At 47.9% G+C, this 71446-nt stretch overlaps 2 protein-coding genes, 1 long non-coding RNA gene and 1 other non-coding gene across 4 annotated transcripts; 3 read left to right on the top strand and 1 right to left on the bottom strand.

Annotated features, from left to right (window-relative positions):
* Nucleotides 1–7419: 7419 nt before the first annotated feature.
* On the bottom strand, nucleotides 7420–7576 carry LOC144105790 (U1 spliceosomal RNA). The gene has a single exon (XR_013308899.1). It is a non-coding gene; the product is annotated as a U1 spliceosomal RNA (small nuclear RNA).
* A 21665-nt stretch (nucleotides 7577–29241) lies between these two features.
* LOC144103559 (uncharacterized) lies at nucleotides 29242–35957 on the top strand. The gene is made up of 4 exons (XM_077636246.1): nucleotides 29242–29336; nucleotides 31648–31882; nucleotides 35260–35358; nucleotides 35823–35957. The coding sequence occupies exons 1-4, from the start codon at nucleotides 29278–29280 to the stop codon at nucleotides 35955–35957; spliced, it is 528 nt and encodes a 175-aa protein (XP_077492372.1). The 5' UTR covers nucleotides 29242–29277.
* Nucleotides 35958–38546: 2589 nt separating this feature from the next.
* LOC144104937 (uncharacterized) lies at nucleotides 38547–43029 on the top strand. Its single transcript, XR_013308662.1, has 3 exons — nucleotides 38547–38651; nucleotides 40618–40679; nucleotides 42978–43029. It is a non-coding gene; the product is annotated as an uncharacterized LOC144104937 (long non-coding RNA).
* Nucleotides 43030–44525: 1496 nt separating this feature from the next.
* Nucleotides 44526–58345, top strand: LOC144104124 (uncharacterized). Its single transcript, XM_077636950.1, has 5 exons — nucleotides 44526–44607; nucleotides 45972–46046; nucleotides 55746–55850; nucleotides 57114–57181; nucleotides 58145–58345. Exons 2-5 carry the CDS (start codon nucleotides 45996–45998, stop codon nucleotides 58278–58280), a joined length of 360 nt encoding a protein of 119 aa, XP_077493076.1. The 5' UTR covers nucleotides 44526–44607; nucleotides 45972–45995; the 3' UTR covers nucleotides 58281–58345.
* Nucleotides 58346–71446: the final 13101 nt, after the last annotated feature.

Raw genomic sequence — 71446 nt, 5'->3', positions numbered from 1 at the left:
GCGGTTGAAATCTCCCTTCCACAGTGCGCCAAAGTCACTATTGCTAACGTCTACTTCCCAATCGGTGTTCACAGGACAGACTGTTTGGACACCTTACTGAGCGGCGCAAACAGCACAGTCATCGCAGGAGATTTTAATTCGCACCACAGTGCCTGGGATAGTCGCTCTGACTCCTGCGGCCAGCTTCTGTGGTCCTAGATGTCAATGAATGCAGTGCGCTGCTGTAATTCTGGAGCAGTAACCTTTATGCGTGGAGGATCCCGTTCAATCATAGATTTAACATTAGCATCTCGTGGGGTTGGCGTATCTGCATGGTCAACTGAAGAATCAGGTAAATCTAGTGACCACTTTCCAATAACCTTTTCTATTATATCCTCGCCTATCAGAAAAGGTGGTGCAACCATGAAATTTCTAAACCACATTATGTACAAAAAATTGATATCTGCCTCACTCCCCTCCATAGTTAGCTCAGGTCGAGCACAAAGAGCTCAGCGGACAATTACCTTTCTGCAAGATGCTGCTGAGAGTTCTGTATTCTCGGTGTGCACTACTGCTCCTGCCAGACAGCCGTCTCCTTGGTGGACGGAGGAGTGCGAGAAAGCTTATCGTCGTAGAAAAGCAGCCTGGAAAAGCCTTTCCTATAATCAGAGCCCAGCTAATTGGATAAATTATAAGTTCTTCTCTGCATGTTTCAAACGAACTGTTAAAAAGGCAAAAGAGGATTATAATCAAAATTTAAACACGTATCTCTCAAAACCCCAGAATAAGAAGGCTCTCTATAGATTCATGGCGCAGAATAACAGCTCTCCGGCCTCCAATCGCATAAGGTCAATGGTAATGTCTCCGCAGGAGGCTAAGCAAAACCTTGAACGCATCGCGCAGGGGCTGGCCTTACGTTTCCAGGTACAGAAAGCAGAACCTTTGCACACTCTCACCCCCAGCTCGGACTATCCTGAGGTCGACGTGTCGGAGCTCCTGCAAATTGTTTCCTCGATGCACTCTGCTGCTCCGGGATCTGACGGGATTACTGTGGGCATGTTAAAGATTTTAGCGCACGACTTTCCAACTCACCTTCTAGATATTGTAAATGCGTCATTGGAAACCTCTTGGATTCCTCACAGTTGGAAAATTGCGAAAATAATTTTACTTTTAAAAAATGCAGACAATGGATTTCAATTAGACAATATTCGGCCGATTGCTTTAACCTCAAATTTAGTAAAGCTAATAGAAAGAGTAGTACACAGTCGCCTCACAAAGCATGTTCATCATATTAACGGCCTCAGCCCCGCACAGATTGGCTTTCGTCGCGGTTGTTCCATATGGTCCGCGCATGTGGATCTCGAGAGCCGAATACGACTCTCAGTGCGCCAGAGAGAAGTTTCGGCCTTGGTGACGCTTGACGTTGCGAAGGCCTATGACAGCGTGGAGCACACAGTCCTCATTAACAAGCTTGCTCAACTACAACCACCGCATTACCTCTACGCCTGGATTTGTGAATTTCTAAAAGATAGATTTTTCTTCTGTACAGACGGATCTTTTTGTTCTAATACCTATGGTCAATCAAGAGGTGTGCCGCAAGGCTCTGTTCTTTCTCCGCTGCTTTTCAACATATTAGTTCGGGACATCCCCATTCATCCTAACGTTACAGTTTATGTATACGCAGATGATATAGCTTTTTTCGCATCAGCAACTGATATTCATGTGCTCTACGGGTATTTGCAGGCATATCTGAATGCTCTTGAAGTCTGGTTGGACCAAATCAATTTATCACTTAATGTCAGCAAATGCGGCGTGCTGGTATTTCCACCCGACGCTCCTATGTACATCTCGCTAGCCTACCGCTCCACTCCAATTCCGCAGGTGGGGTCGGTTAAATACCTAGGTGTTACTTATGACCAAAATTTGGACTGGCGACACCATATTAAGAATAATGTTATTAAAGGGGAACGTGCACTGGGCCGTTTGACCCGAGTTGGCAATAAAAAGTTTGGCATGCGTCGTGACACGCTACTGTTGCTCTATAAGGCTTATATGAGACCGATTCTGGAATTTGGTTGCCCCTTGTTCTCTGGTAGCGCGAACTACAAGCTGCAGCCATTAGCCTTACTGGAAAGACGTGCCCTACGGCTATGCCTCGGGCTCCCAAAATCAACTTCCAACGCTGTCCTTTATCTGGAAGCGCGTATCCCCAACCTCTATTCCCGCTTCCAACTTCTAACAGTGCGTACTTTCCTCAAGTCTTTTGACCCGGCCCCAGGCGTTAGTGTTCCAATTTTTGTATCCCAACCACACCTTTTTTTGACTAATCACTGGCCACGTTATCAGCTTCCGCAAGTTAGGTTCACGCAGAATCTGTTAGCTCCGCTTCAGGTTGATCTGATCTCCTTGCAACGAGTTGCTGACACGCAGGCTGATCCCGTCTTCTATTACGTCTTTATTTTCCCGTCCCATGCGAAGCATATGCCCGCACATACCCTAAATGGTCTTCTTTCTGAACACCTACAGAATTTTCCACATCATACTGTTCTCTCCACTGATGCCTCCGGCAGCTGTGAGAAGGCGGCGATTGGCATATATTCGCAGGATCTAGATTGGAGCTACTCCGTTCGTATCCCTGATTATACTCCTATATTCTTCGCAGAGTTTTTGGCCATTGGTTTGGCTCTTCTCAAAATTCCCAGACATGTCGCACGGGTTCTTATTCTCACAGACTGCCTTTCAGTTATTGTCTCTCTCCAAAATTCGGAAAAATCTTTCTTGACTCGTTCACTTAGGTTTTTTGTTCCGAGCACAGTGCGCGAGATCCGTTTGGTCTGGGTACCTGGGCATTCAGGCGTCTATTTTAACGAGGTGGCTGATTTATTGGCAAGGTCAGCTCTCAGCGCACCTGTAATATATCCCGTCCCTCACCTCATTCTGTTAGCAGCTTCACGTTTCCAGCGGTTCCAACATATTTCAGCCACTTTGAGTGATCCGTTGCTGAATACCGTGGACTTTCAACACCTAAAGTACCCATGGAATATCCGGTGGTGTAAGTCAAGGCTTTGTGAAGTGTCCATGACGCTCCTGCGATGTAGAATCCCTCACTTAAACTTGTACTTATGCAGGTGCGGGTTCGCTGCGACAAACCTTTGTGTATCATGTGGGCAAGTTGAATCAATCGATCATTTTCTCCTCTCTTGCCGGCGGTTCGCGGTTCAGAGAAAGCAATATCTGGAGGTTCCTCCTTCGAGACTAGGACTGCCTCTGTCTCTTACAGTTCTTCTATCGTTCGGTGCGAGTGCCAAGGGATTCCCGTTAAGCAGTGTATGCGGCTACCTTCACGATTACATAAGTGCAACTAATCGATTATCCTGTTAGCTATACACAAAAGTCTTTCGCATGTCCAAAAAGGCTAGATTGATTCTATTCCGGATGACTCATACCTCTTGAATTCATTTTATTTTTCCCAATTTTTTTGTATCTTGATTCAGTCTTCTGATGTTTCCTTCCCCGCGCAAATGCTTCATTGGCATTCTACCCTATACCTTGGCCAATCCCCCCACGTGGGTATGTGCCATGTTACTTGAGGAGAAGAAGAAGAAGAAGAAGAAGAGGGCTCCGGAATAATAAAAATTGATATCTGCCTCACTCCCCTCCATAGTTAGCTCAGGTCGAGCACAAAGAGCTCAGCGGACAATTACCTTTCTGCAAGATGCTGCTGAGAGTTCTGTATTCTCGGTGTGCACTACTGCTCCTGCCAGACAGCCGTCTCCTTGGTGGACGGAGGAGTGCGAGAAAGCTTATCGTCGTAGAAAAGCAGCCTGGAAAAGCCTTTCCTATAATCAGAGCCCAGCTAATTGGATAAATTATAAGTTCTTCTCTGCATGTTTCAAACGAACTGTTAAAAAGGCAAAGGAGGATTATAATCAAAATTTAAACACGTATCTCTCAAAACCCCAGAATAAGAAGGCTCTCTATAGATTCATGGCGCAGAATAACAGCTCTCCGGCCTCCAATCGCATAAGGTCAATGGTAATGTCTCCGCAGGAGGCTAAGCAAAACCTTGAACGCATCGCGCAGGGGCTGGCCTTACGTTTCCAGGTACAGAAAGCAGAACCTTTGCACACTCTCACCCCCAGCTCGGACTATCCTGAGGTCGACGTGTCGGAGCTCCTGCAAATTGTTTCCTCGATGCACTCTGCTGCTCCGGGATCTGACGGGATTACTGTGGGCATGTTAAAGATTTTAGCGCACGACTTTCCAACTCACCTTCTAGATATTGTAAATGCGTCATTGGAAACCTCTTGGATTCCTCACAGTTGGAAAATTGCGAAAATAATTTTACTTTTAAAAAATGCAGACAATGGATTTCAATTAGACAATATTCGGCCGATTGCTTTAACCTCAAATTTAGTAAAGCTAATAGAAAGAGTAGTACACAGTCGCCTCACAAAGCATGTTCATCATATTAACGGCCTCAGCCCCGCACAGATTGGCTTTCGTCGCGGTTGTTCCATATGGTCCGCGCATGTGGATCTCGAGAGCCGAATACGACTCTCAATGCGCCAGAGAGAAGTTTCGGCCTTGGTGACGCTTGACGTTGCGAAGGCCTATGACAGCGTGGAGCACACAGTCCTCATTAACAAGCTTGCTCAACTACAACCACCGCATTACCTCTACGCCTGGATTTGTGAATTTCTAAAAGATAGATTTTTCTTCTGTACAGACGGATCCTTTTGTTCTAATACCTATGGTCAATCAAGAGGTGTGCCGCAAGGCTCTGTTCTTTCTCCGCTGCTTTTCAACATATTAGTTCGGGACATCCCCATTCATCCTAACGTTACAGTTTATGTATACGCAGATGATATAGCTTTTTTCGCATCAGCAAATGATATTCATGTGCTCTACGGGTATTTGCAGGCATATCTGAATGCTCTTGAAGTCTGGTTGGACCAAATCAATTTATCACTTAATGTCAGCAAATGCGGCGTGCTGGTATTTCCACCCGCCGCTCCTATGTACATCTCGCTAGCCTACCGCTCCACTCCAATTCCGCAGGTGGAGTCGGTTAAATACCTAGGTGTTACTTATGACCAAAATTTGGACTGGCGACACCATATTAAGAATAATGTTATTAAAGGGGAACGTGCACTGGGCCGTTTGACCCGAGTTGGCAATAAAAAGTTTGGCATGCGTCGTGACACGCTACTGTTGCTCTATAAGGCTTATATGAGACCGATTCTGGAATTTGGTTGCCCCTTGTTCTCTGGTAGCGCGAACTACAAGCTGCAGCCATTAGCCTTACTGGAAAGACGTGCCCTACGGCTATGCCTCGGGCTCCCAAAATCAGCTTCCAACGCTGTCCTTTATCTGGAAGCGCGTATCCCCAACCTCTATTCCCGCTTCCAACTTCTAACAGTGCGTACTTTCCTCAAGTCTTTTGACCCGGCCCCAGGCGTTAGTGTTCCAATTTTTGTATCCCAACCACACCTTTTTTTGACTAATCACTGGCCACGTTATCAGCTTCCGCAAGTTAGGTTCACGCAGAATCTGTTAGCTCCGCTTCAGGTTGATCTGATCTCCTTGCAACGAGTTGCTGACACGCAGGCTGATCCCGTCTTCTATTACGACTTTATTTTCCCGTCCCATGCGAAGCATATGCCCGCACATACCCTAAATGGTCTTCTTTCTGAACACCTACAGAATTTTCCACATCATACTGTTCTCTCCACTGATGCCTCCGGCAGCTGTGAGAAGGCGGCGATTGGCATATATTCGCAGGATCTAGATTGGAGCTACTCCGTTCGTATCCCTGATTATACTCCTATATTCTTCGCAGAGTTTTTGGCCATTGGTTTGGCTCTTCTCAAAATTCCCAGACATGTCGCACGGGTTCTTATTCTCACAGACTGCCTTTCAGTTATTGTCTCTCTCCAAAATTCGGAAAAATCTTTCTTGACTCGTTCACTTAGGTTTTTTTGTTCCGAGCACAGTGCGCGAGATCCGTTTGGTCTGGGTACCTGGGCATTCAGGCGTCTATTTTAACGAGGTGGCTGATTTATTGGCAAGGTCAGCTCTCAGCGCACCTGTAATATATCCCGTCCCTCACCTCATTCTGTTAGCAGCTTCACGTTTCCAGCGGTTCCAACATATTTCAGCCACTTTGAGTGATCCGTTGCTGAATACCGTGGACTTTCAACACCTAAAGTACCCATGGAATATCCGGTGGTGTAAGTCAAGGCTTTGTGAAGTGTCCATGACGCTCCTGCGATGTAGAATCCCTCACTTAAACTTGTACTTATGCAGGTGCGGGTTCGCTGCGACAAACCTTTGTGTATCATGTGGGCAAGTTGAATCAATCGATCATTTTCTCCTCTCTTGCCGGCGGTTCGCGGTTCAGAGAAAGCAATATCTGGAGGTTCCTCTTTCGAGACTAGGACTGCCTCTGTCTCTTACAGTTCTTCTATCGTTCGGTGCGAGTGCCAAGGGATTCCCGTTAAGCAGTGTATGCGGCTACCTTCACGATTACATAAGTGCAACTAATCGATTATCCTGTTAGCTATACACAAAATTCTTTCGCATGTCCAAAAAGGCTAGATTGATTCTATTCCGGATGACTCATACCTCTTGAATTCATTTTATTTTTTCCAATTTTTTTTTTATCTTGATTCAGTCTTCTGACGTTTCCTTCCCCGCGCAAATGCTTCATTGGCATTCTACCCTATACCTTGGCCAATCCCCCCACGTGGGTATGTGCCATATTACTTGAGGAGAAGAAGAAGAAGAAGAATAATTTCGACCACCTGGTGATCTTTAACGTGCACTGACATCGCACCGCACACGATCGCCTTAGCGCTTTTCCTCCATAAAAACGCAACCGCCGCGGTCGGGTTCGAACCCGGGAACTCCGGATCAGTAGTCGAGCGCCCTAAAATTGGAGGACGCTTAAGCTTAAGCTTAAGAGTGAGATGCGTCAGCGCGTCGCAGCGTTGCCGAGGAGTGCATGGAATGGAACGCGATCGCAAGTTCGGCGCAACGCGTGGCCAATTGGACAATTTAAGGAAAGGACACCCGAACCGGGCCGTGAGGGAGGGAAAATTAAATGAACAATTGCTTTTATGGAAAGGAAATGAGGCCTGTCTCACATTTCTCGCTGGACACCCGGATCGGGCCGTAAGAGAAGGAAAAATCGATCGATCAATCAATCAAGCAATCAATCCATAAATCCTTAACACTGTCCCCGAGATGCGCCATTTTTCTCTCGCGGCCAGCCAAAGATGCCGACGCCGGCGACACCGGCTTTTCCGCGACACGAGCTCCTTAACGCAATCGCGTTAAAAGTTGACTTTGACCTCGCCACTCTGAAAGCGTGTCAGCTTTTTCTGATTAAAAGTTCGCTGAGCCAGTAGAACCACTAATTTTTTATTTCATTAATGAGGGGGGATAGCACAAGGCAATCCCCCACTACCAAAAATTATGTACCCATACACCCAGTCTAGGGTAATGGCGGATGTCAGCGCGGTATAATTCCCCCGCGCCTCGCTCCGGAGGTGCCGCCTTCATGATCACGGACACCCCACATGCAGAACAGTAGCCTGGCACCACCTTCGCACACACACACACACACACTGGTAGATCAACTAGGCACACGTGCAGCCTAGCTATTCAGAGAAGCGCAGCGTCCTGTATCGTTGAGGACATTCCTGGGGGAGAAAAAACTGAGAACCACCAATGCTTATTCCGAGAATGCTTGGCTGATTGTTAAAAGCGGGATATGTCCCCTAGGGCTTTTAGTTGAAATACTTTCTTAATGCAAGGATGGCCTTCTATGTGATTCGTATAGTTTATGACCGTACGTTCAACGAGGCTTCAAAAATTGGTGGTGGTAGTGGTTTTATTAAAAATAATAGTAAAAAGGAAGGAATAGATTTTTGCTAGCCCCGGCATCTGCCATCGATACTCAAGCACCTGAGCTGGGGCAGCGGAAATAAAAGATAGCAGGCAGAATGGAGAAATGAAAGAGGTGAGGGGACAGGAAGAGAGGATAGGGGAAGTAATATGTACAAACTATTTACACAATCAGAAATGTGTCCAGGTCGTGCGCGTGATTAGTTGATTTTAGAGGAATTAAATCACACACGCGCACAGCACTGTGTTGGTTACAACTGGAGTGGGGCGTCCAGTTATTAATCGTTCAAGGTAGAACTAGCGGAGCGTTCGTTCACTGCGTGTAACTACCTGACGGAGAACAGACGGGACGTCAAGCTTGTGTGTTCGATGAATGCACAGAGGCTCACCAAAGTCGCTCACGAGTGCGCGCACAGCCCTGCGGCCACGATAACGTCTTGATGGAGTCTGGTAGTATGCCCTGCGCCCTATAGGCCGCAAGCATATCGCGACGAGCATCGCCGAACGCGGCACAGTGAAGGAGCAGGTGTTCTAGTGTTTCCACTGCACCGCATCCGTCACACACATCACTCGTCGCGATTCCGTGACGCACCCGTCGTTCCCCGGGCAACACGCAGCCAATGCGCGCGCGGAGGATCATTGCACGTTGTGACCGTGTAAGTGCGCGACAGCCGGTGACACTGTCGATGCGCTCACCTCTCGCGATGCGTGGGTCGGGGTGCTGCTTTCGGAGATGGTCGTTGTTGGCCGCACGCACGTCCTCCAGCGCAAGGGGCAGATCGCTGGCAGGTAGTTGGTGTGCAGCGGTCGCGAGGTCGTCAGCTTATTCGTTGCCTGCGATGCCGCAGTGACCGGGCACCCACTGTGCACGCACGGCACAACCTCTCTGCGCGAGTCGACGCGCGAGCAAATTTCCCGCACTAGTGAGGTACCGCGGCCTTTAGATTGCAGGCGGCTGAGGGCGGCGTGGGAGTCCCACAGCTGAGCACTCCTGGGCGGCGGAGTGCCGAGGGTGAGGCGCAGGTCCAGCCCGAGCCGGGTCCCCATCAACTCCGCCTTGGTAGAGGAGCCCAGGAAGGCTGCGTGTTGCTGGGTGTGCAGTCGCAGTGCGGGGATGGTGGCCGCCGCAGCAAGGGAGCAGCTGTCGCGGGCCACTGAGGCGTCGGTGTACACGAGGAGATGGTCCTGGAGCTCCTCGTGTATGACGGCTCTGGCCAGCTGCTGCACAGCACAGAGGGGTGTGCTCCGCTTTCCCGCAATATCGACGATCTCTCGCTGCACCTCCGAGGCAGCAGGCCGGGGCGCGCAGGAGCCGTAGGGCGGTGGGCCTTGGGTCAATTGCTCATACTCGAGCAGCGCCGCGCCCATTCGTGAGCGCGGGTGCGAGCGCATACGCTGCAGCAGCGAGCCACCGTCCGGTGCGCGGTGAAGCCCGTCGATGTGATTCATTGCCCTGCGCGCTGCTTGTAGCTCAAGTGGCCACGCTCCTGCCTCGGCCAACGTTGCGGCGCACTGCGAGTTTTTGGGCAGGCCTAGGCACACGCGCAGGGACTTGCGGTGCTGAAGCTCGAGTTTCTTCCAGCACGGCTTGCGCACCGTGACGAGCGGCAGCGCATAGAGCACCGCCCCCAAAGCTGCGGCATTGTATAGCCGCAGCGCGGCTTGCTGGGAGATGCCCTGACCTCGAGCGGTGAGCTTGAGCACGGCCGCGGTGATCCTCTTCATCTGCAGACAGGCCTTGGTCGCCGCGGGGCGGAAGGAAAGGCGCCAGTCGATGTCCAGGCCAAGGTACCTCACCGATTTAAGCCAAGTAATCGGAGTCCCGTCCAGTGACAGTGGCGCAAGGTGCGAGCGCGAATGCGAAACGCAGGCCATGGCCATCGATTTATCCGCGCTCAGCGACAGACCAAGGCCGCGCAAGCTGGCATCGATTGCGGTCAGGGCTCCCTGAAGGCACCCCCGCACGCGGAACGCCTCACCCGGTGGTCCCCGGCACCACAGAGCTATGTCGTCTGCATATATGGACATGTACACATTGTGTCGGCCGCTCGTGGGGAGGGAGGCCGGCACCACCGACATGGCCACATTAAACAGAAATGGTGATAGGACAGAGCCCTGCGGCACGCCCATGTCCACCGGGCGAGGCTTGGAGAGCTTACCCCCTACTCGTATGCGCATGGTGCGCCCGCTTAGGAAGCCATGAACGTATCGCAAAAGGCGCCCGCTCACACCAGCCCCCTCAAGCACCGCGAGAATTGGTGCGTGGTGAACGTTGTCAAAAGCGCCCGAGACGTCCAGTAGTAACAGCAGCGCAACCTGGCATGCCACCCTGGCATGCTCCAGCGCTGTAACAACGTCAGATATAGAATCAGCCGTGCACCGCATCCCACGAAAACCCGTCTGCCGCTCGTCAAACAAATCAGCCTCCGCAGCCCGCTCGTTCAGGCGGTGCAACGCCATATGCTCCATGAGCTTACCTACCGCCGATGTTAATGCCACTGGCCGGTATCCGCTCAGCTCCGTAGGTGGGCGCTCTGCCTTTCGGATGGGACAACCGACCGCGGTTCGCCAATCCTCCGGTAGCTCCCCGCGTTCCCACACCAGGTTGATCTGCTGCAGGAGGATCTGTCGTTGCTGCGCATCCAGGTTTCGCAGCATCTGGTATGTCACCCCGTCCGGTCCGGGCGCCGACCGGCGGCGGCAGCGCTGAAGCGCATTGTTCAGTTCCGCCGCGGTGAACGGCGCATCACATGGACCTTCTGAGGCGATGGGCGACGGACTGGCGTCGCTTCTGGGGCTCTCAGGAGCAGCTATGTTTACTGCGTTGGCGGGGCTGGGCGCGGCGCGAATCGATCGGCAAACCGCTCTGCCAATTCCACAAAGCTGAGACCGCTGGAGATTGCGAGGGCGGCCAGCGGTCGACGGTTTGCCTGTGGTTGGGTGATGCGCCGCAAGGTCTCAAACAGCCTCCGCGAGCTGACATCTTCCTCCATCCTTTGGCATAGTGAAGCCCACTGCCGGCGGTATAGCTTGTTGGCGTAGCGGCGTGCTGCTGCGTCCAAGCGGTTGTAGACAGTCCAGTCAGCGGCTCTTTCAGTCCGTCGCGCCCGACGCTCTGCGAGACCTCTCTTCTCGCGCAGATTGAGCAGCTTCATATCAGGTGTGGGCTGGCCTGCCCTTACCTCTGCTCGTTGGTTGGCTGCGAGAGCGCTTCGGACTAGACTTGAAAAGAAATCTGCGCCAGTGGCCGCCGCCTCATCGACCACCCGCCTGAACGCACTCCAGTTGGTAATGGAGTAGGCACGTTTGGGGCGCGCCTCCAACGCAGTGGGTTCGATTAGGATGGAGTAATGATCCGAGCCCCAGAGAGATGGTGATCGGCGCTATGTCGCCTCGATGCCTCTAGATGCGAAGGCAACGTCGATGCAGGAGCCGGTTGTTCCACTTCGTCGAAAGGTGGGCACGCCGGTGTTCAAGGGGGTGAGTCCCAGCTGCGTTGCTGCGCTGTGCAGGTCGTCTCCTCGCGCGGAGTGGCGCGCACTGCCCCACGCACTATGATGAGCGTTAAAATCACCACAGATGATTTGGCGCGGGGCACAGCACGAAGACACAGCAAGAAAACACAGCGCGTTCCACGCGACAGCTGGACGCACATAAACACTGGCCACCGACGTGTCAACACCACCGACGCGCACTGTCACCACTACGCACTCCTGGGCGTCAGATGTCGCCGCCGCCGAGCCGACGAGGGTGTGCTGGACGTTCTCCCGCACGTATATCGCGCACCTGATTTTCCGGGGCGATGAGATGTGACACAACAGGGCACTGCGGCACAGGTGGGTTCCTCGCACGTGGTGGCTGAGTGCTAGCCAATGTAGCCAGGTAGCCGCATCTGGGGCTCCCCGTCATGTGAACGTACGTAAGTCTCCTGCAGGGCGATAACTTCCGGCGAATCCTGTGCGATGCGAACTCGCATTTCGGCGTACCGCACCGCAAGTGAGCGCACGCTCCACTGCAGGATGGATGGTATGCGGGAGGGAGTCCGGCGGCTAGCCATCATGCTGGCTTATCTGTGCGGGAGCACCCGCTGCTTCTAAGCAAGCCTGGTGTCCATCGGTGCCCTCCGGGAAAAGTGCGCTGAGGGCGCGCAACGCCAGCTTTAGGCGCGCGATCTCCGCGTCCCGTGCGTCAGAGGGCTGGCCATGGGAAGCGGCCGCAGGCTTGGGCCGCGCTGTACGGGACGCCGGGCAACCGGATCGCCTCTACCGCTGCCGGCATTCAATAAATCCTGGCACCCGGCATTCAACACCTGGCATTCAAGAAATCCAGGCCAGCATCTGACGCGGCGACCCTGTCCATTCCATTCCCTCCTGGCCCTCATCTGTCGACTTAGGAGAGGTCGAGAGGAGGTTGATGTCATGTTCCTCTGTAGTGGTGGCGGTAGAAACTTTATTACATACAGGGGAGCTTAGGACGCGCAGGTCCTTGGGCCCCGCACGGCCCCACTGCACTCAAACGTTCATGTCCCGGGGGCTCATAAGCTGGCAGCCCGGCCTGTGGCGATGGTTTGCTTTGCCGGGTCCTCGGAGCGCAGTAGGGTCTTCCAAGCCTCCCAAGTGGTAAGGTGCTCAAGGCCCCGCGGGGGAGGATCCGCCGGGCAGAGGAAAAAGATGTGATCGAGAGTGGCTTTGGGGTGGTGGCAGAGGGTACAGAAGGGGTTTGTGTGAACTTGGTGATAGCGCGAGCGTATATAAGGGGAGGGTAAGGTGCGTGTTTGGAGCCGTCTCCAAAGTGTCTGATGATAATTGTCGAGGGAGGGATGGGGTGGGGAGTACAGCCGACGCTCGGCTTTGCAGGCCTGCGAAGTTCACTGAAGGAATGCATGCTCTCCCGTGAGAACCCCAGATCGGAGGCCGCCGGTGCCCGGTTGAGAGAACCTCGGGCTAAAGCGTTGGCAGCCTCGTTTCCGGGATTTCCGGAGTGGGCAGGCACCCATATGAGCTCCATGTGGCGGGGCGGGTGCGCGGCGAGGGAGTTCAATATGCGATATGCAGGGACGTGAACTCTCTCGCGAGCAAAATTTAGTATGGCAGTTTTAGAGTCCGATAGTATATACCGGGCCTCCGTGCGCGTGATGGCTAGGACAATAGCGGCCTCTTCAGCCTCCTCCGAAGTGGGAGTGGGGGATATGTGAAGGGTAGCAACCGGTTGTAGGGAGGAGTTCGTGATGGCTACAACCGCGTCCTCGCCTGTGCATGCGGCATCCACCCAAACGGCATCCGGTTCCTTGCCATAGTGTTTGTGGAGCGCCCGTGCGCGAGCTCTGCGGCGGGGTTTGTGGTAGGTGGGGTGCATGGTATGAGGAAAACTAGCGAAAAGGACGCATTCACAAGGAGGAGAAGTACACACTTCTCCTCCTTGTGAATGCGTCCTTTTCGCTGGTTTTCCTCATACCATGCACCAACTGGCCCAACAAGCTACGCTTTTTCAGTGGGGTGCATGTTTTGAGGAGAGGTTTAAAGAGTAGTTCGCAGTGAATGTGGTGGCGGACCGGGAGCTGTGTGGGATCCTTGGCTGGTATCCTGATGCCGAGGGGGCGTAGGATGTGTCTGCCAGTTGTGGTTCTAGCAAGGCGTATGTATTGTGTCTGTCGGTGGGCCTCGATTAGCTCACCTATCGTGTTGTGTAGGCCTAGTTGTAGGAGTTTTTCGGTTGTGGTATTTAGGGGTAGGTGTAGTGCTGTCTTAAATGCTGTTTGGATCATGGCATCCAGGGTGGAGATTTCTGTGGCCTGGAGTTTCAGGTAGGAGAGCGTGAAGAGAAAGCGGCTGAGGACGAAGGCGTGAATGAGACGACATAGGTCATGCTCCTTCATGCCCCGGTGGTGTCCAGAACCTCTGCGGATTAGGTCGGATATCGACACCGCCGTCTGCTTGAGGTTCTGGATGGAGGGAGTGTTTTTCCCATTGTTCTGGATGTGGTGGCCCAGTACCCGGAGAGTGTGTACCTCCGGGATGTACCGATGTTCCAGTTTCACGGTTATGGGTGCTGTGGGGCAGTTTCGGATTGTGGGGCGGAGTATGAGGAGCTCCGACTTCTCCGGAGAGCATGAGAGTCCGATACTCCGCACATGTTTTTGGCTGAGGGTAGCTTCCGACTGCAGAGTATTCTCTGTCTCCATCACTGCCATGGGTGGTCGATAGTGATATCATAAGCATAGAGTGTATGCCGAAGGTGAGGAATAGTGTTTAGTTTGCGGGCAAGGGGGATGAGTGTGACATTGAAGCGGAAAGGGGAGAGGACAGATACATGGGGGTGCCAACCCCACTAAGGGTGTATGGATGGGATGTGTGGGGACAGAAGTGAATTTCGGCCATGCGGTTAGTAAGGAATGCTTGAATATAGGTGTACATACGGTCAACTATGTTCAAGGGGGAGAGCGCCGCCATGATCACTTTATGGTCTAGGTGATCAAAGGCCTTGGAGAGATCCAAGGCGAGGACAGCTTTTGTGTGGCCCGGTATGAGGAGTCACAAGTATCCTGTGTGAGCTGTAGCATGGCGTCCTGGGCCGACAGGTGGGGACGAAAGCCCACCATGCTGTTCGGATACAGGTCTTGCTCCGTCATGTGTTGGGTGAGTCGGGCGAGTGCGACGTGCTCCAAAAAATTGCCCAGGCATGATTTTAGTGCGATGGGGGAAAGATTTGCAGGTGTAAGGGGTTTGTGGGGCTTGGGTATGAATAAGATTTTGGCGTGACGCCAGGATTGCGGAAGGGTGCCCTCCAGCCAGCATGTCATGAAGTACCTCGTGAGCTGGGCAATCGATTGATCGTCCAAATTTCGGAGCATTCTATATGAGATACGGTCAACTCCTCGAGTGGAGTTACAGCGGAGTGTCATGAGGGCCGCTCTGACTTCTGCTTCCGTAATCTCTTCGTCGAGATTGGCATTCGGGGTGCCGGCATAGGGAGCAAGGAGTTTAAGGTACCGGGAGTTGTATGTGTTCCTAAGTATGTCGATGAGTGCGTCGGGAGAAAGGTCGGTCCTGTGTATAAGGCGTGTGACGTGGTGTTGTGTGGCTGTTTTGGATTGCGTGGGGTCCATTAAGTGATAGAGGAGTGGCCAACTTCGTTTGGAGGACAGATTGCGAGCCATACTATCGCAAATCTGTCCCGAGTTGGATCGGCAGAGCTCCTCAGAGTGCTCAGTAATTTGTGTTTGTAGTGCGGCCAGCCGCTTTTTAAGGGTCCGATTGAGTTTTTGCACTTTCCAGCGCTATAGGATGCTATAGTGGGCCTCCCATAGGTGGGCCAGGCGAGTGTCGAGGGTGGGCGTATCTCGTGTGGTGTCAAGCGTTCGAGTATGTGCGGAGACATCGTTCATGAGTGATGCCGCCCACTGGTCGATGTCTGTATTGGGGGCGTCAGGAAGTGCCGCCCGTGCGGCGCGGACAGCATCCCAGTTGGTCAGTTTGTGTGTTAGGTGAAGGATCGTTCTTTGTACGGTACTGTAACGAAGAGGATGTAATGATCGCTCCCTAATGTGTGATGTGTTGTGTTTCACGTAATACCCGCAAGGTTGCGGCTCAGTGTCAAGTCCGGGCTGGTGTCCGCTCGGACACTGTTGCCAATTCTGGTGGGAGTGTTAAAGTTGTGTATTGTGAGGCGGAGCTGTTGTACCAAGAACCGGTGTCGCCTCCCTCGTCCCGTGGTGGTGCGGTAGCCCCCGTCCGTATGCTGAGTGTTGAAGTCCCCTCCGATAATCAATGAGTGCTTGCCTGCAATACGATGGAGATCGCGCAGTAGCGTTTCCATTGAAGCCACCGGATGAGACGATGTGTGATATATATTTAAAATAACAATAGATGGTGTGGAGCGTGCATCTGGTATGATTTCTGTGATCACGCAGGACGTCTCGGAGGTGATTTGATGCGTTTGGTGTGTAATGGAGCGATGTATGAGTGTGGAAGCCCTGGGTGTATTCGTTGCGTCCGAGTGAGCGGATGTGTAGCTATGAAGTGTTTCTGGGGCATGTGTGTCCTGAAGGAGTAGGATGTGGGGCCCGGTAAGTGTGGGGAGGAGTTGGAGGGGTGCGCGTTTGCCCCAGAAGCGGCGGCAGTTCCATTGCAGAATTGATAAGGAATTAGGTGGTCACCCCGCCATACTGTAGCTTGGGTGGGTTGAGGGTAGGTGGGTTGGGTAGGGGATTCTGTGGGGTAGGTGGACGGGATTGAGGGGGATTGGGTAGGTGCAGCGAGGGAAGGACCTGCTCTATTGTATGGAGGCGGGTGTCGTACCGTGCGAGGCTCATCTCAAGGGTATGCACCATGCTCGTAAATGCCGCTTCAATATTTTGTTCGAAGCGTTGGGACAGAGGGTCGACGAGGTGATTAAATGTTGCCTCTCAACGCGCGCTCATTTCAGCGAGTTTAGCGTCCATGCGGGCCTCTAGGAAATGAAGGTCGGTTTGGATGACGGGTTGTTGCTCTGGTGTGCGTTTTTTCTTGGGTCGGGGTCAGTGGGGGTTTTGGAGGCCAATTGTTCCATGTTTTCAGTGGGTGTTTGAGGTAGCAGCGTGGGTTGCGTGGGAGGGACTATTGGCGGAAGCGGTAGAGGGTTAGAGGTTTGGGTCTTGATGAGAGAGGTAAGACGACTCACCTCTCGCAGGGCCTGTAGCTCCCGGTCACGGGGGTCCACCTGTGTGGGCGGAGGGTTGAGGGCTTTCTGGTAGCTTTGAGCATGTTGCCTTCTACTCTGTCCGCCCAGGAAAGTTGTGGAGGCTGTTGGTCCTGGCGGCGACGGGACGATGAGCGAGACTTGCTAAAGCGACGAACGCTGGTGCGGTTCGCGTCTCGCTCCGGTGTGCGGGAGGTGTGCGGTTGCGGTGAAGCGGGCGATGATCGCCGTCCCCTCGCTTTGCAACCTTTATACCCGTCATGTGGGCGCCTCCACAGAGTATGCAGGCTGGAGTGCATGTCGGAGTGTCCTCTCGGGGTGCGGGATACCGCATCTTGAACAGTTGTGGCACGCCGAAGGGTACACACATCCGCGCGATGCCCTGGTTTTCTACAGTTTGTGCAAGCATCCAGGTGTCCTCTATATAAAGTGCAGTTGTGGAGTCCGCCTCCGTAGGAGATGGTTCGGGGCACCGGACTCGCCTGGAAGGTGATGAGGATCGAACGGGTCTGTCCCTTGCGGCGTGCATCAATGATGGGGATGCCAGGGTTGCCCGTGATGTGGTCTTCAAGAATCGTGCTGGGGTTTCTTCCCAGTAGGCGTTAGTGGTTACTCCTCCTACTGCACCATCTGGGGGGCGATGTAGTCGGTGACGGTGTAGGCTTGGGTTCGAATTGAGATTTGTTAGATGGCGACCAGGCGTAGCGCGTCGGCTTGATGCGGGGTACTCATCTTGCAGGTGTTGTTTAGGGGATCGATACTCAAGTTGGTGGCGTCCGGGACTTGGAGGTCCTTGGCTTCAGTTATCAGGGCCAGGCGAAGCTGGCGCGGTTGAAGGTCGTTTAAGTCAAGTCCACCGTTGGAACGAAACACTATCTTGTAGGCACCCTCAGGCAACCGCGGCTGGCCTTGCGACCTTCGCGCCGCGAGACGCGCCGCGCGCAGCAGGGATGCTTGGTGTAATGAATCTTCAGGTCGTGAGCCGGTGGTGGCGTTTCCCTGGTCCTGGATTTTCGGTGCTCCTTTCTGACGGGCGGGTAGGCTCAGGATATGGTTCCAGTCCATGGGATTGTAGTCCTTTGGGTTGATTGTCTCTCCGATCATGTGGACCGCCAATTGTCGATGTAGGGGAGGTTGAAGCGGCTTAGGCTTAGCGTACAGTGGCGCGAGGCCTAGTTCGGCAGCTGACTGGCAAAGAGCGGTTTTCGGCACGTGGGTCCATTTAAGGGGGACCGACGGCCGCCAAATTTCAAGACGGTAGCGCTCACCTTTACGAACGGTGCAGTGAAGAGATGGGCACTGTGCGGGTCGAAATTCGGACCCCCCCTTTTGTACAATAAATTGTTTTTACTCGCTTAACCTGCACATACATCACACATAACACGGGCCCCTTAGTGTTTCGCCTCTATCGAAACGCGGCCGCCGGGGTGGGGTTCGAACCGGGGCACACCGGATCAGTAGCCGAGAGCTCTAACTACCGAGCCACAGCGGCAGGTGAACAAGACTGTCTACATTTACATTTGGTTTTTATGGGAGAGAGGAATATCTGATTTAATGTCTGATACGGGCCTCGTTTGGACCCCAGATATTAAATTTATTTTTGTAAATATTGCGGAGTGCTTGAAGCTTGCTTCGCCTCCGCCACAGGCTGGCCCGATATTGTGCTGCCTCCGGGATCGGCCTGGGACATCATAGCGCGCGTCTTTTCTTTCAGTCTTTGCTCTCCTATCCTGTCTTTCAACTCTCATACTTTCCGCACGTGGCAGCGATTGTGGCTCAGCTTGAGCCAGTGGGCAGACCTGTGCACTTTCCTTGTCATTCTTCCACAGCAAGCAAGCGAGCCCTCGCTATCCAAGCTTGGTAAGAAAAAATAGGAGGGCACACACACACACACACACACACACACACACACACACACACACACACACACACACACACACACACACACACACACACACACACACACACACACACACACACACACACACACACACACACACACACACACACACACACACACACACACACACACACACACGCGCGCGCGCGCGCACGCACGCACGCACGCACACTTGCAGCGTTACCAAACAGTCCACTGAACGCCATCGCCCATTCGGCGTGACGCGTGGCCAGTTGGAAAATTTAAGGAAAGGACGCCTGCCTCACATGTCTCGGTGGACGCCCGAACCGGAATGATAATGAAGGGAATACATTGCGAGAAGGAGGAGGCGGAGGAGCGCGAGGAGGAGTATTTTTTCGTGGGCGGCGAATGCCGCCGACGCCGACACCGGCTATTCTGCGACAAGAGCTCCTTAACGCTGTCGCGGTAAAAAATCACATTGCGAAAGTGGTTGGACAGCAAAGCTGTCAAACGACACCCAATTGCCCACTGCCACGTCACTTAAAAATTCACCCACGTGATTCTGCGAACAGTGAAACCGGGGACAATTGAAATGTACTTGATCTATATGCTCTATGCCTGATTTCAAAGGTGGTATGCTGCTTGCGTTGTTTTTAGCCTGGCTTTTTTTGCTTAAGACGACAACGACACGAAAATGGAACCGTAATCTTTTCCGGTAAACACACGCGGTTTCGAACCCCTCCGCGGCGGCTGAGTTTCGATGGAGGCGAAACGGTAAGGCGCCCGTGTGCTGTGCGATGTCAGTTCACAAAAAATGCCCAGGCGGTCGAAATTATTCTGGAGCCCTCCACTACGGTACCTCTTTTCTTCCTTTCTTCTTTCGCTTCGTCCTTTACTCCTTCCCTAACAGCGCGGCTCAGGGGTCCGCCATTATGTGAGACCGATACTGCGCCATTTCTTCCCCCCCCCCAAAAAAAAAATTTCATGTTATATTTCGGAAGGAACGTGCTTCACATTGTTCGCTGGTGCCGTTATCATACATCATGCGGTCTGCACCTCACACGAGGACTTCAAAGAAATCAGCCCCTTTCGAAGCAGCTGTGAACAGGTTTACCGGAACGCTTCGGACGGTGTTCCTATTGTTCTCACGCGCCTTATCATTCATGATGTGTTTCTGACGCTTTTTTTACAGCGAAGCTATATACCGCTACCTCCCAAGAAAATTTTCGTGTCGTCGTCCTCTTCAGCATAAAACGCCAGGCTAAAAAATGACAAAAAAAGCATCAAAACCACATGATGGTTGTTAAAGGCGCGTGAACAATAGCAACACAGTCTATGCGTTAAAGCAAAAAGGTTAGCAGGTGCTTCGAAAGAGGTTGACGTAATTTGAAGCCCTCGTGTGCAGTGGAAAGCGCATATATTCTGGTAATAGCAGCGGCACAACTGACTGAATGTAATAAAAAGGGAAAAATAATATTTCAAAAATGGGAGGACCCTTCAGCTTCGTCAGTTTTAAAAGCTTAAAAGCAGGACGCGACAGCATGTTGCAGCGGTGCCAAGGGTTCCAACAGAACAGCAACATCCGTTCGGTGCGACTCCTAGCCCGTTGTACAATTTGAGGAAATTAAACATATCTTGATGGACAGACCCGCCGCGGTGGCTCAGTGGCTAGGGCGCTCGCCTACTGATCCGGAGTTCCTGGTCCGACCGCGGCGGCTGCGTTTTTATGAAAGCAAAACACTGAGGCGTCTCTGCGCTTTGCGTTGTCAGTGCACGTTAAAGATCCCCACGTGGTCGAAATTATGCCGGAGCCCTCCACTACGGCACCTCTTCTTTTCTTCTTTCACTCCCTCCTTTATCAATTCCCTTACGGCGAGTTCAGGTGTCCAAAGATATATGAGACAGATACTGCGCAATTTCCTTTCCCCAAAAACCAATTATTATTATCTTGATAGACACCCGAACTGCGCCGTAAGGCAAGGAAAATTAAATAACGAATGGTTTTAACGGACGGAAATGACGTCTGTCTCACATATCAAGGTAGGCATCTAAACCACGCCATAAGGTAACGAATATTTCCGACGCGCGGTGCCAATTACGACTCTTCGTTATAGTAAACATTAGTTTTGCAGATGCTTCAAAAGGGGTTGACGTCTTTTGAAGCATTCGTGTGAAGTGCAAACCGCATGATGTTAGACAAAAGCGCCTGCAAACAATAGAAGCGCGTTCCTTCTCCCTGGTGCGTGTTTCTAAGATTGAAAAAAAAATAGTTTTTTGGGGAAACAAAATGGCGCAGCATCTGCCTCACATATCGACTGACACCTGAACCGCGCGGTGAGGAAAAAGATAAAATAGGGACTGAGAGAAGAAAGGAAGATGAGCCGTAGTGGAGGGCTTCGGAATAATTTCGCCACTTGGGGATTTTTAGCGTGCATTGACATCGCACAGCACACGGGTGCCTTAGCGTTTCGCATCCATGGAAACGTGGCCGCAGCCGTCGGGTTCACCGCGGCGGTTGCATTTTTGTGTCATTGCTGTGAGTAAAAAACGCCAGGTTAAAAATTGAATGCAAAGCTTTGAACTTATTTAAACCCGCGCGGTCGAAATTGTTTCAAAGAAGATCTCCACTAAGGCACCGCCTTTCTTCTTTCACTCCCTCGTTTAATCCTTCCCTTACAGCGCGGTCCCGTGTCCACCGACTAAAAGTTAATAATAATTGGTTTTTGCAGAAATAATATAACGCAGGATCTCTCTCATATATCGTTGGACACCTGCACCCCGCCGTAAGGGAAGGGACAAAGGAGGGAGTGAAAGAAGAAAGCAAGAAAAGGTGCCGTAGTGGAGGGCTCCGGATTAATTTCGACCACCTGGGGATCTTTAACGTGCAATGACATTGCACAGCACTGAGACGCATTTATAGTTTTGCTTCTATAAAAACGCAGCCGCCGTGGTGTGGTACGAAACCGGGAACTCAGTATCAGTAGCCGAGCGCCTTAACCCCAGAGTAATAATAATTAATTTTGGGGAAAAGGAAATGGTGCCGTATCTGTCTGACATATCGGCGAACACCAGAATCGCGCCGTAAGAGAAGAGATAAAGGAAGGAGTGAAAAAAGAAAGGAAGGATTAGAGGCGCCGGAGTGGAGGGCTCCTGAATAATTTCGACCACCTGGGGATCTTTATGTGCCCCGAGATGATCGAGACAGCTTCTGCGCCACTTGATTTCATCAAAACCATTCTGTTTTCTGATCCTGCGTCCTCATCTCTCAATTGGGCTCGAAATCACCAAGGTGGTGGTGGTAGTGGTTTTATTAAAAAATAATAGTTAAAAGGAAAGAAAAGATTTTTGCCAGCCCCGGCATCTGCCATCGATACTGATTCACCTGAGCTGGGGCAGCGGAAATAAAGGATAGCAGGCAGAATGGAGAAATGAAATGAAAGAGGTGAGGCGACAGGAAGAGAGGATAGGTAGAGAAGTAATATGTACAAACTATTTACACAATTAGAAATGTGTCCAGGTTGTGCGCGTGATTAGTTCATTTTAGAGGAATTAAATCACACACTTGCACAGCACTGTGTTGGTTACAACTGGAATGGGGCGTCCAGTTATTAACCGTTCAAGGTAGCACTCGCAGAGCGTTCGGTCACTGCGTATAACTACCTGACGGAGAGCATACGGGACGTCAAGCCCGTGTGTTCGAGGAATGCACAGAGGCTCACCAAAGTTCGCTCACGAGTGCGCGCACTGCCCTGCGGCCACAATAGCGTCTTGATGGAGTCTGGTAGTATGCCCTGCGCCCTATAGGCCGTGAGCATATCGCCACGAGCATCGGCGAACGCGGCACAGTGAAGGAGCAGGTGTTCTAGTGTTTCCACTGCACCGCATCCGTCACACACATCACTCGTCGCGATTCCGTGACGCACCCGTCGTTCCCGAAATCACCAAGGCCTTTACGGAAATGAGGCAGCCGATGCCGGCGCGCGCGCACTCTCTCTCCGGGGCATTTTCCACGGGACCCGATGTGGACAAATACACCTACTTCAATCCGGTTTGCATCTTTAATATTTCCAATTCACGCATCAAACACTCCCCGCCCCGTGTATATATCTGGGGAAGACCAATGAGCGGGTACTCCTGCGCCAGTTCACTGATACGATGCTGTGCCCGGCAAACCTTAGAGCATTCAGATCTCCAATTTTACGGGTGGTGCTCGCACTGTGCGGAGGCGTCTGACACACATGGAGTGGGCCTGCCAGCAGAACCTATCTCCAGGGGCCCAGAACCGGGGGGGTGGGGGGTCAACCAGCTCGGTCACCCCACCCTCCAACATTTTTCCTTAGGGGGCAGCGCCCACCACCTCCCGTCTTCAACAGGTTGCACTTGAATCAGATTTCTGACAATTAAAACACCTCAATTATAGGACTATTTTAATGAAAATCACAGTAGGGCTGAGCTGTTTGACTTCGTAGCCAGATGTAAAGGATTTCGTATATTAGTAGTCTAAGCCAGTAATGTCACAACGGAAGTCGACCGTGTGACCTTTGTACATGGTCGTGATTAGCATAATTTAAACGATACACAGAAATGTATAAATTAAGCTTTAAATTAAGCGCGAGCAAGAACTTCAGGCATTCTGTTCGATGACCGCCGAGCACGCTTGTTGCTATCGCCACCGCAGAGTCATTCAGTACTTAGTTGGGACGAGTCAGCCCCTTAGTTTTGTTTCTAGGAGTTTTCGTTGTCTTCCTTACAGGTGCAGTGTGTCGCCATCACAACGTGACAGCTTGCATAAACGTATGTACATTGTAAAATAAATACAATAAAAAAATAACTTTTTTAGTATATATATGAGCATTAAATAAACAAATAACAAAGTAACCACGAAGCCTTGCCCCCGGCCCACTGACAAAAAATTGGTGTGGATTAACCCAGCTAATCCAGGTAATATACAAAGCGAAAGCGAGATTGAGGTCTCCACTTACCAACGGAGCCGGTTGTGCGCCTTTTATAATAATAATTATAATTGTTTTTTGGGGGAAGGAAATGGCGCAGTATCAGTCTCATATATCGTTTGACACCTGATATGTCGTTTTTTTCGCTTTTTAATAATAATATTAATTGGTTTTGGGGGAAAGGAAATTGCGCAGTATCTGTCTCATATATCGTTGGACACCTGAACCGCGCCGTAAGGGAAGGGATAAAGGAGGGAGTGAAAGAAGAAAGAAAGAGGGAGGTGCCGTAGTGGAGGGCTCCGGAATAATTTCGACCACCCGGGGATCTTTAACGTGCACTGACATCGCACAGCACACGGGCGCCTTAGCGTTTTTCCTCCATAAAAACGCAGCCGCCGCGGTTGGGTTCGAACCCGGGAACTCCGGATCAGTAGTCGAGCGCCCTAACCACTGAGCCACCGCGGCGGGGGAAAGAACATCGCTTTTTTTTTCGGAAACTCGAATGGTGTGATCAATCACACGACTGGCCTTCACATCCTCTTCTGATGGTTCCCGTTGATTGACTCCTTCTATAGGCTCCATCTCGGCAGCTATGCGCCGTCTATTACGCTTGAAAAGCCCTGTATATTCGTTTGGCAAAGCGTTCCTCTCTCTGTTCGGGCGTCTCCGCTGCACTGTTCGCCTTCTGACGCTGATTCTCTTTTTGTTGAGTAGCCAAGTTCCAGGCGACAACCTGAGGATCGGAAGAGTTCGTCTCTTGTATATACCGCCGTTTAGCAGCGGCTGGACCCTCCTCTGCATGCATGTCAAACGTTCCGAAACAGACGCTCATTACACCTGCGCCTTTAATACGCAATTCTGCGCTTGCGACGCGCGATTCAGATGATAGAGCGGCGTGTGTCGAGGCGGCGACGCAGAACGCGGCAGAGCTGTGGGGTCGCTCTGGATACCATGGTATGGTCGCTCTGGATACCATGGTATCGGCGCATGCGCACAACTGCTCAACCACGTGAGGTCACGATAGGCTCCGACGGTGGACGCCGCGGAGACGGCGAAGCGCACACCTCACCTTACTGTTCTCCTGTTGCCATGGTAACGGCGTATGCGCTCAACTAGCCTCTACCATGTACCGCGAAATGCTCGACAGGTAGCCCAGTGTTGCTCTCGCTACAAAAACTTCCGGACTCTCTGCTCATAACTACCCTAATCCAAAACCCTAGCCGGGAGGAGTGGGAGGTGACCCTGTTTGGCAGCGGCACCCTCGAGGCCCAAGGAGCCTTAACGCAGAGCGTCCGGTCTGCGGCAACCGTCAATTAGGGGCCTGACAAGACGTATCATCCTACCTAGTAATTGTAATGGCATGAACCTTCAAGTCACCTCCCCCACCCACACACACACACCTCTATGTATATATGATTCCATAATAAATGTTTTCGCCACCACCGCTCCAGTGTGCTGTGCGATGCGAGTGCATGTTAAAGAGTGCATGTTAAAGACAGACAGGAAACGTTTATTTGGCAAGTGAGTTTTAGAACATGTTCGGCCTTTGGGCCACTGCGCGGTCCCGCACTGCATTAAGTAGGTCATGTAGGGACATCACGTCGGCAGCCCGAGTCACCGCAGCAAGATCTGATGTCGGGTCTGCAGACTTGAGCAGGTCCTCCCAGTCCTCCCAGCTCGAGATGGCGTGCTGGCCCTGCAGGGGAGGGTCTGCAGGGCAGCCGAACAGGATGTTGAAGTGTGGCATGAGGGTCACCACACAAGGAGTATGCACGGGATGTGCCACGATAGCGGGATAACAGCTGAAAGGATGAGAGAGAGCGGGCCTGGAGGCATCTGAAGAGGATCTGTTGGGAGTGCGTAAGAGAGGGGTGGGGAGGAGGGTAAGTCCGACGGTCCAAACCCGGTATTTGCGTCAGCTCCGCAAAGGTATGCGCCCACTCCCTCGAGACTTCTGGATTGAGACTGTCCCGAGCCCGTCAAATCAAATCTCGGGTCAATTTATCGGCAGCCTCGTTTCCAAGGTTTCCAGAGTAAGCCGGCACCCACTGGAGCTCTACCTTGCGCGGTAAATTTTGGGCAGGGGTGTTCAGCAATTCCCAGGCAGGGGTGTGAATCCTGCCCCTGACAAAGTTGGACAGAGCTGTTTTGGAGTCGCTGAAGATGTATTGGGCGTCCGAATTTGCAAGGGCTAGGGCGATGGTGGTCTCCTCTGCCTCCTCAGGCGTAGAGCCCGAGGAAAGACTGAGAGTTAGGGGTGGGGCAGGGTTTTATTGTAGGCAGCTGCTACCGCTTCATGCGCTGTACACACGGCGCCTACCAAAACGGCATTGTGGGCTGACCCATAATACTTATGGAGGGCATTAGCGCGAGCTACGCGGAGTGGGATATAATATTGGGGATGGACGTTTCGAGGATTTAATTTTAAATTTTAAAGCGCGTTTTTCTATAGTCTCATATCCATATTCTCAGGCCAACAAAGAAATAAAATAATTCCAATGCAGCACCACTGTCTTCCTTTCTTCCTTTTCTCGCTCCTTTATTCCTTTCCTTACGGAGTGGTTCAGGTGTCCACCGAGATATGCGGGACAGTTACTGTGCGATTTCATTTATAATAATAATAATAATAATAATAATAATTGGTTTTTTGGGGAAAGTAAATGGCATTGTATCTGTCTCATATATCGTTGGACACCTGAACCGCGCCGTAAGGAAAGAGATAAAGGAGGGGTTGAAAGAAGAAAGGGAGAGAGGTGCCGTAGTGGAGGGCTCCGGAATAATTTCGACCACCTGGGGATCTTTAACGTGCGCTGACATCGCACAGCACACGGGCGCCCTAGCGTTTTTCCTCCATAAAAACGCAGCCGCCGCGGTCGGGTTCGAATTCATTTCTTCAAAATCAATCTTCAATTATCGACAAAGAGATGGAGAGTGATGGTCGACGATCACCTGCGTTTAACATATACTATATGCACTACTGAAGTAGCAAAATAAGTACAAATACTGCAGTTCAGCACTAAAGTTCACCCGGTTTAGGATTTTGTAACCTAACAGGACCCGCTGCGCTGGCTGAGTGATTAGGGCGCTCGGCTACTGATCTGTAGTTCCCGGGTTCAGACCCCACCGCGGCGGCAGCGTTTTTATGGAGGCAAAACGCTAATGCCCCCATGTGCTGTGCGATGTCAGTGCACGTTAAAGATCCCCAGGTGTTCGAAATTATTCCGGAGCCCTCCACTTCGGAACCTCTTTCTTGCTTTCTTCTTCAACTCCCTCCTTTATCCCTTCCCTTACGACGCAGTTCAGGTGTCCAACGATATACGAGACAGATGCAGCGCTATTTCCTTTCCCCCAAAACCAATTAACCTAACAGACTCGTGTTCATTATGGTCTATCACCTCTGATGGATAGATTTTAACGAATAAATTTGGCGGAACGATATGCGTAGCACTTTCGCACATATACGCGCCCGCCGAAATGTTGTCGTCCAGCACAGATGAAAATAGCCGGCTTTAACAAAGACGCAAGCATAAAAATGTTTGTATAAAAAAATTAACTTGTGATGTACTTGTTCAGAGAGACGCCCATTTTTTTTTTGGTAAAGAGGAATGGCCCCGTTACTGTCTTTCACATATCGGATGACACCACAAGCGCAACGTAAGGAAGGGCTAAAGGAGACAGTGAAAAAAGAAAGGACGAAAGAGGTGCCGTAGTGGAGGGCTTCGGAATAATTTCGACCACCTGGGGATCTCTAACATGCACTGACGTCGCATGGCAAACGGGCGCAATTTGCGTTTCGCCTCCATCGACACGCTGCCGCCGCGGTCGGGTTAGAAACCAGGTACTTCGGTTCAGTAAGTAGACGAGAGCCTTAACCGCTAAGTTATAGCGGCGGGTAACCGCCTGTTCTGTTCTGCAGAATCAGAATAACAGCTCCTGGGCCGACCCTTTAGCGAAAGGGAAAACCATTTCGTCTGATGAAGAGAAATCGGTTTCTGCCGGCAGGAATGCGGAAAAAGTTCTCTGTTGCATGTTTTCTTGCTTCGCAGTGCATTTGCTCCGCTACTTCTGAGCTTACCAGAAAATCCTAAATCACTACAAATTAGGCAGAGCGGTACTTCCGAAAGCAAGTAAGCAGCTTAACAAAAACGGAGAGGTTGCGTTGCGCGAGCTACAAAACGGAGTATTCCCTAACCTTCAGCTTTCTAGCAAGTAGCACCCGGAGATTTTCAGCCCCAGGTGCAAATGTTGAGAGGGCATATCGGACATGATCCATATGATATGGACATGTCCTAGCTTTGGGCAAGTTGACAAAACAGATGAGTCCTGGGAGGCACTGCTTCACAACGAGGATGAAACTAAACAACGGGAAGTCATCCGTCTCGCCCTTTCCGCTTATGAGATTCAAGAGATCCCTGTCGCCGGATGAGGGGGAGGACATGCTGGGACCGAGTGGCACCTCGGATACCCATCAAGCTTTTCACGGGTGCAAATAATGGGTGCAAATAAATGTTATTTCTCCCTGTCCCTACTGAGCTTATCTTGCCCTCATCGCTTAAAAGCCTCCCAAAATGATAGATAGTGAACGGTCTTGGCTGTAAATTTCATCATAGCTTCCGTTAGTTCAGTTATCTCCCTGTGTACCAGCGAGCACTGAGAAAAATTTTAAATGCGTTATTCTCATATTCTCATAGTCATATTCTCAGACCAACAAATAAATAAAATAATCACGTCAACCACCGGTTTGTATCCCGTGCCGTGGGTTCCGTTAGCCATTGAAAAATATCGCATTTATCATGGTCTGCTCAGACTGATAGTAAATTACTGTTAAGCAATACTAAGTGCACACACTAAGATAATAAAATGAAATTGGCAGGACGGTTCACACTGTTTAACGAGAGATTCACCGACAGCTGTCTAGACATATTTGTTGAGGTAGAGAATACGAGAATAATTGATATGTGCATAGCTCTAGAGCAGTATTTTTATTTTTCCACACGTTTTTCCAAAAGCACTCTTCTCCAGTGCTCCACTCTAGATGCTCTGCGCCACCGATGACATTTTCGTCGGGTGGCGTGTTTCGCAGGAGCTTCCGCTCATGGACCGTGATACATTCCTCGAACCTTCCTCCGGTTAGATCTTATGGTAACCAGCCCCCGGTTACGATTTCTTACGATCTCGCAACACCCTCCTGTTTACACGGTAATCATTCTCTAGTTAGTGACTCCTCTGCTCTCGCGACCTTGCCCTCCTTCCACGCTAACCACCTTCCGGACGGCTCCCTTGGCAACAACATTCCGGTCATGCCTTCCTTTGCTATCGCCATACCCGCCTTGCAAGGGTAAGAACCTCTGTGCGTTTTTTGTTGAAACCACGCTGCGCTTACGCGTTGTTACGCTCTCACCATACCCCCCTCCTTTCGCGGCAATAATTCTCCGGTTGGGGATCCCTCCGCTTTCGCAATGCCCTCCTCGTTTCACGGTAACCACGCTCCGGATGGTTCCTCTGGTAACCTCCCACTGGTTACGCTTACTTCCGCTCACGTTATACACTCCTACTTTCAAGGTAAACTCCATCCTAGTTGCTCTCAAGGCAATGCATTCGCCGTTTGGGCTGGCTGCTATAAATGCTACTTCTTCCTATTATTATACTGCTACTAGAACGGCGCTAATCCTAGGAACGTGCACCTAACAGCTGTCGCTGTAAAATAATGCAGTATGAGTGTACACCTTATCCTTGCTTCAAGAACTGCGGATTACTATGCGCGAAGGGCCGAATAACAATATGGTAGACTTTGTATGAAATGACGACCGCCTTGTTTCCTCATTTCAGTGGAGCTGGCAGCGGCTCCTAAACACAGTATTGAAAGGTGTGTTGAGCTTCGAGGAAACCACGCCGGTCATGGTCGAAAACGGGGGCTACTTGCGCCAACTGGCCGTGTTCCTGGGCCAGTACGACCCGTGAGTGTCGGCCCTTTTCTAGAGCGGGGAGATTTTTTTGTCGTACGGACCGTATATGTGCTAACTTCGAGGAGGAAGGAAAACCTTATTGAGGTGGAGCCACTTGACAAAGAGCTTCTCCTTTAAAGCACGTTGCTCATACGCCCTGTGCGAGCGAAGTTAAATACTGTTGGATAGAGAGGTACGGTTTTGTAGCGAAAGCTACATTGGCCACGAACTCACAGTGTCGCACCGCACCACGTGGCCAACCACGCGACGAACCACGTGACAACAACTAGCCAGATAACCAGACTAACCTGGACTTGCAATCAAGATTAACCAAGGCTAACCAAGCTACGTCTTAGCTTTCGCTACGTATATCCTGGCATAGCCGAGCTAAGCCACTGCCAATTTTTATAAATAAGCGGAAAACTGTTGGCCCCGTAGGTGGCAGTACGACCTTCGAAATCGAAATTCGTTTCTAAGAGATATACTCTGCTTCTGGTGGTAACTACGCAGGAACACCTTTTGTTGCTTTGTGCAAGTGCAGCTGTCATTGCGTCGAGGAGGAGTATTTTGCTGTAATATTCTGTACATTTCTGCCAAAACAGGCAAACTCAGTACAGCCGCTTCTTGCATATTCGCTTTAAATTTACACGCCGAACGGTTGTCATCGAAAACAGCAAGAGTGCATTTACCCTTGGCGGGCAACTGTAAAAATAGTTTCAAAGTTGTGGTGATAGATTCAAAGTGATGAGTCTCATTGCATCACGATTCGTAAAGGGGCTCTGTGACATTCAGACCTAATGTCCCGGATTGCACGCCGCACACGGGATATTGAGCCAATTAAGTTGAAATATCGATAACAGCATTTCATTTCATTTCATTTTATTACCTTAAAGACCCCTCGCGGGGTATTACATAAGGGGTGGGATTAGCAGGAAAAGGCACAAAACAATGCCATTAGTGATCATGAACAAAAAATGTTGTTTAGATTATTTGCAAATGATGAAGGACAGGTGATGTCGACGATGTGCTGGGGAAGGCCGTTCCAATCCTTAGCTGCACGTGGGAAGAAGGAGGCTGAAAAAGTAACAGTTCGGGCACGTGGGCGAAAAACTTGAAGCGTGTGGCTAGTGCGATGAGAAATGTATGATGCTGGCGTGATGTAAGGGGCACGGTTAAGTGATGAGTAAAAGAACTTGTGGTACAGTGATAGCGTGGCTATGCGACGACGAACGGAAAGAGGCGATAGTGCTGATTTGGTTTTTAAGGCTGAAACACTGACGTCGTAGGAGTAAGAAGAATGAATGAACCTTGTAGCGCGGTTTTGAACGGCTTCTAGATCGTTTACGAGGTTAATATGATGCGGGTCCCATATGGCGGATGCATATTCAAGTTTAGGTCTAATGAGTGACTTGTAGGCGAGCAATTTCACGTGATGTGAGGTGAGGCGAAGGTGACGTTTAAGAAATCCCAGAGTTTTGTTAGCCGATGATATCACGTTAGTAACATGTGCATTCCATGTTAGGTCATTAGATAATGTGACGCCTAAGTATTTGAAAGATGATACAGATTCTACGAACTCGTTAGCGATTTTGTATTGGAAGGCATGAGTCTTTTTGCGACGGGTGATGGAAAGAAGCTTCTTAACGTCGTGGGCAAGTATCAGTGCCCATGCAGTATAGGCTACGCGAGACATCAATTTGCAGATGTTTACCTCTCGGTGTGACAACACAACACGTATTGAAGCAGTCGTTCAGTGCTGGTTTCAAACACACATCGTTTCAAAGTAAACTATGATTCTCGTTTTTATCAGTAATTAGTCAAGAAGGCTTGCTATGGCTCCCCGCTAAACCTGGGAGCTGGACTTATCTGCAGCAAACTTCGAGCTACTGCCATTCCTGTCGTAGTCATGAAGGTGGCAGAGAAATATAGAACGCTCTTATTGATGTACTATCGCTGGCAGAAGTAACAGGCCCCCCCCCTCCCTCTCCAACTTCTCTTCGCTACCACTCTGCGTGTGGGCGCAACCTGATAAAGAACTTCTGGTGCTGAGACCGGCGCAGTATGCCCTTCTCGAAGCTGGGCGTGCTTTGTCAGGCAGAGCCCCACTTAGGGTGGCACATGTGAGAGCTTTCGGTGGTCTCTTACCTTTGCCATGATAGTTGGAAAGCTTCGCTGCTCATCATCAAAACTGTACTGACTTTGAGCCCAAGCACTAATCGGTGTAAAATGACTTCTTTAGATTCAATCTGCGTTTGATGTAAGGTGCCGGTTCACTGCCTGATATCTTTCTCATCAACTATAAAGCCCGCCTGCCCTTCCTCAGGCACCACATCCTCAACTTCATGGCGCTATGCGTGGCCGACGAGCTGAGCGCCTTTTTTACCGAGCGCCACTCCCGGGCTAGCCACGCGGCGCGGCTTCCCTACCGCGACCGCAGCCTTCCCAGCAGGCCGCAGCTGTGCCTGCGGTTTGCCGAGCGCATATGTCCGCTTGGCGTAGAGGCGTTGCTGCTGCAGGCCGTGGCCGGGACCAGTGTCAGGGAAGACCTCGTCAAGGAGGTTGGTGTATAGCCACCTGTCCGCCGTGACAGGTGGCTGTTAAATTAATTATTGGTCGCTCGGGAAGAGCAACCTGGGGCACTGAAGGCACACCGCTGTGAGCGCCTGCCATAGCAGGGCAGTGGCGCATCGCTTATCCGCGGTCATATAGGTACATATAGGCAAGCGCTCGTTATTGTACTTGCTTGGTCTCCAGTTATGTGCACTGCAGAACATACGCCTGTCAATATGATCTCCATTGAGACCGGTCCTGGCCTTCCCCGCCCACATTACCGTCTATAAATTTTCCTGTCATTCTGATGTTATCTTAGCGAACTAAGTGAGACAATAATTAAAACTGGGCTTTTTATTTATCCTGCGGAAGCAAGACCTCCACTAAAAGGTTCGCAAACATTTTTTTAGTATGAGCCTCTACTTTGTGCCGCACGTAACCTGAAAACCAAACCATGAACATTGCAAGAGGAAACAGCGTCGAGCTCAGGGCCCCACTCAGACCTTTTGTATGAAGGTGCCTTGAGCGCATTCACGGAAAACACAGGAAACAGCTCTTCGCTAGCACAGATGTGTTATTTAGGGTAGGATGGTTTGGGAGGGCTTTATTCGTAGCGTGCCTAATGGCTCAATGTCCATGGCAGTAAGCCTTATCTAGAAATATATCGGTAAAATGTGGGCAGCATGTGTCACCCGTGAAGCGCTGAAAGAGTTTATACTTGGAATTGGAAGGTCTGGAATGAACTTATTTACCGAAAAGTGTGGATGCGCTTAAAGAGAAGCTGTATTTTATATGTGCACTGTCTGAAAAGGAAGACATAGCAACAGCACCTACGTAGTGTTGTATACTTTGAAACCTAGTGGCAAAGTGCACTTAGCAATGCTTCGGGTACCGAAGTTAGAAGCCATGAGAAAAATCATTACGATGTGCGCAAAAATGACAGCAATGCTCAGTGGAGTCCTATAAAGCCCAAAAAAGTCACAGCTAGGTTTTTTAGCATCAACTGTCTAAAAAGCAAGAACAATCGAGCTTTTAGAAATTGAAATTTTTTGTTGCATGTTTAGCATGGTTATTAAGCAGCAGACATCTCCCCAAATTAATAAAATGGTAAGTCGCAATCACCATAAGCGGCAAATATCAAGCCGCGATTGTTGGGAAGGAAAAATAGGTAATATGAAAACGCATGCGATTTATTCAAAATAACCAAATGGGAAAGTGACTTCTCATTCCATTTACTTTTGAAGAGAATACGGCTCTCGGTACCAATTTTTTTTCTTTTAATCCTTCTGCTATTTTTAGTAAATCTTCTATTTAAGAAGGTGTAATTCTTCTTTCAATGATATTAGTTTCTTTCTATTCATTTCTTCTTCCAGCGGGTATTGTGATTGTAGGCTTAAGGCTAAGACACGTAGAAACCAGCGGTGGAATCTGCTCGCATGTGCTGCTTGCACGAACCGGATGTACATAAAAAAAGCAGTATTGCTGGCATTGATAATCATGCTTCGGACACACAACTGGATAAAAAGTGCACCGCCGGTATCTAAGCTTAGAAATTGTTTGCACAAGGCAAGCGACAAAAAGAAAAGGAACGCTGAGAAAGTGCGTCCCAGAAAAAAATTACTTGTGAAACTAGGCTACTGGCTTACCTGAAACTTCCGTGAGTGCCTTCACTGGCTCATTGGAGGACTGGGTCTTCCTCTACGCTGAAGTTAAGCTTCTCGCTTTAAGGCAGGCGCGACTAGATCTTCTGTGCGCCGAAGTTGACCGTTCCGACCCATAGTTTTGCACTTTCTGCGTGTTCTGCATCTCTTTATCACAGCGTCCCTAGCATTATATTCTGCTTTAATGTGGCACAATAACGCCACAAAACTCCATTCTCGGCAGCGGCAATGGTAGAGCAGCGCACTCCGCGAGTTTTCTTAGTGGCTTCCTGTTTTCTTTTTGCTTTCGCAGCAGCTTAACATGTAGTTGTCTTTCATTTCTCTCTTCTTTCAGTTTCTTTCCGCAAGACAGCACCTCTCCATTTTCTTTCCTTTTTCATCTATGCTTTCTCTCTCCTTTCTCTCCTATTCGTTTTATCGCTGCTTTTACCTGTGCAAAAAACCTACAGCGGGCTTCATTTGCACTACTCCTAGAGTGGACTCCCTATAACGGATCTCGCTGCAATTTTCTACAATACTTATTGGTTCTCAGTTTTTCTTAAAACTTTGCGTGGTAATTTCCCCTGCTGGTCACAACGAATCTATGAGTAGTAATTTTTTGCGCTTTTAAAAAACCGGTAAGGCTTTTCAATTGATGTCGGAGTTTTTTTTTTTTTTTTAGCGCACAAAAAGACTACACTGTAAGAGAGGAGGAAGATAGGACAGGGCGATTTCTGTCCTGTCTTCCTCTCCCTTTTTTTCTGTCGTCTTTGTGTGCGCTCAAAAGAACTTTTGAGAATGGACCTACATGCCTCACAACGCATAGTTTACTGGAATGCCTTCTAATTAATAATTTGCTCCAATGAGCGTAGCGACCACACGAGATAAATGTATACAGGTGACGTTTGTTTTTCTTGCTCGCAACGCTTTCGTTCATTTTTTTCCTAATAGTGCTTTTTTAATAGTTTCTCTTCCTGACCTGTACAGAAATTTGGGGAATAATGCAATTTCATGAAGTGACAGAATAAATAACATGCTTGTGGTATCTTCTTTAAATCTCTTTCAAAGAATAATGCCATTCACCGCTGTGTCTTGGCGATTATTGCGTTCTTACACTGAAAAACTGGACCTGCGTTTGAGCGCGGTCACGTTTTAATTTTCGAGGATCCAGGAAAACAGGTGTGCACTGATCGCGGGCATGTGATACAATTAGGTTATCGAAATAACGTGCCACCCTTCAATCCTTGCGGCGTGGATAAAACCCTACACTGCTACTATCCAATAATTTTTCAAAAAAACTGTGGTGTATGTGAGGCTTTACATGCCTAGAATGCATGCGAGGTGTGAGAGATGCCCCAGTGAAATGCGCCGGGCTAATTTAGACTAATCGCCTTATTTTTTAGCGTCAACTAACACTACAAAGCAAAAGCGCGAGTTTCAATGCCCGTCCTATTCAAATGCAAGCGTTACGGCCGGGATTCAATTCTGCGACCTGGCACTCACCAGCGGAAAGACGTAAATAAAACCATCGCGAAGAGTTTCTTCATGGCAGGCCAAATCATAACCTTCAAGAGAAAATATTTAGTCAGGATTTCAGGCGCTATAAACGAAGCGGATAATATTACCGAAATTCGTTTCGACATATCGCATTGCAGTCGGAGAAAACTATAGCCCGTTATTTTACACGATGTCGGCAATGGTTTTATCGTACTACAATGTCGATCTTTCGCCCTGCTTTGATGCAGTTCTCCTGGTGGATCCCGCAATTCAAGGACACTGTGGCTTCGTACGCTAGGCGCCTGGTGTGGCTGGGACTTTCCAAGGCCACAGAACTGGAAGCCGTTGTAAGTGAGCGCTGAGAAGCGAGTTGGTGTTTTACTTATTCATGGCAATGACGATAACTTCACGCAGATTACCAGTGGGCTTTAGACGAAACATTTGTATCTGAAAGTTCATCAATACAATTTGTACAACAAATATCTGTACCCTCCGTAGCAATAGCTAGCCAATTTGAATACGTTTTATACTGAACAGCGTTGAAGTATGCCTAACAAATAAGAGCGCATCTGAATACTTTCTTTCAGTTCTTATCAAAACAGACTGTTTTCCGTTTAAGTTGCAGTCGACATGTGGTTATATTTGATTCTTTCCTCCAACGACACCGCACATCAGCAGTGGGAACGGCCATAGGCTGCTAAATATGCGTCCCAGTGCTCGTGTGTCTCCGCGTTCAGGAAAAAAAAATAGACTAATGATTCTGCTCATTGATTTTAAATCATATGTAGAAATATATAATTTTTATTTTTAGATCAACGGACTGAAGGTCGAGTTGATGTTCTCCAGCGCTGCGGTTGGCCTTGGCGAGGACCTCAGCAGAGTCGAATGCGGGGTGAGTGTCGAAACACACGGTGCAGAATTATATGCAACCAGCAACGCCGGATGAATTTCGGTGGATTCTGGCAGGAATTTTTTTTTCGAGAAAGGCGCCTTCCACATGAACGCGACCGTACCAATCTGAGGTAACCCAAATTTTTAAATGATTTATACCGGCAGTTCGTTAAAGGGACTGTGAAACACTGCTTGAACGGATGCCGGCTGCACTTCAGATGAATTCTTTATGTCAAACGATGCTGACTCAAAAATAATTGCGAGAATCGATGCATAGGAACGGGAATTATTCATTGAAAAAATTTCTGTATACAAGCAAACAACAAAATTCAGGGGGCACTTTGTTGACCTAAAGTACGGTGAGGCAAAAGCCTTTAGCTCGGTGTTGCTGCTCGTGCCAGTGATGTGTGGTTAGGATGGTAACTAAGTACAGAATTGTTTGTGAATCTTAAATGCTGAAGACACTAAAGGGTGTTTTGTAGGCATCTGTCTTACTCGATGCCTATCGGCAAACACTCTCCAGCGTCCTAGACAAGGAGAACTACATATACGCTGGCAGGAAGTAACGTAGTCGTTAGCACGCTGGGCAGCGGAACGGGAAGATGGTGGTTCGAATGCCATCGTGCACAATTATTTTTTTTCTTATCCAGCTGAAGAGCGTAACCGAAGGACGGACGGACGGACGCGTGCAAGAGCCATTAAAGGTTTTTGCCTTAAAATGCTGCCCTCAACTCGAATTTCGAGGGGCTTCCCATTCCAATTTCACTCTCACAATGATGACATTGGGCGGGACCAATCAGAACAGCCCATCTGAGCAGGTCTCGGAACTTTGCACGTCATGGTTGCCTAATCGCTGTGACTCGTTCTTGCCAAGACTGATAGCATCGTTTTAATGGTTACAACAACCACGAGAACGCCCAGCTGACCCTGCTAGGCTTCATCGTCACGTCGACGGCGCAGAAGCGGAAAGGGATCAATGACGTTTCCTGACTTACGGACCTGAACTCGAGCGCGAGAGACCGCGACGGAGTGACGGCCTGCGAAAGATAGCCGACACATGAAGCATAGCGCGTACCTCTACTGCTTATCGCATACCATGGCCCGCCGCTAGGAACGCGCTGACTGGTCACGGCGAGCAAAGCGCGAGCTTTTGACGGCGGCGTGGCGCCATCTGGCGCCGCCTCCCGGTGATCATCTACAAGCTGATGATGTGCACTGCTAAGTGTGACACGTATAGTTTTTTTCTTTGGATCATTCCTTGGGACCGGAACGAACGCTTGCACAGTGCAGTGGATCGATCGGATCAATTCCGCAAAGACGTTATGAGATACACAGAGAGTAGCCATAAGTGCTGTGTGCTAGGTCACAGAATGTGTATAGAGGCGCCAAGTCCTTCAATGCGAAAAAATGACCAGAGCCTATTATGGTGTACTTTTGTTTTATTTGCTTGACAGCGCTAATATCTGCGGCAAACAAGTTCGTTTTGTTGATATAATCTAAAACGCAATAACTTGACAAAACGTATCTCTATTTATTTACACGATTTGCAGTATATTTAGTGTTTCTCCAATCATCAAGCTCGGTCCCAATGATGTCGTATGCAAAGCCAAAAACCGCCACTGTATGGTGACACCTTCAGCGCCGTAAACTTGTTTTTGCGATGCAAATAAAATACTAAAAACCGGAGTACACGCGGCGCGACTGATGTTAATAGCATCACTATAGCTCATTCTATGCAACGAACAGGCAAAACAATGCACTGATTATGTGTTTCGAGACACTTTTATCAGTGCACGTTAAAGATCCCCAGGTGGTCGAAATTATTCCGGAGCCCTCCACTACGGACCTATTTGTTCCTCTCTTCTTTCACTCCCTCCTTTATCCCTTCCCTTACGGCGCGGTTCAGGTGTCCAACGATATATGAGACAGATACTGCGTCATTTCCTTTCCACCAAAAACCAATTATTATTATATTATTATTATTATTTTAAGGTTTAAAGGTTTGCGATTTGTTGTGGCCAGCGTAAAGAATGGTCAAATGGCTTCATAAAACTGTTACCTGAAGTGTCATGTTGTGCACGTTGATCACAAGCCCCAGACTTGCCCATGACGTCGCACTGACTAGCAAAAACGGGTTTAAGGAATGCGGGAGCCTTTATATAGGAAAAGGTTTTGTGAATTTTGACTGATTTCGTTGCGCTTCTCGTCGTGATATTGAATATTTTGTAAGCAGCGGCCGAATGCTGCTTTCGACCTTTAAGTGAACATATGGTGTGAGTTTTACTCTGGCTTCAAACAAGCTGAAAATTTAAGGAGAGAGACTTATTACATGAGCATCCCTCATGGTCAACGACGGGAATCGTTGTTTCAGATCAAAATATTGCCTGGGCATAGCTTTTTATGAATAGTTGAATAATTGTAAGAAGAATACAGTATTTTAATTATTTAAGAGATGAAAAATGTCTCCCTCACGAAGTTCTACACCTTTCCAAGAAACTCGAACCGTGTCACCAATTTCGCGCTAAGACACTGATCATTGCTCGATTGTCAACACCTGCTTATATTGCTTTTTCATGCATGCATTTTCACCGTGAAAACATTTCTTGTGACATTTTGCTCTTTTTTTGTATGGGCTACAGTACGACAAAACACTTCACAAACACCACCCATTGCGCCAATATACGGAAGCGTACAGGGTGCGATTGGACAGATACTTCGCCAGTCACAATTCGAATTGGTCCTTTCAAAGGTGAGTACGAGAGATAATTTTAACTTTACTAGTGTCTTTAATGCGCTCCTATAGTCTACGTAAAGTGTTATTTTAAGGTGCCAATGCTTTTTGAAGCACAAGTGGCACTTTCTAAAAGTTTTACAACCTGGTTCCTTGCACTGCCTGCCAAGACTACTGAGGAAGAGATCTAGAAGAAAATCTTGAAAGAATTGCCTAACTCAGTGGCCGCGCTTTATAGAATTAACGCCTCTGATCGTTTGAAATATATAAAGATAATCGGTTTTACTTTTCTATTTAATCATCAGCCCACATACAAAGTTGGGGGGGAGGGGGGGAGTAAACACGTATTAATGCCTGACGGGGTTCTGTCGCCCCGAGTATTAAATTTCGCTCGCAAGATCAGTATATAAGTTTAGGTATGTTGAACTGCGCTTGAAAAAATAGACAAAATGTATGTCAATAGGAAAGAGAAAAAGGGCGCACACTAATACTGACAAGCAACGTTAACCTCGTCACAGTAATAGCGTACGTTTAATCGTACTGGACGGACAGGAAAAAAAGGCAAAATGAATCAGGGCGTTCAGAAATATTTGTTCCCACATACGTGAAAATTAGCCTTAAAATATACTACCTGTTATGAGGTGCTCATTCGTTATGGTGTGCCTAAGGGCAGAGATGCTGTTTGGACGTTAAAGAGTGTATCCTTTTGAGAGGCGACCGCAAATATACGTTTTATACGCAACATACCGCGTCATACATTACCACTAGAGTTTTAGCGGATGGATCCTTAGGAACTAATCTAGGAAAAAGCAATCAACCGAAAAATGTACACATAATAGACTCAACTCAAGTCGTCTAAACTTATTTCCTTCAGAATTGCTGTACACCCGTGAGCAAAGGAGTGAGACCTGCCTGTCGTGTCGAATTACTGTCATTACCCAAAGGGAAGCAGGTGTTGATTTTTGTCACTCGTATTTAACTTCTGGAACAAAAATATTTCACAAAATAGCACCGTTGTCATCTAGACAGTTTGTTAAGAGCTAAACGGTTGGTATGGAAGAGCTTACTTCATATTCCAGGGACGGAATGAAAAAGTTAATTGCAGGACCTTATCAAGGTAGGGTGCGATGCACCTGCAAAAGGTGTCGACTAATGAGGCAACAGTTTTTGATTACACTACATAAGGTTACAGAAATAGGTGATCGCCCCAAAGTTAGCGGTCACAACTGCCGAAGAGACGGTACCTACCAAGCTGAACAGTCTGCTTTTCTGTCTCAAAGGAGGTGGTACTGAACTGTCAACGTGGTGCAGGCGGCAGCTGTATTTAGTGCTGTAATTCCCGAAGCTGTTCAAACATGTCAACGGCTCACCATTGGCCAGAACCTGTGTTAAGTTTTCCTCAGTTATCGCAATCCATCTACACTTGAGATTGCGCTTCAGCTCCGGCTGCTTTAAAAATGTCTTTCAGATAAGGACGACTGTGCTATCTCGGTCCGTGACTCGCTCGGGAGTCTTGGAGATTTGAGTTTGCTTTCGGTGCATCCCACCCACAGAGGGCATGCTTCGGAATTAAAGTGTGAGGATAGATTTATTTGTCCCGTCCCCATAGTGTCCACGCATTATCAAAGTCAACACCATATATTTGCTGCTGCATGCAGGAAATAGGATGGCGATATTAAGGTTGCTGCGATAGACATCGTCAGTTTTTACCGCCCGCTTTCCTATGGTGTCTTTTTCTTTCTTAGTTGTAGCCCGCCTTTAGTATGTCCTTCGTTGGGGGTGTGTGTGTGCACGCGCGCTTTTCAGCACCTAACATTTTCGCTCCTGTTTACGTTCTTCGGCTGCCAATTAAGTTGTGGGAATCGAAGCCTGATTCTTTTACAAGCGTGGAGTAAATAACATACAGAAGCAAACCGCATATATTCGCTGTTCATAATGCAGTGCTTGAATGGTATTTCGCTGCATTTTAACCTCGTTCATGCAGATACCCTCCTGCCAGCAGCTTCGAATACAGCGTTGTCTACGACGATTACTCGAACACCGTCTGTGAGTATAGCACTTTTTACTAACTTTATAATAATAGCGCATTAGAAATAACAGCATATTATAACTGCATTCAGCGCTAAAGGGACACGACAGAATATGCGAATGACTTGTGGTTTTTACTGAGTGCCTTGTGTCTTACATCCCTTGATTTTACGCGCCATTTTCTCAACAACGTGTTTGAATAAATGCAACTACGTTCTGACCAGCAAGTTCCTGCGCTGGTTACTTGAGTTACTCTACAATTAACCTTCACTGCATAGCATATTTAGCCTGTCTTACTAAAGCTATGATTGTCATACCTCTGAGTTTTAACTTTCCTTGACATGGCTTCTTCACTGCACGTAATGTATAAAAACAGCCCTCGAGGCTTGTCGCAGTGGACTGATGCCGGGAGAATTCGGTCTCCATGCAGCAGAACTTCAGAATTGAAGTGCTATCTTACTGTGTCACCAATGAAGGCTACCACCTCCAGTTATTAATGCCGCCATCATGGACTCATATGGAGACCAGAGCAACCCCAGCGGATTTTTATACTCGTGCTTATATTATGCACACATCGTGACGAGACGCGCAAAGTAAATAAGCATGTATTGATTCGCAAATTAATTTATTATGACGCTTAAAATCCTCTTCTTCGATCTTTCTGCCGCTTCAAATCCTTTATGGAATACATCTCCTTTGCCCAAAGCTGTGACGTAATCTGTGCGTCGATTTAAACTTTCAGAAGAATAGTGAACTGCTGGCAATACAATTTTTTTCCCTCAGCCAGTACCCACGTAAAGTCCATAGATTTAGTAGCGTCAACATGGGTTCACCTGCCACTCTGTGCAGATGCCGTAGCCTAGCGTGCACTGTGAAAGACTTAACGCATGAATCTCGCGCGGCTATGCGATGCGGTTATGAGAACGTGCACACTCCCCGCCGGTCGTCTTCTGTTGTCGGGCATGTAAAAAAAAAATTAAAGCGAACGCATATGAGCTCTGCGTGTCGCGCATGCGCCGGACGAATTCTCGAAATTTGAAACTTCAATCTTAGTTTGTCCGATAAAAAAGTTGAGACAGGCAAAAAAGCCCCTGCACTTTGTATTTCGAGTAATCACATAATCACATTTTTTTTCGCTCAGTTCATTCCTCGCCCTGGCATTTAACTTAGGTTAACGCCCACCCGACATCCCGGAACTCTTGTCCAGTAGAAAACGTGCTAGAATGGAGGCTTCAAGTTGGCACCGGATAATTGCTTTGGACAGGCATACCATGCAAGCAGTCAGCCCTTCACTGACCCCGGTTTTGTTATCTGTTATCGCTCGTCTATTAGCCGTAGCCACGCGTATTGTTCAGCTAGCTCCGTACGCAATGCTGCGCTGTTTGTACAGCGCGAAAGCCGTACCGCTGTTCACGCTCATTATTCTGATGACTGAACACGGTTTGAACTCAATAATAAACAACTTACTGAACATGACTGAAATGTTTAACTGACGTCAGCTCATAATTATTACTGGTTTCGATGCTGCTATATTAACCGTAGCTTTGATCGCATGTTAACTGTTTTATGCTTTGGCTAACAAGCCTCCCCGTAGGCCAACTGGAGCGTTATGGTAAAAAGTCTTCTCCGCAATGCGCAGTGTTCCGAAAGGCTCTTAAACTCTTACCAACGCTTGAACAGTAGTGCCCACTTTATGTCAGCAGTAGTTAGTATACTCTGCTTTGCGTGCACTTTCTGAGGAGCTCGACGGCCTACAGAAAACTACACTCTGTAGTTAGGAAAGTGCACTTGTGCAGAACTTGGGATGTCAGTGGCGCAAGACTTCCGAGCCCAGCAATTCTGGATACAAACATTTTTGAGCGGGAAAGCGTTTATGAACGCAAATTTTTTATATAATGTAAGATTTCACTATAGCAATAAATGCACCTGCAGATCACCCGACGGCAGTCATGCATTTTTTTTCTATTCCCGTTTTTCCTATCGTTAAGAGCGTTCCCCATTGGCTTTCTCTTGCAGTCCTAACTGTTCATTGCGATCGGTGGGAACAGTTTAAAAGATTTTGCAACATATCAAAATAATAGACCATTACCTTCAATATTTCCATAACCGTGCCTTAAAATTTTTCAAATTTTAAAATTTTCGCCCGAGAATGCTGGACATTTATTGCCATATTCCGGCGATAATCCGACACGTCAATTAAAATGCCATTTTACGTGCAGGTGTTTTCGTCGTCATTATTGCTGGCTGCATGAAAATATAGCCCTGTAGAATTTTTACGTTTTCGGTAAACGACTGTTATTTTGACATTCTTTCCAGTCGTGCCACTGAGCTATTTCGGGCTGGCATTTCAGGCGGCGCCCTTACTAAGGTAAGAGTATTTCTTGCTTTAAGCACTTATTTTGTGCACTCATTTGGGCCAAGCTTTCTAGAAGGCATCGTTTAGATATAAATTTAACGAAAATACATAGTACCGAAGAAAAACGAGATGGAAATATGTTCGGTTCCCCCACGGGAGCTTTGACTTTAGGCATAAAAAAAATTGAGGGTTTTAAATGAATGGCTAAGTGGAGGCTATATTTTATAGAACAGGATATGTGTCTAGCGCGAGGATGAGCTAAAAGAGAGGATAAATGTATGTTCCTGACTCAGTAAAGCTCTTTCCAAATTTTAAGAGAACATGGAGAGGATATACGGGAGTGCTGATTGCGCTGATTGTTGTGGACAAAATCTACTGTGTCCATGTATGTCGCCAGAATAGCTAGCAGGGAACAAAACAATGTTTCATAAACTTTCATAACCTGTCTCCTTGACTTCGATTAAGAGGATTTCTGTAAGCAGCGCTGCAGTGACTACACATAACTTGAGCAATCGTTGTTGCTAGCCCAGCTTTTAATTAGCTTGTGAGATCAAGATTTTATGCTGTAATTTAATGTTTGACCAATGGTTGGCTAAAATATAAGATATTATTTCCTTTGAACCACTGCCTGCTTGCGTTACCTATAAGGAGGCTACTCCGCCCTTTCGTTAACCCTGTTGAGCAAGGAGATCGCTGTATAACGTTGTAAAAGTGCGCAATATTCACTGCTTAATTCGCTTCGTTCCTATTCATTCCAAAACCAAAACGTCGCATGCCACTATGCCTGCTTTACCTTTCAAAACTCTAGAAAATTCTACGTGGTGAAGATTCTACCGGACCTCGTTCGAACTGTTGCCAGAATAGTGGCTATTGCGCAAGGTAAACAGTCCTCTCATGGTTCGCCTTCGTTGTAGGCAGCGTGCCAATAGTAACACCTAGGCAGCCAAGACACTGCCCTGATTTTGTTTTGACGGGGCTGCAAGCAGCGCCGCTTCACTGAAAAATGGACTCGGCAGTCATCAGCGCTTCCTACTTTGACTTTAGAATCATTTTTACGATTCACGCATACGCGATTCGGGCCGCTGTCGTAGAGTTCTCATACGCACAGGCGTGGGTTGTCGCCAAATACGATGCCGCGGCATACCTTTTGGGTTCCGCTATACGTTACCCTTTAAGATTTTCAAGGGCGGAAAAATATCTCCCCGATTTTATGAATTTCAAGATTTAAGAAATAATTCGTGACTGATTCTTCACTTCGCTAAATGGGGTTTTAACTGTAGTATCAAGCCATAGCATTCCCATTTTTGGGCCATTGTTTCTAGCTTGCATTATTGGTAATAAACACTCAGAAACCTAGAGCTGAACTTCTTGCTATGAGTTACCTACGTGCACATTCGCGCCTTAAAAAGCTTGAAGCATGCAAGCGCAAAGGTGAACGCATTCAGTTTAATATTCTACCTTGACTTCTTCAACATTCCATATATTCCTCTCCTTTCATTTCCAGACCCTAAACGCTCGTCAACCTTCGGTGGAGCGCGACGCTGCACTCTTGGTGCATACATCGCTCATCCCATTCCCCTACTGCTGGAGGTGATTTTCACTTACCTACTTTTACTTCATTCAAACCTCGTTTATCTCGTCCTAGATGCTGTGTTAAGTGAAGGGGCAGACCTGGAGTACTTGGTGTTACAGCGAAACTTGAGAAATTCCCAAATAACTTTGATTTGGTTGCGTCGTTTAACAACCTTTCAAAAAACTTAACAGTCGTCACATCACCAACATTGTCACCACTTGTATGAAGTACTGTGGGGCGTCTTCCATGTCTGATACTGTGAACGACCCATTATTGCGTCTTGTGCTAAACTCTGTTTGCTTTGACAGTTGATACAATTTCCGTTCTCAGTGAAATCACGGAATTGCTGGACAAGCATGCCAGATGACCTCAATTTCCGAAAATAACGCTCCTAAACATTGTCAGCTTGTATATCGGTTCCTGTACTCAATCATGGCTTTTTTTACGTACTGTTAACATTTACCATTCTTGATAGAAATATATTTTACTCCACGAGAGATGGTATCATTGAGTTTTCGACAGGGCTTCTTATCACTAGATTTGATTTTGCCCTAAGACATTTTGATTCTTGTGAAGTATATAAACCGAAGTGGTGTTCATGTTATATGGGCTGTGAAAATAGTTGTTTTAAAGTGTGGGATGTCAAAGCATGCTTCACGAATATCCTCCGGCAAGAATTATTTCAATGTGCTTTGTAGAAGCTTAGTTATCTATAGTCAAAATTTGAATTACAGCGTCTTCTCCCCTTTCCTTCTCCTCTGGTCACTTTTTGCACGTTAAACGTTTGGCATCCCTCCGTCGGTCTCGCCCTTCGGGGCGGAACGTCCTGACCCTTCAGAGATACGCGGCCGATTGGCCGCGGCAATGGTAGCTGCCTGAAGTCTGAAAGAATTTAACCAATAGCCACATCTCAACTCCTATACACTGATGCGAGCGTTGGAGAATGGTGCAAGCATGAAAAAGTCGCCTGGAAGGCCTCGCCAACTTTCGCGCGTGATTGTTGGTTCTCTGCTGCGTGTAGAAGTATGTTATTTGGCTCAGGGTTTCATGACAACACATACTGTGATTGATCGAGTTGATGTGCCCTCCTCAGAAGCTGTTTCGGAGTTCCTTTAAATTAAAAGGTGTAGGTTTTAGAGCATAATGTTTCACCGTTCGGTTCGACTTTCGTGTGCCGTAAATTGTTGCCATATAAGGGATAATTTTTTTCAGTCCTTGAAACACGTCCTTAAATGAGTTGGCCTTAGCTTTCAGATATTTTGCTTATTGTTTAGGGTATGAAGCGAATTAATCTTCGGGTTAGCGGTTGCAGTTTGATAGAATTTATCTTTGTGTTATTTTTAACGGCTCAGAATACAAAATTTTACTCTTTATCTTGTAGAAGCTGGAAGGACACGACCACTGGATGTACGAAGACATTATGGCTGATCACTTGTCGCTCGCTCCATACATGGAGGTTAGTGCTGCCGTTAATAACACCTTTGTGTGAATTATGTGATGTGTTTAGTAAAGAGAAAGGCGGACATCAAAATTCCTTCATGTATCTGTATTCCTGCCTTAAAGCTGAAGTCCACCATGTGTTTGCAGTGAAAAGTATACCTGGTACCAGTACGCATCGTTGTACGTATCAATAGCTAAACGCAACTGTGCATCGTCATTTCCCATTTCCAACGAACTGCAGCTGTCTGTACCCAACTTGGTCAGCGGTTTCGTTTTCTCGAGCAAACTAGCATGGCAGGACTAGTTCTCGAAGCGCTAAGAGAAGCCGCTGCGCATATTGCGCATTTGGCTAGCGTGCTGGTAACCTCTGCCGTAATTTGCTCTAGCCGTAAACTGACTTTGACGTTCCTCAGCGACGTTGCCAAACGTTGCGACAATTGTCTCAGGGGTGCGAGTTACCACAATTTTACTTATTTTTCACTCAGGCGGCCTTGCGCGGCATTAGGAGGTCGGCCACAGTTCATTTTCCGGCGCCTGCTATCTATACGGAAAAGAAGAATTCTTGATTTTTTTTAATTTATAGGTGCTTTCGAATCATATTACTGATAAGCGTCCGTTGTGAGGTGCAGCCATAATTAAAACAACGCCTTGAAGTGAAGAGACAAAAGGCAGATGCAGTGAGGCTGAACTTATACAATGGAGGCAGTGAGTCGCTGGGAAGGGGAAGAAGAGGGAATGTCGAGGGTGATTTGTGTGTGTAGAGACAGTGAGAGACACGACGAGAAGCGATGAGAAGAACGAATGTGGTTGCGGCACTTCATGCCCATGCGGTAACGGCACTTGATAACATTGTTCCTTGCCTAGGCGACACAGACGCAGTACAGCGGATGTCCGGTGCCGAAAATACACATATATAAAATTGTTGCCTTTAATTTTGTAATGTTCATTCTCGTTTTCCTTGTGAACACAGTCCTTGGAGGCACTGTATTCTTAACTTGGAAAATGTATCGATTGGAGCACACTACAATGGATAGAACCCTAAATCCTAAAGAAGGAATAGAACTGACAGAGCTATCAAAGATAAGCGCAAGGTAGTAAGCATTTGGAAGTTTAATACAGAGGGATTCATGCATGCTCTAAAGAAAGGAGATAACTTGAGAGCAGTGAAGTGGAAATTAGGCATACGTAAAAGTCAGATGCATGCGCTAAGCGACAAATAGGGAAATGTCATTAGGAGTAGGCTTATGTAGTTAAAGTAGCCGAAGAGTTCTACGCAAATCTAGAGAGTAGCCATTGCAATCAGAATGTTAATAAGAGAGGCAGTGGGCACTGCAATGCGACATCCTGCCGGTAACGACAGAGGAAGTAAAGAAAGCCTTAGGCGCAATAGAAGGGCGCAAAAGAATCTGGTGGGGATCAGGTAACAGCAGATATTTTGGAAAAAGGAAGGCAGTTTGTGCTAGAAAAATCAACCAGTCTTTATAAGCAACGCCTAATGACTTCGAGCGTACCAGAAGCTTGGATGAACGTTGACATTATATTGATAAGTGCCACTGTAGAAGAAGTAGAAGCGCCTGCATTCGTAGCAAAAGAAGACGGTTCTCTCTCGCTCGCGCGCTCTCTGGAGGTTCTCCTTCGAACCCATTTGATTTGATTTCATTTTATTACCTTAAACTCGCCAAAAAGGGATGTTACATAAGAGTTGGCAAGGATTAAAAGCACAAATTCACAACAACAGGAAAGTTTTTGCGTTTCCAGCGAAAAGACTTGGACAAGTGATGATGGCAACGTTGTCTGGAAGGCCGTTCCAGTCTGCGGCTGCACGAGCAAAGAAGGAATTAGAAAAAGCGACGGTGCGTGAGCGTGGACGGGCAACTTGTAGGTGATGACTGGAGCAGTGCAGGCTACACTTCCCGACCACCGTACTCCGCACAGCATCACTACGGACCTCACACCTGTTCACCAGCGACCCAGCCGCGGTATCCGCGGTGAGTCGCCTGAATTTGGGCCCTTTCTCCCGCCCACCAGAACGACGCAGCCTCGGCCACCTATTCGAACCGACGTGGTTACTGACACCAGGTCCCCGGCGCCGACCCAGCCAAGCCCGTTGAGTCCAACTGCTATGGCCACTGACACCCGGTCCATGGCGCCGATCTTTTTGCCACCCACCGCAAACACCGCCATCGTTTCACGGTGACGTGTTCGAAGACGCTGAAGATTGGCTGGAGACCTTCGAGCGGGTCGCCCGCTAAAACTGCTGGAGCGACGAGCGCTAGCTGCACAATGTATATTTTGCTCTGGAAGAGTGTGCCAGGACGTGGTTTGAAAACCGTGCACGAGATTACCCTTCCCACCTAGGAGACCTTTTGTCGGAGAATCCTGGCTACATTCCTCAACGCCGGCCACCGGGAGAAGGCTAAAGCTGCGCTACACTCCCGAAATCAGCGCACGAGTGAAAGCGTGCGCATGTACTTCGGGGACATGACCCGTCTATTCTAGCGGGCCGACCCCAACATGACGGAAGAGAAGCAGCTTCGCCATCTCATGCGAGGGGTTAAGCAGGAACTCTTCGCAGGCCTCATACGCAGCCCACCCCGCACTGTAGCGGAATTTCTCACCGAGGCGACCACCATGAAGACGACGCTCCAACAACGGGCCCACCAGTACAATCGGGACATCAACAGCATTGTGCCCGAAACCTTTTCGTCGTGCCTAGGCAACAGTTCAGACACATTACGCGAACTGATTCGGTCAGTTGTTCGGGAGGAACTCCAACGGTTCCCTCTGCCCCAGGTTGCGCCTGCGCCGCTGGCAGCGTTGACAGAAGTCGTCAGGGACGAAATGCGGCAGGTTGCGCAGGCACCTCCTGTTCCCGTAGCGCCGCCCCAGTTCGATGCCAGACCAACATACGCATCCGTTATACGTCGCACGGCTGGCTACTGTCCCGCTACTCCGACGCCTGGCATGAGCAGCATCGGCGCATGTCCCGCAACCGCACCTGGCTACGGTAATACCCCGACTTCCCCAGTCAGTAGCACCGCTCCATATTATGCAACTGCACCTGCTATAGGTGAGCCAGGTCCTCAGAAGTCGATTTGTGGCGTACACCGTACCGTAGGCCTCTGTGCTACCAGTGTGGGGAGCCCGGTCACTTCTACCGAGCCTGTCCGTACCGCCAACTTGGTCTTCGCGGTTTCCGTCCCGACGCACCTTGTCCTCAGAACGGTGCACGACCGCAAGAGATGGCGCAGCATCTCTGGGCGTGCCAGAACCGTGTTTACTCTGGAAGGCGCGAGTCCCGTTCGCCTTTGCCTCTCCGCTATCGTGATTCCAGCTCCGGTCGCCAGAGTAGCTCTGCTGGCCGTCGCTCGCCCAGTCCGAGTGGGTAAAACTAACACCAGCGACCTCTGCAGGCAAGGCTGCTGACGTCGAGATGTGTCAAGATCCTGCATCGAGTAACCATCGAGGCGATGATACCTGGATAGAGAGCGGCAGCGACAGTACCCGATACGCTGCAACCGATTTGCGGGTGACAATTTATAGTACTGAGATTACCGCGCTGCTCGATACGGGTGCTGATTAATCGGTTATGAGCCGTGTCTTTGCTGGAGACATTAAAAAGGTTCTGACTCCGTGGACGGGACCCACATGCTCACCGCTGGTGGCCACCTAATTTCCCCTGTTGGCAAGTGCACGGCTAAAGTTGGAATTAGCGGTTCCACGTACGTTGGGGAACTTGTTGTGATCTCCTAGTGTTCGAGAGACTTGATTCTGGGGATCGACTTCCTGCAGGCGAACAGCGCTGTGATTGAGTTTAAGGACGTACGTGTCACGTTCTCGACCAAAGAGACCGTGGCCCGCTCTGGCTCCTGAGATTCTTGCAGCAACACTCTGCTCATTAACGAGAATTACGTCACTGTGCCACCGCGGTGGAGTGTCCTGGTGCTCGTGCGGAACGACCTATTCCACGACTACAAGGACCTGGCGGACAGCCATACTACACTGCTGCTTGAGCGGGGCCTTGTCGTTGACCGAGGTCTCGTCCGACTGCGTGACAGCCGTACCCACGTCCTCGTGACCATGGTTTCCGACGATTAACAGCACCTCGTCAAAGCCACGGCTATTACCTCCCTCCACGACGTTGCTGAGGTCCCAGATTCGTGCACCTTGGGAGAACCCACTCCAGAGAATGCTGGCCCACACCACGTTCGTCAGTCAGTCAAAAGAAATCCGGCCCTGCCATCGGTTCAGAAGGGTGTTCTGTCGGACCTCTTGGCAGACTTTGCGGACTGTAGCTACGTGCTCGAAGATCGGCCGCACTCCACTCGCCAAGCAACGTATCATCACTGATGACACTACGCGACCACTCTGCCTGCGCCCCTACCGTGTTTCCCCGATAGAGCGAGAAGCCATTCAGAATCAGGTTCCCGAAATGCTTGCTGACGATGTCATTCAACCGTCCACCAGGTCATGGGCATCGCCAGTGGTTCTTGTAAAAAAAAGACAACTCTCTGCGTTTCTGTGTTGACTACAGGAAACTTAATAATGTGACCAAAAAGGACATTTAACCACTGCCCAGGATAGACAACGCACTCGAACAAATGCGGGAGGCCCGATACTCCTCGTCATTAGATATTAAAAGCGGGTATTGGCAAATCGAAGTGGACGAGAGAGACCGGGAGAAGACGGCTTTCGTGACGTCCGACGGCCTCTATGAGTTTAAGATTCTCCGATCTGGTCTGTGCTCAGCACCGGTCACGTTCCAACGCATGATGTACACCGTTCTCTCCGGCTTGAAGTGGCAGACCTGCCTGGTGTACATGGACAATGTCGCTATATTTTCGACCACATTTGACCAACACTTGGAGCGGTTGCGCATTGTGCTACATGCACTCAAATCCGCACAACTCACCATCAAAGATGAGAAATGCAATTTTGGCTTTGATGAACTTGGCTTTCTTGGTCACGTTGTCAGCGCACAAGGTGTTTGCCCGGACCCTGACAAGACCGCTGCTGTCTCAGGTTTCCCACGCCCAACTGACAAGAAGGCCGTTCGCCGCTTTTTGGGTCTGTGCTCGTATTATCGGCGCTTTGTTGAAAATTTCTCGCGAATCACCGAACCGTTAAACTCACTGACCCGGGACGACACGCTTTTCGTGGGGGGAAGCGACCAAGAGGCGGCATTTGTCGAGCTTAGAAGCCGCCTACAACGTACTCCGATACTCGCCCATTTCGATGAACACGCTGCCACGGACATCCACACTGATTCCAGCAATGTTGGCCTTAAAGCGGTACTGATCCAGTGGCAAGATGCTGCCGAACGACTCATCAGTTACGCCAGCCGAACACTTACGCGCGCCGAGACCAATTATTCTACGACGGAGAAAGAGTGCCTTGCAGTGATATGGACCATCAGCAAGTTCCGGCCGTACCTCTACGGGTGACTCTTGTGTGGTAAGCGACCACCACTCCTTATGCTGGCTGGCGAGCCTCAAAGACCCATCGAGACGCTTGGCTGGATAGAGCTTACGCTTGCAAGAATACGACTTAACAGTCTACAAGTCGGGCCGTAAGCATCAAGATGTGGACTGTTCGTTGCGCGCGCCTATCGCAATCAGTTCTGAAGAACTTGCCGATGATTTTCTTTCACTGGGAGCTGTTAGTACCACCCAAATGGCGCAGCTTCAGCGGGTGGACTTGGAGTTCGCGTCACTCATCGATTACCTCGAAGGCGTCGACGATCGCATCCCGCGTGTTTTTCGTCGTGGGCTCCACACCTTCAGTTTACAATCTGGTGTTCTCTACAAGTGCAACTTTCCCAGCAACAAAGAAGCGTTACTGCTTGTCGTACCATCGCAGTTGCGATCAGAGATTTTAAGTGCCTGTCTTGATGCAAGCACCGCCGGCCATCTCGGAGTAAGTCGTACACTAGCGCGGATGTAACAAAAGTATTATTGGCCCAGATTACTCCCATCGGTGTGGGCCTACGTAAAAACTTGCCGTGACTGCCAACGTCGGAAGTCTCCTCCGTTGAAACCAGCCGGATTTCTTCATCCCGTCGATCCACCGAAGATCCATTTTCACCAAGTGGGCATGGACCTCCTTGGCCCTTTTCTGAAGTCTTCGCCAGGAAAGCTTTGGATCGTCGTTGCCACCGATTACCTGACACGGTACGCTGAGACCACGTTCATTGTCAAAGACACTGTTGCTGAAGTGGCGCAGTTTTTCGTCCACAACATTGTCCTGCGTCATGGAGCCCCCGCCGTTGTTGTTACTGACCGGGGAACTGCTTTCACTGCCCGCTTAACCGAGTCCGCGATGACTCTGACGCACACCAGACAAGGACGTGCTACGGCCTATCACCCAGAGACAAACAGGTTGGCAGAGCGACTCAACCGCACACAAGTCGACATGCTTTCTATGTATGTTGACGTCGAGCATAGAATTTGGGACACCATTCTGCCGTACGCAACGTTTGCGTACGACGCCGCCCTGCAGGAGACAACCCGACTGACCCCTTTCCAGCTTTTCTTCGGTCGGCAAGTAACCACTCCGTTGGATTCTATGTTGCCCGTTGAACCCTACTGCGACTCTGACGCTGACCTCAACGCAGACACGTTCGTTCAGCGTGCTGAGGAAGCGCGGCAATTGGCACGCCTGCGAATTAACCGTCAACAGGAGACTGACGCCGCTAGGTACAACCCAGGACGCCGCTTCGTCATTTACGTGCCTGGAGACTTAGTGTGGGTTTGGACACCTGTCCGTCGCCACGGCCTTTCAGAAAAGTTTCTGCGCAGATACCTCGGCCCTTACGAAGTAGTGCGCCGCATCAGTGATGTGACGTATGCAGTTACTCCCGTACAAGCGGCTTGCTCATCGCGCCTGTCGCACCGTACTGAAGTCGTGCACATTGATCGCATGAAGCCCTATCACGACAGGCTACCTGACTGAACAGAGGTTCACTGCAGCTGTGCTTTCCCGGACGTTTCCCACCTAGCCGCATCATGGCGATGCTGCAGAAGAGAGTGTTGTTGTTTTTGTCCACATACATAAGAGAATGCAAAGTACGTGTCACTGCAGAAGAAATAGAAGCGCCTGCATTCGTAGAAAAAAAAGATGGTTCTCTCTCGCTCACGCACTCGAACCACTTAGGGACCACCGCAGTTTTACGTGTCTTCTCCGGAGGTTCTCCTTCGAATTGTTCGTAACAATATAAATTTATAAACAGAGGAGACGTAGAGGACTTAAAACATTACAGACCAATTAGCTTACTCTCCGTTGCCTACATTGCATTTATTAAGGTAATCGCAAATAGAATCAGGGCAACCTCGGACTTCAATCAACCAAGCGATCAGGCAGGCTTTCATAAGGGATACTTGAAATAGACAATATTCAAGCTATCAATCAAGAGATAGAGAATTGCTCAGAATATAACCAAACCCTGCATATAGCCTTCATTGATTACGAGAAACCATTCGACTCGGTAGAAACCTTTGCAGTATTGCAGGAAATGCGGAATCAGTGCGTAGAAGAGTCTTATGTGAAAATACTGGAGGATATCTATAACGACTGCACAGCTACCATAGTCATTCATAAACTGGACAATAAAATTCGTATTGAAAAGGGTGTCAGCAAGGATAGACAATTTAGCCAATGCTATTAACCGCCTGTTTACAGGAGGTGCTCCGAGGCCTCGATTGGGTGCAGATAGGGATAAGATTTAATTGAGAATACCTAAGTAATCTGCGACTCGCTGACAACATTGCCTTTCTAAATAACACAAGAGATAAACTGGAACGAATGATCAATCAATTAGACCGGCGGTTTACAATTGCTGGCAATATGCTGAACGTGGTAAGGGAACACGTCTACATAGGTCAAGAGAATGACCGCTGATCCGTATAATGAGAGGGATATAACTGGAGCAATAAGAATTAGGTGGAGCGCATATGGCAGGTTCTTTCAGATCATTAACGGCAGTTTAACAATATCCTCAAAGAGCAATGTATACAAGAGCTGCAATTTACCGGTAGTCACCTAGGGGCAGAAAAATGGAAGCTAACGAAAAGGGTTCAGTTTAAGTTAAGGACAACGGAGCGATCTATGGAAAGAAAAATGATAGATGTCACGTTAAGTGAACGGAAGTGGGCATAGTGGTTGAGGGAACAAACGTTTGTTAAAGACATCCTAGTCGAAGTCAAGAGGAATAAATGGTTTTGGGCAGGGCATATAATGCGAAGGCAAGATAACCGCTGGTCCTTAAGGGTAATGGAGTAAATACCAAGGCAAGCGTAGCAGGGGGCGGGAAAAAGTTAGGTGGGCGGATGCGATTTAGAAGTTAGCGGGTATACGGTGGTCACAGCTGGCAAAGGACGAGGTTAATTGGAGAAACACGGGAGAGGTCTTTACCCTGCAGTGTGCCGTCAGGATGATGATGATGACTTCAACCCTTCCAAAAAAGGAACTCCGAGGAGGTTATGGGAATAAAATAGTTTTGTTTCACTGAGGCCGAAAAAATACCGCATATTTGGAAATGCATTTTTTTTATTATATTTCCACAGGCGCTCCTTTTGTATTCGCCCTGACTTCTAGTACGTATCTCACATATTGAGGCTCATACCGTTCTGAAGAATAAGCGCCGTGGTGGCTGATTGGTTGTGGTGCCCTACCGCTGACTCGAAAGACGCGGGTCCGATCTCGCCGCGGCGTTCTCATTTCGATGGAGGCGAAATTCTTGAGGCCAGTGTACTGTTACTGTGCGACGTCAGTGCGCGTTAATGAACCGCATGTGCTCTAAATTATCCGAAGCCCTCCACTACTGCTTCACTGATAGGCTGAGTCGCTTTGGGACTTCAAACTTTCAACCATAAAACAACCATTATCAAGACTATGTCCCGAAAGGTTTCCTAGGTATCCAGGGCGTCTTACAAAAGTTGCTTCTTGAGTAAGCTGCCGAAATTGAAGGTGGGACGTTATTCAGGGCCGATAAGTTATTGCAATTCTCTCCCGAACCAGCAGCCTTATTCTACAAAGACACATTTGTACATTTCTATTTCGGATCCATTTGGCCCTCGGCACTGGCCACTGTTGTTGGATGACCTAGCTGTGTCTTTGAAGAGTCGGTGGGAAGCGGCTAGACCGGGCGTCGCCATTTGTTGCATATCACAGATAATGGTGAACCGCTGCGTGTGCGATTGGTGAAGGCTATCGTCGACTTTAGAACCCGCCCTTTTGGATCTCAGTGATTGACCGCTTGCTGCTTTCGTCTGATGCTGCCGTCAGGCTTGAAGTCACTCCAGTCGAATTGGAAAATGGATATTCATTTCAAACGAATTCTTATAGATTCCGACCTCAGTTCTTTTGATGAATATTCCGCCCTTTGATTACTTGAAGTCGATGCCACGCGCTGGTCTTCAGCAGATAAGATAGCGCGAACGCGAGGCATCGCTTCGCTTCACATTATCACAGATAATTCAAATGGCAATAATACCAGATTAATAATGTTATTATCTATCTTGATACCGTTGTAGTTGAATTGTCTGTCAGATGCTGCTGTCTTTTGTACTCGCATCACGGCTTGGTCTCGACAGACTCCGGAGTTTTTCCTTGGTATGTATACAATGCCCGAAGAGTATTAAATAAAGCCACCGCTGTTAATTACAACGAACAACGAATATGCTTTCCTTGTTTACGCTGCTTTTTGTTGTTAACGCAGCTCTTCCTCAACCTGAGTCAAAGCGTGGCCGGCGACGCACACATCGTCACACGTGGATTTAGTCCTTACGTTGCTGAACATGTTGCGTTCTTCTTTTTTGCGGAGGTACGCTACCAACTTCTGATTGTACTCTTCTTTAATAAAGATTCTCAGTGCACTGCTATGATCAGTATCACTGCCTAGCTGTCCCAGCGGAAACATTACTTGATGGGGATGAATGATATCCACAGGCTGTCTGCTTAACAAGAAGTAGCAAGACGTCCTAGTCCTTTTTTTAAAAAATAAATACCACATGGCTGTCTCCGACATGGAAAAGTGTAATTTGGACGAAGCCGTTTCATATAAATTCATACAGCTCAGGCAGCTTGTTAATCATTGGACCTTCAGTTTGTTTGTGATATTTGTATTTATAATGCGCTCATAACCAGACTGGAGCAGTGTCAAAGATTCGAGGATAAACGTGCCGTCATTTTTCGTTCAGGGCATAGGCACCTAGCCCTATTTCAAAGATACGCTGGTAAATACCTGCACTTACACGTCAGTGTCTGGGACAAAACTTGCGCGCCACAAATTTTTCAGTTGTTCCCTCAGTGCGAGCTCCTGACCCACTGAAATTGACACAGTATCAGCTCGCAACTTAATAGTTTTAATCCCCTTTTTTTGGCACTACTAAGGAATGATTGCGCGTACAAAGAAGCCCTAACTTTGGGCGTGTTCTTTATATTTCTTTCGTTTTTCCCCTGGACATATTATTTTGATTATGCCATCCTGAAATATATTTTCTATTTTGTGCTTTCGCTTCTGTTGCCCCCGCCAGAAATGTCAGTGCTGGTTAACAATAAATGGAGCGGAATGTCATCACGCTTCTGCCTAATGACCTATTTTACATTTGAATACCAGGCGAGCTTACAATGAGGCAACAAGCCACAAAAAATTAATAGCGTGCTTATTGACCTCAATGGGGTCCCTAATACTACGACGAGGCATGTTTTAAAGCTGTGCTTGTATACAGGGATGTACTGCAGAGGCTCGGTTTCCCCTAGTTTTCTGCTTAATACAGTGGATTAACAAATCTTCAGGAAACCTTCAGGAAATCTTCAGGAAGCCGCCATCAGCGCTGATGCGCTTCTGTATGGCTCTGACCATCGGTATCAGCTTCAAGGGTGCCCTTATTGCGTTCGTGCTCGTTTTGCAACAAGCCATTTCTTGGTTCTTACAAGTCCTCCTTGATTGTTATCGAAACTGACGCGCCATGAGAGATCATGAAGCAAATGACCTTGTTAAGTCCCTTTTTTGTCCATTGTTCATGACGCATCGCATGTTCTGCTTGGTTCAAGGGACGCATTTCCTTGAAAATTGTTCTTGCAGTCTTCGTGTGAGCCCTATACAAACCACCCTGGGGAACCAAGAGCTGAATACCTCCCTTCTCAAGCCAGGTACGGAATCATAATTATGCACCGCTGGTACTAGTGTGAAGTGTGTTGATGGTTCGAAACACAAAACGATCCATCTTAGTCTCTTTCTGTCTGATGTACTAATAGGGAGAAAAGTTTCCGGGACGCGGGTTCCAGGAAAAACGTTCACTGTATCTCCACCTCGTTACCCAGTCGCCTGATATGGTATGAAAGCATTAAAGGCCTAAATGCTCCGTCCTGACTTCACAATATCAAGCGAGTGGGACTGAGGTGGAGCTGCAATAAACGTTTTTCCTAGAACTCGCGTCCAGGAAACTTTTGTGCCCAGTCGTGCATGACGTATTGCATGTTCTGCTAGGCTTATGACGTCACGTTCCAGACCATACAACAATAGCTGTCAAGCTCCCGTTCCATGGGTTTCACGCCGTAGTAGCAGTGCGTAATCCGCAGGTTTGTTGCCATAGGAAGCACTCAGAGGGTCGTTACGCTGGAAGGAGGCGCGTGTGACGAGAACGTATTAGAAAATTTCCAGGTGGTTGCCGTAAAATGAGGGTAATATGATACACCTTTAGCCTACCGTCTACCGTATCACCATTATCTTTACCGAAATACCCGGAGCCCACTCACCGCGAGTGCGCACACGCTGGTTGATCCCGATGCGGCAGGCGCATGCGCAGCTGCCGGGCACGTGGCGCCATCTTGCGCCGTACCCGCTTGCCATCTGCGTGGCATCGGGTTCCATCACACCGCAACGCTCGGCGACTGCGTTCACAAAGTGAGTGGGCGGCCTTATGCATTCTCACACACAGTAGGGACCTTTTTTGTTCGCGATTATTGTGCTCCGTGCCAACTTAGCGCAGTGTGTGCGCACATGCTTCTTCGTTTATATCTTGCCACGGTTAGACCCATCAAACATTCCAGAAGCCTCCTCCCAGGTTTTTCTGCCATGACCTTTTGACCTGTCGTCTCTTCTGTGCACTGCAGGGTCAACGGAGCCCTGTCTCAATACGCGCCATTTGCCGTCAGCTTCTTCTGTCCGTACGGCTCGGCGATGGCGAAGGAGTCGTGCGAACTTTATCGCCGAATCCCCGAAAGATCTTTGCCGGGAAAGCACCCATAACTCGACCACCAGAAACAGATCATTAAGCTAGCAATGTAGTGATGACGACGAGAACTGTGCTTACCAGAACCCGATGCGAGTGTTTTTCAAAGAGCAGGCTTTCTCGAGCTCGCCACAAATTATAGTAATCTATAGTTGTGTAATTCATTTAGTCGACCACTTGGAAAAGTCCGTGTTTAAACCTTTGAAATTTCAGGCTTTTTTTTTCTCTGTAAAAAAGAGCAGCTCGCAGAACACGCAGTGTACCTCGGCTGTTGCTACCCTTTTAAATGGTGGTACATTGGCTACGAGCGTTCAGACTTGTGAAGAGCATGCTGTACATTTTTACTTGTAATACCTGGCACCGAATAAAATATCACTGTGTCACAAGACGCTAAGCTTAAAAGACACTTCTTAGCTTAGTCATCGTTTGCTAAGTGCGGCGGTTGGCGGTCCTGAAGTAAAACCCTGAAACCAATTGCGTGATTTGTTTTCTTTTCTCTTCCCATGGTACTCAGGGAATATGCCGGTAGGTGAAATCATCGCCTTATATTACGGCATGTGCGTGCGAGAGATGCTTTTAGACTGCTACTCTGTTCTAGCGGTTTGAAGGTGTGACCGGCGAGAGATCCTCCCCTGTGCCGCCGGTAGTCATTTTTTTCGCAATTTTTGTCTGATATCACCTTGCCTGGTGCTCGCCACCCTTGCGAATAAATATTTGGAAAATTTTGTTTTTGGTTTCATCCGGTGCCAACCAAAGCAGTCTCGTCGTGATGTTTTTTGGCGAACCTGCCTTTGTGATATTGAAATGAAATTGTCAAAAGTACGTTCGAAAAGACAGAAGCAGAAGAGCAAACTGTGTTTCTTACATTGTAAGGGCAATATTATCAGCGGGTGTTTTATTCTTCCTCTAGCTCTGCTGACGTACCGAGCAGTCATTTTATCCTCGGGTTGAAGGCATGAAGAGAGGACGCGCTATGAATCGGGATGGGTGGCATGTAGAAATATGTTCATTGGGCAAAGCAGCTGCATGTTCTGGTCTGACGTGTCTTGTTTATGAAACTGCGCAAGGTAAAGTTCTTGCTCGATGTTAGGACATCGGTTCCACGTCTTCAAAGAACCTTTCGACAACCTAGTAATAAAGGCAATGAGGACTGCAGAACACAGAACACCGTCCTGGCAAACTTTTTCCATCAAGAGAGTGCGTACCTAATTATTTTTTGTGGAAGAACACTGATCTGTGACATAAGCAGGATTCAGGGGCACTGCTTTCCTCGCGTACGGGCAAAAACGGGGGGCGCGGCCCATAGGACTGCATGTAAACAAAAGCTCTCAATGTAATTTTCTGACTGCATAGTGCCCCTATAAGGTTGTCTTTGATTTAAAGAAAAAGCGGACTACGTAGTAGAAGAGAACGTGGAAGAATACAACGTCATTTCGAGGATAATATTTTTACACAACCCAATAGGCGCTTGCCAGAGACATTTTACAAATCCATATTCGGTACTATAGGCGCTAATCGTGTTTTGTTAATGAAGGACGCCCTCATTTACTCATTTTTTAGAATCTGTTAGAGGAAAAAGCTTAATGGAAATTGTACATAAGTTTAGGGATTGCCTACTGAAGCAAACCTATAACCAATACAGCATCTACCAGCTTAACCAATCTCAATTAATTAACAGCGGCTAAAAAAGAAACCAAAATGTATTTTTACATCAAACGAGAATTACGAGAGAAAATTTGCCATGGTATGCTCGGAGCGGAATGACAAGACAAGGGCCTGGGGACACATTGGACTTCATAGATGCACTGTGAAGTAAAAAATTATATACAAACTTTTCTTTCCATGCATGCTTAAGGGCCGCTCTCGGGGATAGCGGTGATACCAAATCCTGTTTACGTCACAGATCAGTGTTTGGCCATAAAAAGTAATTAGGTATGCTCTCTCTTGATACAAAAGGTCGCAGACTTGGGATATAGGGAAAATTGAGAGCTGTGCAGGGAGTGTTTGCCGCTTCTGCCCCCGCATTTAGACATTCCTGCCGATGCACAAGAAGATACATGTTTCAGCTTAGATAACAATGTTGGAAACATAATAATGCTGCATGTTCTTTCGCATCCTTTTTCGCCTCCTTCTAGAGATCTGTTTCAGGAGTGTTAAGAAAAAATATTGAGATGAGGTACTTTTCCTGTTATTTTTGAAAAACAATACTATTTAAAAAAAACGCCAGATTAAGGCAATAGGTCTTGTACTTTGTTTTATATAACTATGAAGGTCGGTACACTGTTTTGGCACCTCAATGTTTATTTTGTACAAGTGTAAAGGAGATGCGTTCCACATTTACGTATAAAAAATGACTGAAAATAGCCTCATTTGAGACGTGTCGCTTTCGAATTTTTTCTAGAAAGGGAGAACCTCTACACAATTACAGAAATAAGCCTGACATATTCTTTCATAGCTTTCTTTTTCGCACGCAAAATATATCCATCATGGCTTTCACATTTCGATTCTTATGCCATTGCAAATTCGCGAAATTGAGATATGCATAAAAATGCTGCTTCTTCCATGATATCGTTTACAATTTTTTCTCCTAAAATATTATCATTTTCCCGAAACTAAGTTTACTGTTGGCCTGCTGAATAATGCGTGCAGAATGTATAGAATAGTGAAGAATAATAAGAATTTCAGTTATTTGGGCAGTTTCATCTCTCGTGGAATCACCCTACCAAATCTGCTTAAAACCTTTCACCTCTATGCCAGAACACATGCGTCCTGGTATAATCAGCTTAACACCTTTCATCTTCATGCCAGAATGCTTAGAAGCTGCTATAATCTGCTTAACACCTTGCACTGCTATGCCAGAAAGCATTGAATCCTGCTATAATCGGCTTAACACCTTGCACCTCTGTGCCGATACCCATAAAAATTCTGCTCTATTCTGCTTAAAGGGGCCATGACATGGTCGTTCTTCGTACAGCAGTTTTGTGCTTCAGTAACTAATACAAGAGCTTATGATTCAGTTTCATAAATTTGGCTGCGCTGGACGTGCTGTATATTCCAAAAAATACGATCGAAATTAAGGACGGGGAACTCCTCCCACCGGCAGCGACCGCCATATTGAATGCTATCGTGATGTCACTAGGGAACACACGGAGCAACGTCGTCTGCTCTAGTTGCTGCAATGTGCGCAGCGAGGTCCCATTCCCTCCTGTAGTTTCGCGGGCGATCAAAGTAGCAGTCGTACCCCTTATATGAGTGACTGGTGCCACAAAAGCGTTAACAACAGTAACGCAGTAATTCTTCGGTATAGGTAGGGTCCGGTTACACTAGGCCGATGCAACGGCGATCGACGGTCGGTTGGAGGGTCGGTATGCAAATTCCGTCGCTGACGCATCGGTCTGTCACGCTAGACCGACGACGACGCCAGCACGACCAACCACACTGTGTCGCAGTAGTGTAAAGAGTGAACTTAGTGGGACCTGGCAGGGCGTGGTGGGGGACTAGTTGGTATGGCATTCTATAAACTTAATTGCTTTAAAACTTATTGGACCTGACCATGCTAGCTACGGCGACATACGAGATGTGAGTGCACCAACGAAGATGTGCTTTCATTCGGTGTCTGCGCATAGAACCTATAGGCGAGGCAAGCGACACGGGCAGAAAACGCCGCACGACGATGCCGCTCGTCGCTCGCCTCAGTCGCCTGGGCTTGTGCGGCCGAGCGAAATTTTCACATCCGGTGTATAGAGTGCCCGAAAAACAGCGCTTTTGTACTTTATCCGTAACGAAAAAAGCGAAACGAGCGGCTGCATTTCATATCTTCACACTGTCTTACTAATCAACAGAGAACTCTTGCCAGATCCTTGAATTTCGGTCGACGGTGGACCGCCGGCCCCTTTCGTGAAGAGGCCTAGCGAGTACACGTGATTCTTGTGTGCGATTTCGGCGATTATGGAGGGCAAATTCGCAAGTTTTAGGGCCTGAAAATAGCTGTCTAGTGTAGTTTTGGCTACAGTATCCTCAAAGCGACGACTGCCTACATCGCAGGGCGCGAGTACAATAAGGGGGATCGAAGTGTCGATATGTGACCCGGTCTTCACAGCATATGCTGAAGGCAGCCGGCAGCAGCCGTCAGCGTCGAGTGTGGGCAACAAATCTGGTTGTTTTCTTTAATTCAAGTAATGTACGAACGTATTTTTAGCTAAAGCAATTTAAAATCAAATATTGTTGACATAAGAGGAAACAGATACAACTAAGCGGGAAGCGCCGGTCCTACGTACGCGAAGCATTTCCCAAGCAGGCGATATAGTATGAACGGCGCTTAATTATTGTAGTGTTATCATTGTGTGTAAAAAAGTAAAACTGCAATTTGTGAGCAATACTACGTAATATTTAAAATAAGGACAGCCCACCTTAAGTTTTATGCCACGCACACGAGCAGTACTGTTTGCGCACAGCTATGTAAACAACCCCAGCGCGGGGCTGCAGTTCTCGTAATGGTAGCATTCCTGGGCCACAATGCGCACACAGTAAACGCTAAATGATGCACTAATATTTACAAGCACTCACGTAGACGGCGGCGACTACTGCTCGGTGCGGGCAGTGAAAGCATTCGAGTCGCGTATGGTTTGCAAGCGGCTTGTTTACTGCAAAAGGGTTCTACGAGAAGAAGGGAATGTACGTTCGACTTAAAAATGCACACGTGCAGTGGGGAAGTCGTCTCATTCGGCACTTTTTCCTCCTACTTTCGTGCTTCATGGTTACTCTAGTGACACTTTGTGATAATTTGAGTTTAATTATCGAGCCGATGTACAGCGGACGAGAAATTAGTAGTCAGCTACAAAACGCCACGGCTTTCACGGCGCACATTGGCGAAGGCATGCACGGCACGTGCCGCTTTTCACATACGGGAGCACTTGACTGCGCAAAAAAGACTACACTCATAACGTAAAAGTAACATTTCTGATCGTAAATAATAAAGCAGGGGTCCATCGATTTCTGTTTCCTCAACAATCGTAAAAGGGGTACCACGAGCAAGTCCGCTTTCCCAAGAATCACTCCGCTCCCGTACAAAGCTGAAGGTTTCCAAAAAGAAAACACGGAAAAAGCATTTTTTTTTTCGGTAAGCTAAAAAATAAACCTTTTCGGGCGACCACCGTCTACGGTCTACATGCAAGCACTTCAGCAGCGCGCAGCATACGACGCGGGCGGGTATGTCCCTGGAACATCAGGAATCAGAGGTTGCCAGACCGGCAAACAGCTCGCTGAAAAAACGAAAAAAACTCGTTTCAAAAATATTTATCGCACAGAATCAGCTGAAACTTGGGGGGACTTTAATTTAACGTGTTGAGAACTAAATGCAATAAGCAGGGTATGTTTGAAAATAGGCTGTCATGGCCCCTTTAACGACTTTCACCTTTATGCCAGAATGCACGAAATCCTGCCAGAATCTGCCTAGCACCTTGCACCTCTATGTAAGAACGCATGAAATTCTGCTATAATCAGCTTAACACGTTTAACCTCTATGCGAGAATGCATTAAATCTTGCTATATTTTGTTTCACAACTTGCACCTCTAGGCAGGAAATAGATGAAATTAGGCTATAATCTGTTTAACACCTTTCACCTCTATGCAGGAGCTCATGAAATACTGCTCTAATCTTCTTACATGTTCCACCTATAAGCGGGAGCGCATTAAATCCTTCTATAATCTGCTTAGCACCTTGCACCTCTATACCGGAATCCATGAAGTCCTGCTGTTTTAATCTCCTTGACACCGTTCACCTTTATGCCAGAATGCTTAAAATCGTGCTATAATCCGAATAACAAATTTCACTTTTATGCAGGAATGCATGACGTCATGCTAAAATATGCTTAACACTTTTCACCTCTATGAAAGAAGGAATGAAATGCTGCTACAATCTGCTTAACAACATTCACCTTAATGCAAGATGCATGAAATCCTGCTATAATCTGATAACACATTGCACATCTATGCCAGAACACATGACATCCTGCTATAATGTGCTTGAAACCATTCAGCTCTATGCCATATTCCACGAAATGCTGCTATAATCTGCAATATGCATGGCAAACGACAGGGATACTATAAATATTTACGACAGGGACTCGAGCCAGCAGTGGGGCGAAGAGATCAGCTTCGCTGACCAGTGCGCGAGAGCACCAGGCTATCGCCGCATCCGGGCATGCCTCGAGTTAAGCTGCAACACGCTCTCGAGCTTTGCATTACAATCGTGGTTTTTATCACTAACACCAATATAAAACTAAATATTAGGAAGAACACTCAAGATTCTCCTTCAGGATATGACGCGATAGCCTAGTGGGTTAGGCTTTCCATTATTTGCAGTTGAAACCTTTGAATGCAATTTTACTTTTTTCAGGTGTTTCAACATTATTAATTGAACAATCACACAGTAAAATTTTTAATTAGCATTGTCTAGCATTGATTTTACATTCTCAGCAATTCTACACCTTTGACCTGCCTTTTAAATTTTTCATTTTTCAATTCTTTAATTAATCATTAAATTGCAATGATTTGATTAACTCCTCATCGCTTATAAAGCGCCAGTCAGTCATCTATCATAAAAACCACACAATACCATCACACAAATTTTTTACTTTGCACCCAATTATTTATAATACGCCGATGGCTCTTCGACTGAACTAGGTGTACAGGCTATTCCGTAAAACAAGGCCTCGATATACGAAGCATTTTTCGGGCCGAAATCACTGGTCTATTCCTCACCGTGCCGGCCAAATCGTGAAACAAATAACGGGAAATGAGTGACGCCTTGGCTTATAGTTTCGGCCGTTTGGGGCGCCATGCATGGTCCAAGTTAGTCAAATGTTGAGGAGAATCCCCCAAGGCGGAGTAGATTTGTAATAAGGGAAAAATTACTCATTGGCATCCACCCAATCGCAGCCATACGGCTACAAAGGAAAGCTATACAGCTTTCTCAGAAACTTCATAGTTAAAGAAAAATTCGTCCTGGTCCGGGAAAAATTCCTCCCCGGACCAGCACGAATTTTTCTTTAACTGCCAAGTTTCTAGGAAAGCTGTATAGCTCTCCTCTGTAGCCGTATGACTGAGCTTGCGTGGATGCCAATCAGTAATTACTTTTTTATTATGAGCCAAGTTACCTGCAGGCAACATTGCTGTCTGCTTGATTTAAGTGCAGACGAGTACCCCTCACTCCGGCATAGAGGCTTCAGCGCGAGCAATGTGCTTTGAATTTGCTTCCTGTTTTCGACGTCTGCTTAGCTGTGCGCGTGTGCTGCTGGGTACTAAAGTTTTCGATACGCGAGCTCTAGGAAAATCGCTTATTGTAGCATTACCAGGCTACCCAGTCTCCTGATATTGTATGAAGGAATTAAAGGCCTAAACGCTCCTTCCTCTCTTCACTATATCAGACGGTTGGATAGAGAGGTGGAGCTGCAATAAACGTTGTTCCTAGAACTCTCGCCCCGGAAACTTTTGTCCCCAGCACTACCTGCGCTACAAAGATATTATCAAAGTTTTTCATCTTTATGTGTACTGCGCCGAGGTTTTTGGCACTGAAAATGGGTTTGTGTTCTTGTTGACTGCATTAGCATGCTGCGAGATTTTTGTCGTGGTCAGGGGGCTCCGTTGTGCGATGTATTCACCTATTTTGGAACAATAGGTACCACGAAAAGCGTCGTAGGCGGTCGTTTGTCTTCCTGTTGGTGTCCTCTTTCTCACCGGCCGGCTTCTCACTCATGGAGCTGTCACCCGCAACGCTGCTGGCTGAGCGTACCTTCCCGGTCTTTCTTCGCTGCCCTCGGGGAACTTGCACGCTCTGCCCGGCATGCGCTCTGATCCTACGTCTTCATCGAGCGTCTTTCTGCGAGCGGAGTTTTCTGATAGTACTTGTGCGTTAGTAGCCCTCACCTCAGCGAACATTCCGAGTCCTCGCGCCGTTCAGTTCGCATACTGCTGCATGCAGTGCGAGTCCATTGTGCGTGCGTGCGTGCGTGTGTGTGTGTGTGTGTGTGTGCGCGCGTGTGCGTGTGCGCGTGCGTGTGTGTGTGTGTGTGTGTGTGTGTGTGTGTGTGTGTGTGTGTGTGTGTGTGTGTGTGTGTGTGTGTGTGTGTGTGTGTGTGTGTGTGTGTGTGTGTGTGTGTGTGTGTGCGTGCGTGCGTGCGCGCGCGCGCCACTGCCAACCACTGCCGCATGCAAGTATTTAAGCAAGTGTGAATCTGACCATTTTTTTCTGAATCGCAATCGTTCTGACTGCCGCATTATTTTATACTTTTCTAACATCTGTTGTCGCGTACCTTCTAGAGGCGCTTAGTCGCCCGCGCCGCGTTGCGGTGCAGCGATCAAAATATTGAGTTTAATCGTTGCTCTTTTGCATGTACCTTCAATATTGCCATTGTGGGACATTCTTTTGTAGTACAAACTAAATGGGCTTTCGCCTATTCAGTCCGTCCCACAATGATCAGGCGTTTTCGCAGCTGCTTGTTGTGTGTTACTCTTCGGGATAGACCCTGATTCGCACGGATCTTTTACGGCTCCTTTGTGCTGAAACCTTCAGAGTAGTAAGTCTTGCACCACATGCCAGGAATTTCACTGCACCTGATAAAGTTGTATGCAAAGACGTGAATAGGCAGGCATTTTTTATTGCTTAGTGTACCATCTGCCTCAGCGATACACTTTATCTCACATCACTTTGAAGCACTGCCACCAATCGTGAAGAGGCAATGAAAGCTGCTAAGAGGAAATTTAGGGGCACTTTGGGATATACATAAAGAGAAACGAAAAGTCACAGGTGATTTCCGCCAATTATTGAGTGTAAAGAAGCCTAAACATCACCGAAGGAGCAAAGATATCTCCAACTTGCCATGTCATCTGCAGCGATTGGTACCAAGACAATGATAACTGCACCGATTCTGCAAACGCATCCATGTAGTTTTCATGGGAACTTGACGTCTTCATGGAAGAAGCTAAAGCGCCCAGCTCACTCCAAGCCTAGATGAATCGCAGTGACGATAATCCTCAGCATGCTACTTGTAGGCGTCTATGAGCCACCGCTGCATTTTCCCGGTCGTAATAAGTGGGTCCGCCCAATTTACTCAGAACATGAAGAGATGGAACTGCAAAGCTTCACGAAATAAGACTTGAGGAAAACATTTTCCTTGAGTAAAAATCAAATCTGGGTTAGTTGGGAGGGCATGATTTTAAACGTGAGGCTTTGCGCGAGAAAATGATGCATAACACAGTGACGCAAGAGGAGTGCTTGTCTAAAAACTTAAAAATTGGGAACTGAAAATGAGTGCTCGAGAGAGCAAGTGTGCTGCCCTGTTATTCATCGATTTACAAGGCAGTGGGAGTGAAAAAATGATAATCGTGAAAATATAAAACCAAAATAATCTAAGCTAAAAAAATGGTGATGGAGCATGGAAAACGAAAACAAAGCCGCCTTTAACAGCCAAAAAAATGTTGCTTGGACTTTAACACTATGTTTTCTTTTTGCAGCAGACCAACCGAAGTGTCACTGACACGCTTATAACTTCCCATCTTATGAACGAATGAGTCCTTAAGAATTTCTCTGGATAGCAGTAATTAAGAGCTGCCGTTATTTCTCAATTTTCTCAGACTTTCATGAAAGTAAAAAAAAGGAAATGCGAGTTGGCGGCATGCGTTCAGTGCGTATCTCAAGTTTTTAAATGTGTAGCAACAAAGCTTTGCTGGATTCGATTATAACGGCACCTCGCAAATTGTAAAAACTGTACACTATCGAGCTGAAGCAACAAAATACCAGCCAGCAGCATCAAGTATGTAACTCAGTTTGTTGAATGCAAAATGGGTCCTTACGGAGTCCATCTGAGAGAGAGAGACTTTAATGAAACAGGAGAGGTCTGACTGGTTTATTGGCCTGGCAAGCGACTCCAGGTAGTCAATCTTAGCTTTGCTTGTGCCTGTATACCGCATAATTGTTCAGCGAAACATTCAGGACACATGCTGCTTCTTTGAATTCAACAAACACAAGAAACATACCCAAGCGTTGTATAGGTTGCAAATGTGACGAGCATTTGGAAAAAAGTAGAGTTTGTGACCACTTTAAAGGGCAGCTAGCGAGGGAGACTCTTGGGGTGTCATGCATTCACATGATAGGAACTTTCGTTTGGGCAAGTTAATTTATTGTACATTAAATTGAATACACTGGCGCAAAAAAATGGAGAAGAAAAGAGACGTGCTCGGCGCTCTGTCCTGTCATAACGACCTTTTCTTTCCCCATTTTCTGCGCAAGCATATTCGATTTCATTCAAGATAGGAATTGATAAGTACGGCAGGGACACGACGGTTTTTCTGCTGCTAAAAGAATCTGTGTTGCTAAACACTAACTTCTTCCGTTTTACTCTTAAAAGGGGGACGGGGTGGGTTTTTTATATGCTCTTTCGATTTGTTTTTAGCCCAGATTACCTTGGTTGAGAGCTCTGCTCTTTACACTTCCTGTAGTCTTGCAGCGTTCTTAATTGATGGCTATCTTGGCATGCGCGTTTGGTTCCACCAGCACGCATTTTCGGTGCAAGTTCTTTGAATGTTTATAGCTCACCTTGTGTCGATATCTTGTCCGTGCTTTGTCGTGCTAAGGCACAATTGAAAAATTATCTGTTTGCTTAAACATGAAGTTTATTTACTGATGTTCCCGAACGGTGCTCACTTCCTGTGCTACTGTTTACCTTATGCTTTGCGCTAATAATTGCTCTCCGTTAGCATAACGTTCTTAGCGTCATTGCGATTCATTTCAGTGTTAACCAGTGTTTCTTACAGGATAATACGTTGCTTACGGAAGATCTCAAACATTATGGTAGATATCTTGTGTCGGCCAGTCCAGCATCAACTGTTTTAGCAGAAAAAGAATATTGATCCGTATCAGAGGACTAACGGGCGACCTGTACATGATAATGAAGAATATCGCACACAAAATGACGACAGCGAGGCAGGACAGCTGACAGAGGGGCGCTTATTTAATCGTCCTCGTCTATGATGCTTATATATTTTAATCTCATACCACAATAAGAAACCCAAACTGCCCCGCTTGTACACTTTAGCATGGACTTTGTTGTGTATTCTAGGTCGTGTGCGTTTAACAGCTGGAACCGCGTTACTCTAAGAAATCTACATGGACATGAAAAGAAAAAAATAAACCCTTAAATAGCCAGCTTCAAATCGTGCATTTATACATGACACAACCCTAACAGTTGAAGCAGATACCATCGTCCTATAGATAGCCATCTTGAACGCAAATTTTAAGAATAATTGTTCTGTTGCAAGTTCCAAACAAATGAAATAATGTAATCGCGAAAGCAACTCCTGAAAAAGCGGGATGCACGTTTCCTATGCTTCAATAGAGAGCTCATGGTAAACATGCAAAGGACATCCGTTCCACTGAAGGGTCGACACTCGCCAGATGTAAACAAACAACCACCTTGCTCCAATAGAAATTGGCCACTCTACAGCTCCCCTGTGCGCCGTGAGAAATCGAGCGTGCTTTTCGGGAATCGACAAGGGCCGCGTGGTTTTCTCCGATTCTACAGCACAAGGTTGCAAGGCTTTTTTTCACTGAGTGGAGTACGCCTTTCGAAAACAAGTGATACATGTTGCTAGTGCCCTAGATTACAAAGTGAAACGAAAGATGGTAAAAAAAATTGCCACGGGCACGACGCCTTTGTTTTGATTGAGGCGAAATGCAATGCTCCGGCGCTCTGGAGGATTTCAGTACATGTGCCTGATACTAACGGTTACTTCGTGGAAAAACTGCGGAGTGATCAAATACAGTGTGCCTCATTGCCCTAGTTCAGATTCAGAAGTTTAAACCACCCTTAAAAAACAACACCATACATGCACATAACCTTTTGCTTGGCCATGTGAAATTGACTTGGAGAAAAATTTTAGAATATCGAAAAAATGTAGGGCACTGTTATGCAGATATTGAAGGCAATGCTGCCGTTTGGTTCAGCTGTATAGGTACATAGTTTGCAATCTATAAATGTTTAGTCGAACGTTTTCAAAATCATTCGCGTACAAAATTAGAGGGACACTTAAGCACAGCTTCAAAGGTATGGCGTGATAGCGGCCTGTGGTCCTCCCTAAGTATACACATACCAATTTACATGCAGTCGTAAATATGTCTTCACAGAACACAAGACGTGTATATAAACTCCCGCTCGTTTAAGAGCCGTGCAAGCGTATAGCAAGTTGCAAAAAAAACATCCTTGCGGGGGCTAGCCCGTAGATCGTCTGGCTCGAAACCGAATGGTCCTGGGCGGGAATCAGGTTTTCAATTCCTGTAATCTGTCCTCAGCTGCAAATGAATTGCCTTGTAGATTTAAATAACTTGAAACATGCGGCGACCTTCAATTCGTATTACATGCCAGGTTTTAATAACTTTCACTGCACGCGTGATGTGATTTTCCACATGAGGTTTATGGCTTCTTCGAAGTTGCTGGTCGAGGTCGTGTGGCTGAGACGTCATGACTCTATCCACCAAAGAAGATTTTCGCGTGACAACGCCACCGATGCCTTCTTTTCTATGACACGAGCTCTATAACGCTATCGCGTTGAAACAACATAGGTGCAGCAACATTTTATGGTTCGAATTTATACCTTAGTGTCGATGTGTTGTGGTGTGTTGGGTTTTATATCACAGAGACAACTAAGGTCATCATGCGCCAAGCTCGAGGCATGGGACCTGACGGTCGACACTGCAGCTTCTACCTGTTGCTTTTAAACGCTTAACCTCTGCAGCAACGATTTGACGATGATTTTCACTTTTTACAGTGTTGTCATTATTCCTCGTGAAGACGCTGCAGGTAACATACACGGAGATCGCAGACACCGAGAACTTTGTGTAGTATGTGTGATGAAGAGCGACACTTCATAGCACTTATTTGTTCAATGTATTCTCAACCACGGAAGTGCGTCGCTACACAGAAAGAGTTGTATTGAGTTCAGCCATATCATACACTAGTGATCATTAGAGCGCAGAATGTCACATCCCAAACTTGTGTGAGCATGGTAAGTGACCTGAGTTGTTGGGTGTGCGTAGTCTATATTTAGAGCACTGGTTACAGGCTCAATCCCTGTAACTAGACCCTTGAAAATTTTGCCTGACGCCCGAACCACTGCAAGCATGCAGGTA

Source organism: Amblyomma americanum, chromosome 9, assembly GCF_052857255.1.
Source record: "Amblyomma americanum isolate KBUSLIRL-KWMA chromosome 9, ASM5285725v1, whole genome shotgun sequence".
NCBI lineage: Eukaryota > Metazoa > Arthropoda > Arachnida > Ixodida > Ixodidae > Amblyomma > Amblyomma americanum.
The sequence above is the reverse complement of the archived record's forward strand: the minus strand, read 5'-3'. Positions and strand labels throughout refer to the sequence as shown.

Coding starts and splice junctions, on each gene's coding strand:
- LOC144103559 (XM_077636246.1), top strand. CDS start 29,278: ATGGTCGAAAACGGGGGCTACTTGCGCCAACTGGCCGTGTTCCTGGGC. Junction 29,337..31,647: donor TTCCTGGGCCAGTACGACCC/GTGAGTGTCGGC, acceptor GCCCTTCCTCAG/GCACCACATCCTCAACTTCA. Junction 35,359..35,822: donor CCACAGAACTGGAAGCCGTT/GTAAGTGAGCGC, acceptor TTTTATTTTTAG/ATCAACGGACTGAAGGTCGA.
- LOC144104124 (XM_077636950.1), top strand. CDS start 45,996: ATGTACGAAGACATTATGGCTGATCACTTGTCGCTCGCTCCATACATG. Junction 46,047..55,745: donor CGCTCGCTCCATACATGGAG/GTTAGTGCTGCC, acceptor TTGTTAACGCAG/CTCTTCCTCAACCTGAGTCA. Junction 57,182..58,144: donor TACCTCCCTTCTCAAGCCAG/GTACGGAATCAT, acceptor TGTGCACTGCAG/GGTCAACGGAGCCCTGTCTC.